We start from the raw sequence: 72,089 nt of genomic DNA, 5'->3' as shown, positions 1-72,089 counted from the left end.
CCACAGTAGCTAAAAGATAATTTGCACTACGGTCTTTTAGCAAAGGACAGCCCAACATGTCTGAAGACTTTGAAATTGAGGAGGAACAGCATTTCTTTGTTGAGCCGTATTTGTTTGAGCCCAAGTACACGGACGCGGAACTCAGGCTACTGGACGAAGCAGCCGCCGCAGCTCATGAGCCTCAGCCAGCCGCAGAATACCGGAGTCGAGCACTGGAAACCTGGTGGGTTTCAAATGCAAAGTAATGCCAACAGATGAGGAAAGTCTTTGCTGCTCAGACTGGGAATTGGCGATGCCTGCACTTGAGAATCTGGACATCAGTACTGACGAGACTGCTGCTCTTCAGAGACCGTGCATCACCGATCACCCTGAGCGCGCACATGTGAGCGCGGAGCACAGAGAAGCAGTCAGAGCTACAGGCTACAGTGAGGCTAAAAACAGAGTTCATATGTCGTTTTTCCAAACAACTTTTTATGTCGGGGCTTCAGCACACTTGGATCACTACGGATGAGCATGTTGGAGCTATTTTGTACTTTCAATTTTGTGTTCTTGGATGTTGGTCTGGGGCGCCGTCAGCCATTAGGTGTGCTAGCCGCTCCCCCCGCCAATCTCCACAAGGGATCTGAGGACTCTAAAACTTCACCAGGGCCTCCGTCGGCATATGGGTGAGTAGATAATGGCTGAATTTTCATTTTTGGGTGCACTATCCCTTTAATAACGACAAAGTCAATATAGACTTACTATGCAGCAGAATGTGTTTAGTTTTTCCAATATTTAACAAAAAACACAATCACTCCTAAAGGCTGCTTGTGCATTTTTCATAAATAAATAAAGTTATGTTAGCATTCAGCATCTCTCACCAAAATGCATGAAAGCTTATTATCTAAACATCAGCTGCCAGTTTTCTTCTCTGCCTTTGCTTGCAAATGTCTTTTTCTTGGTGCGTTACTATCAGCAACAGCAGATCAACAATGTGAAAGCACCATTGGTGGGACTGTCTATGCTCATGGGTGTGTGTACTTGTGAGCGAGACGAAGATACAAACGTAACAGGTATCAGCTCATTAAGACCTTGTAGCACTACTTGTTGTCAATAACTCCAAAAAATTTCTTTAAAACAATGTTTTAGTAGCCTTAAGGTAACAACACTTGGGATGCTTTGTATACCCATTCATCCACACAGACTATCCCAAACATTTTAGTAAGGCAAATATTGGTATATATCTATATATTTTAGGAGACAATGTTGCTAAAATTTATCTAAATGTAGAAAAAGCCAAAGTAGAAAAGTTTTGTTCCTCAGCATGGCTGACAACCATACTGTAGAGTAACAAACCAAAAGCACCCGCCACCACACAAACACAGAGACAAGGACAAGGATGAAGAAGAAAAGAGCGACCTGTAATGAGAGCGATAAGCAGGAAAGCTGAGGGAAGCAGCTCTGGGACCCTTAGTGCAACCAAAGCCCCATCGGCTTCTTCCCCTCCACAACACTACCACCACCAATCCCTTGTTTTCTCCCTCAGAAATTAGCCTACAGACTAAGTACAGAGTTATGTGCGCCTTCTTATTTCATTACAGGCCCCGTGTAAATAAAAGAAATTTGCCATCAATACGGGCAAATGTATCTGCTGAATCCCATGAAATCCCTGACATGAATTATTGACAGTCTAATGGGACTGAGGGAATGGTGCTGGAGTTGAAGCCTGAGAGCAACCATGGTGAGGAGAAGCTTTAATATAATATCTATTTCTGTGTCTGTGTGACGTGTAACAACCCCCCACTAGCACCTCCAACCAACCTCCGCAAACCCCATAACAAACCAGCATCACAACTATCTCCATGCACAATCATGAGCGCGCACACACACTGCCAGCACCACCTAATCCAGCGAGCAACCTCGCCCTAAATTTAAATCACCCCAGGTTGAGTTAACAGCTGACCAGGGGGCTTTGAGGGCACAATTAAAACGCAGAGTGAAACTCAGCGCCTGTTTACTCTGAGAAACCTTGTCAAATTACACTTTGACATCTCGTATTACGGCAGCGTGAAATGAGGAGGGTTGATAGGATCTAAATCAGAGAAAGCTAGATGAGATGGTACAGCTCTTGAGGGGATTCATTCCAGCATTCACCCGCGGAGACGCTAGAAAGAGGCCTGTGTTACATCTCACTTTATTTTCCTCAACGCAATGTGAGGCCCCACTTTCTACTTTTGTCTTTCAGCTCAAATTCACACACAAACTGCATACTCAATGATTATTTGCATTAAATTATTAATATGCCAATGGTAACTGTGCTGGGCTTTGGAGTCGGTGCAACCAGCGCACATTCTTTCAAGATGAACATGGCAAGAAGGAACTTCAGAGCTGGTAGCCCTCATTTAAATCAAGTAAGAAAAGAAGACACTATTGATTCCATGCTCTCTCCCGCACATTGGTTTGGCTTGCCTTCCAAAACATTATTTTTTTGCAAGGGGGGTCCCCATAGAGCTCAAAACAAAGAGGACAGACGTGTTTGAGGGTAATACTCTTGTGCACAGCGTGAGGCATGCACTAACAAGAAGGAGCACACTGGAAAAAAACAGATGTTGCAAACTTCATCCATAGTTGCAGAGCTTCTACCTATGTGGCCGCACAATCAGGGACAAAATATTAACAATTCAAACAACAACAGGACAGCCATATCTTAAAATATGCCATACACAGATGTCTCGCAAAGAACTTCCCGACTGCCAAAGACATGTGTACAAACAAACTTCAGGTAATGATAAAAAATAAATAATTTCCATCCATCACCATGGCACCATGTGTGATTTAACCCCTCCAGAATTCAACACTTTTCAAAAACAACACGCGTTCATTTCTCCATCATCTTCACAATAATGTAAACAGCCAAGTTTGAAGGTGCGGGACAAGACAAAGCAGAGTGTGACTCGCTCCGCTCACGATCAGTAGAAAAGAAAAAGACACAAACTCTGGAGTCTAATTGATGGTGCTGCTGTGACTGCTGCCCTTCAGAGAACAAGAGCTTATTATTCGCCCGTTGATGATTTGACACAGTTTGATCTGCACATACCCAATTGCAGGGCTTCTGCATGGGGGTTTGTTTACGGATTGACTGATCAAAGGGCCCCCGCATGTCTCTTTGTTTGTTTCATGTACACGTACAGAGGGACAGTTTGGCTTTTATTACCGTAGTGTGAAAATTGTAATTTTTGAGTCCATTTGATAAGCACTGAATAGATTTATAAAACACCTAGCTTTGTGAGAGGCCTGACCTTGGTTTACTGCACTGTGGAGTGTTTTCGAACAAGAAAGGCAAGTTTACACATTGGACTGAGGAATCATAGAAGTTCTACACCATGTGAAGATGTGTGATCACAAAAATTCAAGTCTGGAGTGATGGCTTAAAGAAAAAAGAAGTCAAGTATTGCAGGAGCTGATGTAATGATAATGGCTTGACTGATAGACTGCCAATGAAGAAACACACACATGCACACAGAATCCAACTGAAAAAAACTGAAGTTCATTACCTTTTCACAGCTTTGGCCATCGTTTCTATCTGTTATGACACAATTTTACATTAGACTAAATTGCTAAAATTTTGAACGTCGAAGTCAAATTCACAAGAAACACGACAGGTCAGGTGAACAGACTGTAAACTAGCCAACACTTTGGTGAGATCATCTAAATCACATCTAACGGACAGTCTGGGTAACAATTCTTACCATTCACCTTCAGTACCTCTCCTCTTTAAAGGTATACTATTGCAGCAACTGTCAGATCCTGTTTGTTAACAGTATTGCCAGCAAAAGTGAAAGTGAAAGCTCACCGCTTTGTCTGCTTGGCGTTTCACCTTGCTATATTTATGCCTTTTTCAATTTTCATAGCTTCCTCTTGGATGCCTGCTGCTTATGGTCTGACACCTGGTCGTTACCTTTTTATAAAGTCCTGACCTCACCTGCCCCTGTGCCTGGGAACGTCACAAACACAGCAAAATAGTAAGAAAAGAAGAAAATGCAGGCGGAGGGGAGAGTCTCTGCAGATAAATGCACTGCCACACACTTCTAGTGTGTCATAAGTTATGATTGAGGGGTTACTTTTGTATGAGTCTTGTTTTTTGGGAGGGGGGGGGGGGGGGGGGAATCCTGCATAGTACACCTTTCAGACCAGTCTGATTGACTAATATCATCAGGTGACCTGTTCTATACATCAAGCCTGAGAACAAACAAACAAATAAAAAGGTCCCTATGACACAGCCAAAGCAAAAGAAGCAAAAGCCCACTCCCTTGATCTGTATGATAAAATTCTAGTTCATTTCAGTACAGTGTCAGTACAGTGTCCAGCTCCTATGACATGTTTAGTCCTTTTATTAAAGACAAAAACTGATTCCAGACAAGCAGATATGATTCTCCATGGTTACGCAGATTGGCTATCATTAACCCAAATGATGCATTCTCTGTCATTAACTTAACCCAATCTCTATGTCTAACTTGACTTTTCCAGTTGCAAAGAATGACCCTAGTGGCTGAGATAAAGCCTGTCGGGGCTAGAGCAAAAGCTGGTTTGGAGATCTTGTGTGGACCTGACCTGTCCCCCAAGAGGCACAGTTGAACTGATTCAGGAACAGGCACACCGAGCCACTCTTGTGTTGTTTTGATTATCTCTGTCCAGAAAGGTAGAACTAGAGGACAGGCCCACGACGCATGGATAGAGGTGCCTTCCTGCCTTTTACATTTCCATCTTAGATTATTTTCTAGTAAACCCATTTTATGACAACAGACAGTTTCTTTTAATGTATAAATTTTGCCCGAGCTTGTCTTGTAAACCAGCCTGCACCGGACATTATCCTTGCCCAAGAATCTTTATATCAGATTAGTCCGAGGTTCTCACAGTTGCCATATACTGTGTTAGCGGTTATCATATAAAAGGTGGAATGATTATTTTTTTGTTAATTTTAAAATAGTGCTGTACCATATTTTCTTTCTCAGTCAGCTGCTTCACTACGTCCCCCAAACTACTCCTTATCTGTAAATATCTCCAGAAATCAGATTTATCTTTTAGGTTGAACTGTGCACTGAGTTGTTGATAAGATTTTAATGCTTTAGTGTGTACAATGTTATCATAGCCAATGGGAATGACGGACAAACTGCAAAAATAACATCCAGGTTGTGATATAGCATAATCATGCTCAACATAAAACCTCCTTACTACAGATTAAGGATGGCTATTTTATATTTATTGATACCTATCGTCTCACAAAAAGTCCAAAATCACAATAGTCGCTCTACACTCAGTCCTTGCCTCTCAATCCAAAGTCCATTAGTTCCTACTGAAAACTGGTCACAAATACGTTCTCTTGTTTCTTTTAGTGTAAATAATTTCCTAAAACAGGTGGACACTGTAGATTTTAGAATTTAATTCTCAAGCAGGAGTAAATAGTGTATTTGTTGTGGACTATTTTCAGCTGCCGATTGAGTATATACCGCAGCAGTGCGGTGTATGTGGCATCAACTTAAAATATATAACAGTGCTCACATTAACTTTAATGACGGAACATGTCAACCAGTGCAACACTGTGTGTCACTGATGTGTTTTTAATAGTTTGTGGACAACAGTGGAGGTCTATGGCACAGAGAAATAAGATATATCTTTAGCTACACAGACAAATAATTTAAGGATTTGTCCATTATCACACATACACACAGAAACAAACAAGCATGCTTGAACAAAGGCACAGACAAACTGTCAGTTTCTGTCTGAGATGTACACACACACACACACACACACACTGTACATTCACAGTCTGGTACAGCATGAATACTGCATGTACAGTATGTTTAAAACACATACGGTTTACAGAGGATCACAACCTACAAATGCTTCCTGCTGGCAGGGCTTTGGGGAACTGCAGTGGCATGATTTGTACAACTGGCACTTCATAAAGCATTTACCAGTCAACATTTGTGTGAACTGTATATTCACAGGGAGAAAACACTTGATAGACGGGGAGAAGGGTTAGAGGATGATGAAGGAGCAGAGGGCAAAAGATCCCAGCTCAGCCGCTGACAGCTGGCACAACTGTGTCTGTGTACAGGTAGGTTATGTGTGTGAAATTTATTCATACATATATCTTGTGGGTTGCGGTTGCAGCCATGTGTGTGTGTGTGTGTGTGTGTGTGTCCTGGTCCAGGTCATTAGAGGCAGCTTGCTGTGCCCTGATTTGTGCACTCACAGTATGTGAACACAGCAAGGGATCGATTAGTACTTTGTGTGGCATTTCACACAGGTCTCATCTCTCTACCTTCATTTCCTACAGCCGCTGGATCAAATCTACAATATATGGTGTGTTTGTGTGTGTGTGTGTGTGTGTGGTGCAAAAAGAGAGATAGTGAAGCAGTGACCTTTTTTGTGTTAGAGTAGCAATACCAACCAGTTGCAATGTAACCAGCCGGTGTGAGTGGCAAGTATAAATAAAAATCTAAGTTTCTTTGTCCAGTTAGATGATATTCTTCCTTCACACGGCATTAAAAATTCATTAATAAAATTGTTGCTGTGGGGCTACGTTTGACCACATTTGACCAAGTTTGACATGTAAAAACAGTAGTTTTCTGCTAGGAACTTTCCAAAACACATTTACCCAAATACACTCTGTACTTCCCATTAAATCCTCTTTGACAGGAGATGTCAACAGGAATACTGTAAGTGTTTAAATCTTTGCAGCATCATGGTGGTTAAAGTAATTTACCTTACCATGTATATTATTTATTCTTTAGCAAAACAAGAATTTTCTTTTGAAACAGAAACTAATGAGGCCACCAGGCACAGGAGTACAACAAAAATGTAATGACTTTCAAGGTTAAGATAAACTGAACTACACCTGCCAACAACACGCAGAAGGAAGCATGATATGGTACAGTTGTACGATTATGACCAAAACAATAATAATGGTTATTTTTATCACTATTATTTATCATTGTTCATCGTTTTTAGGGATAAAATATTTTTAGTGCACTGTCACATTTATCCCAACAGAGCACTGCTTTTATTTTCATGTTGTGCTACAGTCCTGCTAATGCACACATCTCTGCAAATAAGACATAAAATAAGGTTCTTCTTCATCTGAATTCAGAGCATCTCCTATGGATAGGCTATGTATCCTTTAGTTTTTTTGGGGGTTTTTTGGTCACAGTGCTGTGACCCATTGCAGCGTCGCAGTCATGGATGTCTGATGTCTTGTCCCTGGATGAAGAAGGGGGATTAACTGAGGGATGGACGTTATTGTTCTTGGCCTTCGTGCATTCATTGATCTGCATATTGTAGAGTTTTTAGCTGTGAAAAGGTAATGGTTTAGTGAGTTAGTGGTGCTGCTTTGTGGTGCAGATACAAGTGTTGTACACTCTTTACATATGATTTAATCTCTCCTAAATCTGAAATACTTCCAAATAGTGGATGATGAGGTTGGATGAAGGAAGATTTCGTTTTGCCCATCTGCAGTGGCAACAGTCAGGAAGGTTTTTTACAGGCTGCCACTGCAGGGTGCACAGCTCTACAAAAGTGGAGGCTGGTTGTTAGTTTAGGAAGCACTTGATTTGATGTGCTGTGGAGTTTTCTACCAGTGAAGCACGCATTTTAAATGTCAATATCGCAGACGATCATGCATATTTAATTGTGGGAAGCCAAAATCATGATCATGATTGATATTTGATTAATTGTGCAGCTGTATGATATGATGATACAGTTGGCAGCTGTAGTTTGTAAGAAAGTAAATAGCCCCTACATGAAACTGCTCACAACAAGGTCTGTGGATCAACTTGGGGAACTGGGCCATCATTTCTGGAAAGAGACACTACTGTTGAGTTTTTTAGATGTAATTTTAGTGCCTTGTGTCATCTGGTTTCATTATATTCTAGAGAAGGCAGACATCTCGACAGCCAATATCTGTGCGAATGTGTCCAGCCAGTCTGTAACTTTATGAAACTAACAATTTGGCATTCCAACCAACTTGAGGCAGTGATTAGTAAGCTGTGTGGATGTGAGACAGGAGTTTGAACTTCTGTCACTTCTCATGTTAACAACTGAAGGCAACAATATGAAAGATTTCCAGGAGAGAGAGTCTGAAAATTTGCCATGTGTTATCCCTATATTAAAACAACATTGCACCTCCCCCCTCTGTATAGCCATTTTCTCATATGAACTCTGGATAATGTCCAGAGTCAGGTCAAAGTAGTGTCCAGAGTTTCCCTTTCACACATGTAGCGCACATGTAGCACACATCAGGAGATGGTCCACTTCAAACGTGTTCTCACCTACTGGAAATACTCCCATTTGTTTTAGGTAAGAGGTGGCACCTGGGTAGAGTGTGCAGGAGGCAGGACATGACACAGATTACATTGCCATCTCATAGGCAGTTTGTAATTTGGCCATAAACAACAATGTCTCTTGCCGTTCCTTGAATTTGTCTGGCGTTTTCAGCTTTGGCCCTTACTGACAGAAGTTCCCGAATCTCATCATCTTTCCATTTAGACATTTTTGTTTCCATCTTTGTGTAATTGACCCTTCATCATTACCCAAAGATGTGTGTCTTCTTTGGGTTTCGTGCAAGCCACGTGATCAAGTCATCAACACAGCCACTTGCTCGGTGTGATTTCTCCATACAGTTAGCTAGTCTGTTCACACATAGGCTCAATCGGAAATTACTTAGACTTTGTACTAAAGGTAAAGTTGGTTTAATGTCTGATCCTACTGATTTGGATATCTGTGCTCTCATGCACAGCTTCTCAGGGCAATGTCAAGATAGTTTCAGGTTTGCAGTGCATGTGCGAAAGGGGCTTATGTCAGCCATCTATGCACTTCACCTTTTCAGTGTGGCCGTTCTACTATAAAGACGTTTGCCCTCTGATGAGATTGGACTATACGCCATAAAAACTAGTTTTATTTGAGCATAATTAACAATATGACCTAACCCTTAGGGACACAAACCCTGGTCTCTGTTGCCTAAGTTAAGTACTTTGCTATATACCCACCCATCTACCCAAACTTCCCCCAGCAGACTTTTGGCTCAGTTTTAATAGAGAGGACAGTTACCAAAAGCACACAGGACTTTACAGACTGCACTGCACTTATTATTCCCCATCTCGCCAGCTGTAGCACAAGATTTTTGTCTCATTACATATGGAGAGTAGATGGCGCAATGTCTGATCACCATGTGACAAATGACAATAGCTGGTAGACACAGATGATGCTGAGCCCAGACCGGCGAAGTGGGCACTACAGGAGGTAAGGGGCGAGAGGAAATCAAGTGTCTGCTCAATTAACATTCACTGGTCTATTTACATACACACATCCAAAGTGAGTGGCCCTTAACACGGCAAGGTGCTCAGGAGGCTGCTGGAAGCATCGAGGGTGGAAAGCTGAAATCAGCACCACATGCACAAAAAGAAAATCTGGCTGAAACTACACAAGAAACAGAACATGTCTTTTAATGAAGCAACCGTGGTCCTCGGTCATAATTTTCAAAGAAGCAGCCAAGATTAAAGTCAAAGGAGTCTCCCAATGGCTTCAAGTCTGCACTGCTTTGAAAAATACCCCCAGTGTACAAAGCACCCCCCCTCCTCCCCTCCACCTCCTCCCCCCTTTTTCGCCCACCCCATCTTTCTCTCTTTCACACTCTTCTTGCTCTATGTTTCTCTTTCTTTTCTCCTTTTTTCAAATAACTGGAGCTGCACTTTAGCCACCAATTCTCGCCCCTGATCCCATCATTAAAAAGGCTCAGGCAGAACAAGGGCTTTTTACGTGTGTGTGTGTGTGTGTGTGTGTGTGTGTGTGTGTGTGTGTGTGCGTGTGTGTGTGTATATGTGTGTGTGTAAGAAAGAGGCAGAGAGAGACAGACCGAGACAGGCTGACAGACCTGGGCCTGCCAAGCGACGTGGCGCTCACTCTTTAAGTGCAACAGACACCTCCTCTCCGACTACAGAACTAACACTATGCCACGCGCACGCACAATAGGATGAATAATTGATCGGCCTGGGGCTTCACGTGTTAAGAACAGAGGAGGCGTGCCAGTAGCGTTTTCACTTCAAATTTGTATTGTCTTTAGTCTCCGCCAGCCATCTACATTTCTAACACCTGCCTCAGTCAGATGTGCGCTGGTGCACTAGCCCCGGAACTATCTTTCATCTCGCACACACTGTTACTGGAAGAAGAGGAAAAAACACACACTTTCAAGAGATCATTATCTAGTAGGGAAACCAGGACACAAGTTCGATAGCTTCCCTCTTTCCTCCCGCCTCCACCGGCAGTAACCTTTGTTAGATCATTTCAACACCTGCAATGTTTTTCAAAACAGAATAGAGGTTTCTCACTTGCAAAGGTTTTTGCACCTGAACTGTAAAACCGATAAATGTACTGTTAGCAGTAAAAATAACCCCCAACAGAAAATAAATACATTGAAAAGGCCCATGATGCCTGTATTGTCATTGGCTGTGCATTTTTGAATTAGCTACAGTATTAACTATTTAATACTGTCAGTGGATGCATAAACATCTTAGTTACTTTATTAGCTCTTAAGACAAAAATTGATAGTGAGACAGCCGCTTACTATCTAACTTCTGTACAAAAAGTCAGACAGAAAAATAACACGAATATTTAAGACACTATCACAGCTCACTACGAACACTCAGACCTCTTAAGAAGCACTGAATGGTTGACATTCTCATATTGATAGGACTTGTTACCTTCCATCATGTGCAAGTTTTCCAACCCCTGTCTCCTAGAAATTATGTTTGTGTGTTACTTAACTCCTCTCTTAATTACGATGTTATAGCAATGTAATCAATGCCTGGATTATGTTCAGACACAAGTTTCTTTCAGGTAACAAAACACTACATTCATGGACCGCAAAGTTTCCGAAGGAGGTTGTCGAAGAGGATGGCGGGCATACGAAGTGCAGGACCTTGACACCAGAACTTCGGGTTTGCGTCCAGACTCTTGTCCTAGGTTTAGGCAACAAATGTACTTAGATTAAGGTTAGGGAAAGAACACGATTTTGGTTAAATATTAATAAAAAAAGGCACTAAAAATGCTTTAGTCTTCATTATGTTAAAATACCACTGATTTTCTGTTTCAGATTAGTTGTATATAAACATAATTTCCTGGGGACAGGGCTAAAATTTTAAAGTACTTCAATACATTGTCACTGTTTGTAGAAAACTGTACGAGCTTTGCTGAGCTGGAAAATGTATAACTTGGAGGCAATGGATTAAGACCTAATCTTATTTTGTTGGCTTGCTCTTATTTACACATGCTGTATATTGAGACACAGTGCTGTTTGTTTGGCTCTTACTGTCAGAGAAAACATTTATGTTGCAATACATTTTTGCCCAATGACTTTTTGCCCCCTATTTAAATCATGACACGCGATGACCTTAAAAGAAAAAAAGACTGGAGTCTGTCTATGATCTCTAGAGGTTAAATCCTATCAGATATTTGGTGACTTTAAGTAAATAATACAATGTATAAACATACTCTGAATAAACATCTGGTTCTGTTACAAAGAGCTATAGCAAATGAGCATCCTGTTTAACACCTGAGCACACTGACGTGTTCATTGCCTTTGTTCAGAACCAAGGGAAGTGATTTTCTAAAAAACTGTTCAGAAAAAGAAAACCGACGAGACAAGCTAATGCTTCTGACTTTCATGCTTCCCCTCCATGTTTTGCCGAAAAAGGAAATCCCTGAGTAAGTAATGAGTCAAATTTTCAGCCCATATGCATTATACATTAAGCAATTAAAAATTCTAAATCTTCACTGTGCAAAACCAACAAGGGGTCATTTGGCTTTTTGAGGAAGTGGACCATCCTCTGTTCTTGTCTCCTGAATAACCAAATCATCTGCGTTTCAAAGTCGACCTTTGTGAACTCTTTTAAAGTCTGCACTTTTTTCTGTCAGCTTCTTATTTTTGATTTCCTTCTGTCTCTATGCCATAAGTTTAACATTTCTCTTGATTTCTTTAGATGGTATAACATCAAAAATGTATTCTATCCTTCGAACCTGCTCTTTTGATTCTCATTTGTCTATAATATATATGATATTCTTCAGGTTTGCCTATTAATATGTTGAAAACGTCCAAAACCTCATAAACAACCAAGATATGAAGTGAAGAAACACCTTATATTATAAGCAAAATTAAAGGATCATAACCCTCCAATTGTCAAGAAGAGACTTTATAAACCTAAGGTCATAAAAAGACAAAAGCATTTTCTGTTTATACAATATGAGTGGGTTTACACCTGCTATTAACATATGTTTCGGTGACCCGAACACAAGAGGACAGCTGAGACGCATCGCCGTTCACACCTGTGTCTATCATGTGTCTCCAGCTGACACTTGTGTTCAGATTTTGTTACTGCCTACATCACTTATGCGAGAAGGTACAAGAAGAGCCCTGCAGTTATTATGTCCACACACTCACTAGCTGCTTGCTAGAATGCTTGCGTGTCACATTAGCAGTCAATTCAACACGTTTCCTTCCATAGAGCAAAATAATGGATGGTCACGAACACTTTGTCCAACTTGTCTTGAAATAGGCAAGTTAAAGTGGGTTAGCGCACTGCCACCAAAACAACCACCATATCCTGCACTGATGACGTAGTCCTTGTCAGGGACGCATCAGGATGCATTAACGTGCACACTACAACAGATAAGTGGTAGTCAAATGCGTTCCAGTACTGGAAACAGAGGGAAACAGGTAGCCTGACACTATTTAAAGTAAATAAAGTACTCCTACTAAACCTATAAAGCTCACTAATTAAAATGTTGTTAGTTTAATCTGTTCACAAACTGAAGCATAAAGAGTTGGCATTGTTTCACTGGTGTTGCTATATATTGGTATCAGTCTTCTCGTGTCGAACTACTCCTTTAACCTGAAGGTACATTGAAGAACATGAAGTTCTTTCTGAAAGTGTCTAACAAGTTCCATCACTGCTTCGACTTGCCTGCCAAGCTGTTCATAACTATGTAATGTCCTCATGCATTATAAAGACCTGGCCACGATTGAAAACAGCGCAGTCAAAAACAACAAGTGATTAAAGAGCCTGAAGTTGACTGAAGAGGAACGGAGATGGCTTGACCTTAAACATACTTGGGCTCCCTGGTGGACACAAGAACCAACTCCCTCCCCAGTAAACAGTCCTGTAATATTAAACACAGAGGACGTCAAAGGGCTCTAATGTTTGCTCCTCTCTGCTGTGCATTGGGATATTTTGCCCAGGGTCGGCGTCCCACCATTATGACATCACTCAGGGCCCGAGCAGGAGACTATCAAAGGCGCCGCGGCGGTGTATCATATTCATCAATGGAAAATATTCATATGCACATACACCCTTGCCACCCTGGAAGGGAAGCATCTCCTTTTTAAAGGCCGCAATCCACTGGCAACGCATGAAAAGTTACAAAACATCAAATAAAGGCGCTGGGAAAAGAAAATTAAAAATACAAAAAGGCTGTGGTGAAAAGGAAGACGTGTTAAAAGAAGAGGAAATTCTTTAAAACAGTAATGATTGAGCAGCGCCTGATTAATCAGCGATGGCGTTCTCGGGTAACTGTCCAACATTACTTTTGATTTAGCGTGCTGGGCGATCAATAGAAAGAGCTCCGGGGGTAGTTTCTAATTAAGGTAATTCATGGTCTGGCTGATATGGGTAAATTACAAATTGCTTTGCACATGTAGATACACGTCATGTGCAACTCTCATCAATTAAGTTGAGTTTGCCAGTTTTATGTTTCTGCATCAGGAACCTTAAATTGCAGGGCAGGATTGTAATCTAACTATCATCCAGTCAATCTATCTGGTCAGTATGTCCAGATCGTTAATCTATAAACTACAAGTGAATGATTATGACTTGACTGACTTTACACTTGTTCTGATTAAACCAGAAATAGAAGAGACTGTATGAGTGTTGTCATATACATAATTAAAGACCATTTATTCTACTCTATGTCACTAAACCTTCCTATCAGTCTAAACTCAAAGCCTATAAGTTTAGAGCTTAAAGCTAAAGAAAAGGTTCACAAGTCTATTCGTCCATATATGTTGAAAGAGTTATTGGTTGCTGCGATCATTCCCTCTGTCCATAAAGAGATCCCTCTTAATGTGTTTCCAATATAAGTGAAAATTCACAGTCTTTGCTTGGTGAAAAAAAGCACTGTAAAGTCCAGGTGAAGCTAATGTGAGATTTCAGCAGATGCAGTTAGTCAAATTAAGTGCGTTTTCTTTCAAAGTTACGACCATTTTAGTGTGAACTTTCCTTTATCCTCGGACACCATCTCCTCCCTGAGACGGTAGGACGACAAAAGGAGGGAATTTAATACCCTATTAATTGGACTAACGGCTACTGCTAAAGCTTCACATTAGCTTTGGTTAATATGACTGAATATTTGAAAGAGGACAAGGAATTTTGTCTCACAACTCTTGTACTGAAAAAAAAAAAACACCATGAGGGGATCTCCTCATGGCCAGTATTTTAAAAAAGGTGTTAACACTAGACACATTATCATCATAAAGGCTTTATAATTCATAACTAATTGGCTTATTAATGTTAACAAATGAACTACCAATGCTTTATATAACAGCTACTAGTAAGAAACAACTTTTGGGTTGCCAGGTTGTGAAAGATCTCTCTGGCCTTTGAGTCATTAGTAGTGTTATTAATAAAGTTTTTTACTTTTAAATGAGCCATAAGAGAAAGTTAGTGTCGACTTAAATTATACATAAAAAATAATAAAGGTACAGTCAGTGATTTTTATCCGATACACCTTTTGGTCTTTGACAAAGGGTTGTAATAATCCAGGAGGAGAAATAAAAATGTATATACTGGAATGTGAATGTTGTTAAGAGACGAATGTGAACAAAATAACTGTTAAAGTGTAACATACTGTAGAGAAACCTTGTGTCTATCTCACTGTGTTCGTGAGAGGAGGTGTGTGCGTTTGTGTGTCGGGGTGTTAAGGGCCCGGTCTCGCAGGTCTGGGACATCACTCCTGAAAAGCCTGTCTTTTTATTGGCAGCTCTTCCAAAGACAAGATTTAATGGAAACGGCTGAATGTTGAACCAACTGCGGATCAAAGAGGCTTGACAGCAGGTGGATAATTCTTCACCAGAGAAACAAAACTTCAGGACTCCATTGGCCAAGAGAGGGGGAAAGATTTGTCTGTGTCTCCTACGTGATAGCACATATTGAGTTTTGATGAATGGGACGTGTCTCCACTAATAATCTACTTTTCAGCTCAACAACTTTATGGAAAGAGTGTCTTATAAACATAAGACATAAGACACTGTATTACTCTACACCACATCACTAGTATTGTTGCATTATGTCCTTTTTGCTGTCTTTCCGTAAAGAAGGAGAGAATTTTAAGAATTTCATGATGCAGGCATTCAATTTAATGTGTTGCTGGCTAAAATAAAGGTGTAGGGGAGTCTGGAGACGTGATGAAATATAGATGTCTGAGTTCAGGGTGAGCGGGCTGGTTTGTGTGTGAAGCATGCTCTTTATTGTTAGAGAGAGAAAGCAGCTGCATTCAACATCTGTGAGATAAGGCAGTAAACACCAGTTCACCACCATAGCAGCGCCGCGCTAATTCAAAGCTTGTTGTGTTTGTCCACTGCCACTCCACAACAAAATTATGTCAATTGAATAACTGCAAATCTTGCTGTTTAGTGTATAATCACAAAGTGTCTCGTGCTACTGCAGGCCTCCGAGCCACTATTAAACCTGAAGACTTTACTGTGATGGGGCCGCGATGCAGCGCGAGGCATCAAAAACACAAGGTGCCACGTTCTCAAACAGAGAGGTAGGTTAAGTGGCAAAGAATGGCAGAAAACGACAGTCATTTCCGAACGCCGCTGCTGTGCTGCATGCTTATGCCAGCAGAAATGGCTTAAATACACCCCCATGAATATGCGATTTCTGTATGAAGAGTTTGACAACAAAGGGCCCACCACATCATTTTTGATGAGGCTAGATTGTCTGTGTTTGTGTGTCTATGTGTATGTGTGTGTGTGTGTACAGATCGGCAGGTCTCTACCTTTCTGTCCTACTTACATCTCTTATTATGCTCAATTACAGAAGTGAAGAAAAATGAATGGTGTTTAGAACAGCTGATTTGTTTGTGTTTTTAAGTGATGACCAGAATCAGTATATCTGTCAGAGCATTATTAAGAAAATAAATACATGAAGAGGAAAAAAAACGTGATAAAAAATACATCTTTTCCATTTGTTAGTGACGGTGACTCTTCAAACGGGGAAAAATAGTAACCTACGTATGGAAAATGTTTTTTTTTTTTCAGCTTAATCACTGACCTGCAATGCTGATAAACCTCCAGGAAAATCAGGCTTCATAACTCTAAACCGCAGTCGGTCATGAACTCCATGTAAACAACCGGCAAAATCAGCACTGTACTTAATTTATTCTGGATTACTAACCAAATTATTAAAGGTCCAGTGTGTAGGATTTAGTGGCATCTAGCTGTGAGACTGCAGACTGCAAACTGCATGTAGGAGAGCTACGGTGGCCAGCATGAAAACATGAAAACATGAATGGCCCTATCTTAAACCAACCTGCTCTCACTCAACAGTCATCGAAATCTGGTGCTTGGGCAGTGACATTCTGGCATCAGACACAGACAAAAAAAGCTGTCCTTTCATGTCAGCACGATACACGCCCAGTTGCCCTGACTGTTTAACGGTGCCTGGGACTTTCACCCGGGAGGACAGTGTTTGCTTCCTGTATGATGGTAAAGCCAAACCCTGTTCTTTATTCCTAAACCCAACCACATGCCTGTGTTGGCTAAACGTAAGCAAGTGTGATTGTTGATTTATTTTGACTGAACGCAAACTGTACATTTCTTGTGAAAACGGAAGTGTATTTTGAAAACAAACAACGCATTTAACAGACAGAACTTGACACTGCGTCCCAGAACATCAACAACTAATGCACCCAGGGTACCTTGCACATCATATGTAGACGTGGAAAGTCCGTGACCAAACGTCAATATGTGACAGGGTTGGAATGAGAATGTGCTAGAACCAGTGTTTGATTTGCTCATTCTGAGCTGCTGTAGAACAACATGGCGGACTCTGTGAAAGAAGATTTATGAAGATATAAATAGCTAATATCATATACCATTTCTGCCAATAGATGCCAAGAAATCCTACACACTGAACCTTTACGGCCTTGGTTTTCAATGGTGTAAAATGGAAAGTAATAATTATCTCATAAGTAATATAGGATTATACAATGTATTTATATATAAATATAAAATGTATAGATGGTGATCACGTCTTTTTGAAGTTACCGCTCCTTAGTAGACATATGTGACACATTCTGTCCACTAAGATGAACACTGTGGTATCACTTTCTAATACACTCTTTGTAAAGGGTTTATTAGTTGTAACTGCTGTCTTATTTTATGGCTAATAGATGATTTACTAATGCTTCTAAGATTAATTATAAGCCATCAATAAGAACACATCAAGGTTGCTAGGTTTTGGCTGGTGTTAATCTTCCTTCAGCATGACACAATAGTTGTTCTAATGGGCCATTTGACCTTTTACCTTCTGATAATAAGCTACAAAACCTCTGTCCAATTATCCATCTATTATCAACTTATTAACATATATAACCAGATAGAGTATCACAACACTTTATCAATAATCTAGAGATGAAGTCTGCAACTGAAGAATGAAGTAAGATTGTTGATATCTGAACAAAGACCCAAACAAATACATTTGTGCTCCAGTTTTCTTGTGATCATGATGTGGCTCAGTTCATCATTGGCAAACATGTGGAAAAGAGCAAACAGCCAACATAGTGTTGTCTGGCTATATCCGAACCACCTTCTGCATTTCCTATTAGAAATGGGACAAATTTGACAAGTGTACTGGATAAGAATCACTGACTGTACCTTTAATAATATTTATGATTACAGTCGACAACAACTTTTGCTTATGGCTCATTTAAAAGGTAAGAAACTTTATTAATAACGTTATTAATGACTCAAAAGAGAGATCTTTCACAACCTGGCAACCCAAAAGTCATAACTTGTTAGTGGCTGATATATAAAGCACTAGTGAATGATTTGTTAACATTAATAAGACAATTAGTTATGAATGATAAAGCCTTTATAAGGGGATGTCTTAGTAGTAAAACCTTCTTTTAAAACCGTATTTCAACAATACATAGAATGAATATGAAGTAAATATCAAGTTAACATTGTACAGCTTCAAAATTTATAATGAAATGTTAACACTTTAGGAATTTTGGGGCAGGCTGTTACCGCCCACTGCTGATTTGGGTTTGACAAAATAGAGAAGTTTTTAAATGATTGAGTACAGATACCCGGTGATTTTGACTACACCCCTGTTACCTATTAAGTTCTGCAAATGGTCTATCATTACAGTTGAACCATTGATTCGATTTTTAATTTCACAAATGGTTTTTCATTCAAGTTTCATGCTAAATTGCATTTGTGTCGGCCATTAATTTAGGACAGATGAAACAGTCATTGAGTGATGACTTGTTGGGTCACTGTGACTGATGTGGTTCATGTGGCTAAAGCACTGACATGATGAGGGATGAGTGTGACTCATGAGAATCTGAAAGAATCTCATGTTATGAATTTTCTACTTCTCTAAAATAAATATTCTGACTAAAATATGACTTAACTTGCTTGGTATTGAAAATAAAAGAAATGTTTTAAGATGATCACTTTTCAAACCATTATGCTGGTTACATTTATTCAGACTTTCACAATTTTAACACACCAGGTTGTGCCACATTTCATAAAGTTGATGGATAATATCATTCTTTTACAATATTATTTCCAAAAGACTTTTTCTCTTCACATCATCTAACCCAAATTACTCCACAAAATCTCCCTGTGCTTCCCCTTGAACTTTATTTCTACATTTATGCTACACTTTGACTTTTTTTTTTACTTTAATTTTACAGTTCACTTCCTCTCCAAAGCCCTGGTAAAGTAGCTCTCCTTATGACTTAAGCAGAATTGACAATTAGCCTGCTAGCTGGAGCAGAGGTCTCTGCAGTGGGTCCCTGATGGTACTGTACGGCAGATGAAGAGATTGAACCACCACCATCAATGGCTGCCTGTCGGAGATTGGCTGCTGTAATTGGTACCCACTCTGTAACACTCACATTCCATCACACTTTATTAACGCCCGTCAACCAGTCAAAAGCTAATCTTTTATTCTGTTTTCCAATTATTGTAAAGTGGTGGGCTTTAAATGAGGAGGAGGAGATAATGAAATTAACTTCCTAACTTAGAGCAATTCTCTATGGCACAATGATCAGATATTCTCTTGGTCTGGGAAATGTATGCTAATTTTATGCATCTATCATTAGTTATTACCATTGCAGCAACATAAAACACAGTTTTCTTGAACAATTAGACTTAAAATGGTGCATTTTAATCAGTCAGGGGAGGCTTGCATGCATATTAAAACGGCTGTAATTGAAAAGCCTGAACTTTTGACACTTCTTGAAGTAAGTGTTTGACAGCAGTGACAGTTTGTTTACATCCTGCTGCGTCTGTGTTCAGTTTCAAAGATTCTTTCGTAATACCTGAGAGCAACCGTGGGGAATACTCCAGGGCTTTTTTTTTTTTTTTTTTTACTCTGCTTGTCTATTGTTGGTGCTTCAACATTACTTTTTGTCATGAGTAAAATATCACACATTTTTAAGCGTTTTGTTTGTTTGATTTTTTTTTTTTTTAGTTTTTGGGGATCAGGAAAATGATAGTTTGGCCTTTGTTAATGCAACAATGAAGTATGCTGAAACCTTATGTCAGGCTTGCAGGGAATCATTTATACTGCCAAAAACACTTAACAATAATAAAGACATACAAGACAAAGCTCTGAGAAAGCCCCTTCCAACACCAGGATCAGGTCTGATGAATAAATGGGGCTTTTAAATGATTCAATGCAAAAGCAAATCTGTTTTATTTCTGCTTTTCTGGTAATGTGTGCTGCCAAATTACTTGCATGTTAATGGACAACAATAAACTCAGAACATGTGTACCTCCCCTTGTACCAGAAATTTAAAAATCACCCTAATTACACTGCAGGAGGAATTTTAGGATATGAAGATCATGAGCTCAATCTGTCTTACTTCTTCCTGACAGATGAATATTATGGTTAAAAAGCTGTACAGTAAAACATGTTGGGGGTTTTCCCCAAGTAAAACAAACTAGTGTTTTCCCTTTTTTCGTAGAAGCAGCTCTGTTGCACCGCAAATTAATTTGGCTTTGCTTGACTAATGAATCTAACACTCAATAAGCACCCCCTCCCCTCTCTGCTTTGCTACAGGCCCACAGCTCCGAGGCCCCCAGACGAGCTACCATCCCCATCCGGCTCATCAGTCACCCTGGGCAGTCTCTCCCCAAACGGGACCCCCTGATGCCCAGTAATGGCTGTTTGATGACCCTCATAAAAGGAGTCAATGTATTGATGGAGCCCTTTGAGAACAGGCCTAATTTGTATGAGGATCAATTCAGCCAATTCATAAGAAAAGAAACAGCGGACAGAGAGAGGGTGTGCATGTGTGTGTGTGTGTGTGTGTGTATGTGGGGGGGATCAAGACTTCAAAACACAACATTACACCTGTGACCTCCCAGCTCCGACTGTGTGCTCGCGTTGACACACACAATTTGTTTTAATGATAGTCTGTCGTGTTGTTATTAAATAATTGAATCCCTCTCAGATCAGATTACCATGTAAAGGACGGCACATTATATTATGCGTGTCACTGCTGTCTGTCATGCACGGTGCTTTGTGTCATCAATTTTTATGAGAGGGCTACATGCATATATGGGTGATCTATTTGGGGTGTTACAAGGCTCCAAAACCACGGTTTAAGTCATTCATTCTGAATTCAAGTAAATAAAATGCTAATAGATGATTATTTTATCTATCAAATTGGCAGAACAATCATTTAGTGCATTTGTCTACAGATAAATGAAACAGGAAGGCCTCACCAGAAGGGAGCAGCTGGGATTCAAGAAGAAGAGTGACTATGAGGAGAAAGAAGAAAGTTAAATGCTCTTTTATGCTTTAGAAACAAAAAATATATACACAGAGAATGATTAAATAAGGTGAAATAGTTCCTTTCCATGCAGCAAATTTCAAAGCTTAAACATAATCCTACGCAACAGACAAGATTAATTCATTTTCCAGAGTCAAAGAGGGCTCTGAACTATAAGAGACAGTAGCTCTAATCAGGTGTATAGCTGAAGTGATCCTCCAGATATTGCTCTCAGAATAATCAGTGTGTCTAATCAGGTGTATAGCTGAGGTGATCCTCCAGATATTGCTCTCAGAATAATCAGTGTCTGGGTGAAGCCCTGCTGCCCTGGCCTCTGCTTACCTAATGAGACCCCATGCCCGTGATTTCTCAGCGTGCTTCGGCTCGCCAGACCACTCCTGCTCCACCCAGGGAAAAGAAGAAGACGAGGAGGAGGAGGAGGAGGAGGAGGGGGAGGAGGAGGGAGAGGAGGAGGAGGGGGCGATGAATCCAAACGGAGCCCCCCCCCCCCCCCCCCCCCCCCCCCCCCTCCTCTCCCTCCCATATCATTTGCATGTGCAGAATCAGGAATGATATCCACAGAGAGGCAGTCAAGAGGGAGAGCTGGAGAACAAAAAAGAAGAAAAAAAGAAAGAGTAGGCAGGGGGAAAGAGGTGTGCTCTCTGACCACGAGTACCTCCAGAAATCAGGTCAGCTTTTTCTCTCTTCATCTTCAGGAAAAGTGAAAGAAATGATAAATGAAATTAGCCACCAAAGAGTTCCCGTCTTCTGAAAAGCGATGAGGGTGGGGGTGGCAGGTGGCAGGTGGCAGGTGAAGTAATAGGGAAGACAAAAAAATATATATATATGCAAAAAAAAAAGAAAAAAGCAGCGAGGTAGGGGCGGAGGAACTGAGGGAAGGTGGGAGGTTTTTTTTGAATGGAATCCAATGGCAGGTCCTGATGATGAGGAGAGGAGAGAGTGGAGAGCCCCAGTGTCTGCAGCTCCAAAAGAGGATGTGATGAGACTGCATGGCTAATGAAGCAGCGCTCCTCTCTGGCTCCACAGAGAGCCCAGCCTTTTCTTATTCCCATTCATCATTAATTCAACAACGTTGATAATTTCATTAGTTTTTTTTTCCCGCGCATTTTCCAGGGCCTTTATCAATAAATGATGGGCAATGGACCAGGGGCTGCCCCTGCTTAGCTAAACACACACTTCTCTCTCTCTCTCTCTCTCCATTTCTTTTTGCCTTTTTCCTTCTCTTTCAAACCAGCAAATGTGAATTAGTATAGTATAGAAAAAATGGGGGTACCTTGCGTCAAATTTAGTGTAATCTACAAGCTCCTGCTTTCAGTGAGAGTCTAAGCATTTAAATCTGGCTGTTCACTTTACATGGATGTCATGGGTGAAAGCTCTTACACAGGCCGTTTCAGTAAAGACGTTTTGACGTGTAACAGTAAGAAAAGAACGGGTGTAAATGATAAAATGAATGATGGCTGACTTCCATTGACCTCTACCAGTGTCAGAGTAATGGTGTTGTGCATACTGGCTCACTGTTACACTGTCATGGCTTACTGGGATTCTTGAATGAAACATAGCTATTGTTATTGTTGACTACTATGAAAAGTCAAAATGTTTAGCTGTTTGAAACTCTACTCATCTCAACACATGCCTGTATACATAAACTGGTTGACAGAGGCATCCTACTAACCCAGAGACTATTCTAAAGTGTGTGTACTAAAGTCCGACAGACAGAGACACTGGATTTTTGAGGCCAGTGCTGATATCAATATTCAAGAGTTGAAAATCATGATAACAATATATCTGCCAGTAGATTTCTTTATACATATAATATAAGCAAATAATCTTGATTGCTTATCAGCCGTCAAATATACTGATACTAATGTATATGGAATAAGCTAATATTGGCCAACATATCACCTTGGTTGATTTATCAGTGTAGCTCTAGTATGTACTTTGCTGAACACCAAGATTACATCAGATTTAGAGGTTTTTCTGTATTGACTTATCTCACAGATGTTTGGTGATGCATGACTAACATCTTATAAAAATCAGACCCAGATCAACTTCACCTTTAACCCTTGTAGAAATGCTCTGTGTGAGTAAGGCTTCAGCTGGCACTTGTCGGGTTAGCAAATAACAAGTTAGCATGAGCGGGTACGTTTTCTCTTAACCTTGTAAAAAATATATACATCAGGAAGATTTTGCTGTAGCCATGAGCCCGATCTGATCCAACATTTTACTTAAAAGAGAAACCTAAATTCTGAGTTTCAAACAGGCCAGGTAAGGTTAACAAGGTTAAGGTTAACATTTTAAAGGTACAATGTGAAACACCTGGCCACGTGCTCCAAACCAATAGGGGGCAGCATTTCACCTCCAAGCTAACTACTAACTAAATGCAGTGAAAGAATATGCAAAATTCGAGCAAACTGCTAAAACCCTTGAGCTGGTCAAAGTAACTGCTATCTTATCATCTTCACATAGCTGATTTGGCAAGACGACTGTAGTAAGAAAACAGCCACATCAAAACATGTCAACGACATTTGGAACGTTTTTTGGTACGGTTCGTGTTGTCATTAGTTGCATTGTCTGTGCTTTGTTTGTCTCTTGGCTTTTCTACAGTCTTTTCTTGAAAACAACAGATTTTATATTTTGGCTAACGCCTGGATTGAGACAACCATGCTAGATCACGGACTTGAACAAGCACTGAATAGTTAAGCTGTAAGATAGCTTAGCTTAGATATTTTAGCTTGGCTGTATACAAGCTTTTAATGGCCAGCTAATCACACCGGTATCTTGGATTTCGGACCTCGAATTGTCCGATCATCGGATTGTAAATTAGACAAAAGGAAGTCGAGGACATAAGAAGATCGCTGAACTTTTTTTTCTGCAGAGATTGCAGATATGTCAACACAACAAACACTGATACTGATCTTGACTTCTTTGTCCACTCATGTTGTTGGACAGACTGGACGCTACAGTGACTCCCAAATACCTCTTTAAGTATAAGTAGTACTACAAGACAGGACAGACCTAGCCTAGCTGGTTAGCTCTGCAACACAATACACAAGATGTTTTTGGCACATTGTCATAACTTAATTTGTCACATTCTGTTGATAGTGTTAATTCATGTTTTAATGTTTTAAACTAAAATAATATCCTTATCTTATACATTGCACCTTTGACAGACACCCTGTCAATTAAAAAACAAGGCCTTGAATTAATTATTAATTTCATGAATATACAATATTGTATGTGACTAAAATTGGGAAAAAAGGGGAGAGGTGCATTCTGGGACCAATTGTCCTGGGATCTAACATATGGCACTTGCAGTGATGCAGGGGGCATCTCAGGTAAATAAACCAGTATCTGGCACACTACAGTCGAGTTTGCCTTGGCATGGTTGTAGTGACATAGGGAGCTTGGCCAGGGTATGCATGTATGTGCACGCACACACACACACTCTCTCTCTCTCTCTCTCTCTCTCTCTCTCTCTCTCTCACACACACACACACACACACACTGAGCTAGATTGGGAGCTCTGAGGGGCTGGATCCAGGGATTACTCTAACCACATTTATTTATTAACTCTCAATTAAGTATGGGTGTCCCAGGGCTTAAAGTGGCTTAGTGAGCAAGTGGGACCCCAAGCACATTTTGATGACAGTCAAGGCCCCTGATCTCAGTTCACTCCATTTTGCTGATTAAATATAAGCTTTTCATCTGTGGATACAATGCTATTAATTAAATCATTAGACGAGTGATTCACTTATGAGCAAAGGGAGCAGTGAAAAGAGAGACTCACACGAGTAGCTCGCTGCAATAACTACTGAAATATTCATTATATAAAAAAAGATTGCCTAAATTCATTGACAAGGATTACATGTGTAGAGACCCTCTCCCTTCCTTCATTGGGCCAACCCCCTTCAGCATGGGCACACAGTCCCTTTTTGATCACTAGATAAAGGGATCGAACAAATGCAGGAATCACACACACTAGTATAATGGGCGTGCGCTGCCTCACACTCTCTCACACACACACACACACACACACACACACACACACATACACACACACACAAAGTTACGATGAGCCTATTAAGAATGTTGCATTTTAAACAGTTCTTTAATGAAATATGACCATGGAGTTGTAATGGCTTGCTCGGGGGAAGTAGGATCACTGTAAATGAAGAGGGTAAAAACAGAGCTGCGTTTTCTGTTTCCCTGCTGAATTACAAACCAAACATGATGCAAAGTGTCCGTATTTGTAGTGCATCCCTCGGCTGATTAGGGGCCGTTCATACACAGACACATTGCTTAGGAGAAATGCATCTTAAATATCATATATTTCAATGAAAGAATGCAATGCATAGTGCTAATCAAGAGGCAGTGAACATTGTGAGGTGGCTGCATTTTTTTGTCACACAACACAAGTTGCAAAAAGTTGATAAAGGCTCAGTTCTTAAAGAGACACCATGAAGATCACCTGGTCACACCAGTGAGTAATAAGCTATAGGCATAGATTTTGGGGGGCTGCAGGAGACACGTCCCCCCAATATTTAGGACATGTGCATTTGTCCCGCCAAATAAAAAATGACAGTAGCAGAGGACTTCTATTTTGACAAAAATAAAGAGGTTTACACCATAAATTGATGCAGAAAATACACAAATTGGTGCATAAAAATTTCCTGGAATGCAGGAAATTCAAGGGTTTGACGCTCAAAATTTTCTGACGGAGGACCTCCAAACCCCTTGTTTCATATGTGTCCCTCAGTGTTGAAATAAAACCTACGCCCTTGAGGAATGACAAATCTGCGTTCCCACTTTCCAATCATCTTTCTTTCTCCTCGTTTTATGAGGCACGCTAGTTTTTTGTCTTGACCAAAGAGGTCTTGATCACACTGCATGGTTAAAAGATCAACCACAACATGTCTTTCCAGACAAAAGTCTTGGTCACTCTGAATTTTCAGCCGCATATGGTAGTGGTTTGGATTCCTGGTTTCTGAAAATCAAATATGCACCACATGCTTTTCTCGAAAAAAATAAATAAATCTTGGTCATTGAAAAAATATCAGTCCCATATGGTCTAGCGGTTAGGATTCCTGGTTTTCACCCAGGCGGCCCGGGTTCAACTCCCGGTATGGGAATTGCCATTTAAGAGCCCCTGGAAACTTCAAAGACAGCATCAATATAGTGTTGTCCAATGACTGTGAGAACAATTTACTACTACTATTATTTTGCCAATACAGTAACCAAACTACTGACTAACTGCCGTAAAGGTGTAGCATGGAGGATTTAGTAGCATCCAGTGCTGAGGTTGCAGATTGCAGCCAATTAAAACTTCTCCTGTGTGCCAAGTGTGTTGAAGAACTATAGCAGCCAATGCAAAGACGCGAATGGCCCAATCTAGAGCAAGTGTTTGGTTTGTCCATTCTGGGCTGCTGTAGAAACAACATGGCAAACTCTGTGGAGGAGGACCTGCTCAGTATGTAAATATAAACGGCTCATTCTAAGGTAACAAAAACACAACAATACTTAGTTTCAGGTGATTAGAAATTAATAAAAGTATAGTTATGAATATTACATATTGTTTCTACCAAATTACCCTTTGGATCTCTAACTGACAACATTCACTGAAGAAGCCGAAAGCTCTGAAAAAAGCACCTGAAGTTAAGAATATGTCATCAAAGATATGCCTTCCCAAGATCAAGAATACATTTTAATGCTCATGATTTAACTGAGAGCAGAGGTAGCATTGTGGGTGGGGACATCTTTCCATTATGAGAAAGCTCAATGCAAATACACAGGCTACCAAGTATGCCTCAATAACTTAATACAAAGAGTCAGGTTTAAAACTACCACAGAAATAGAAAACTTGTTACTAAATTACTTGCTGTAAAGAAAATAATAATGATTGTGTATTTTTAAAAAATGACTTCCCCATTCACTTTCCTTGGAGCCAGCATCTCATGGCCACTGGAGGAAATACAACTTGGTACTGGCAACTTCTAAGGTTTTTGCCTTCTCAAGGTCAATTCATAGTTTCTGCATCTGTGTGTCTACAAGGGTCAGCTTTGGTCCATGTGACGTCAGTGACGTCATCCACCTACGTCTGCAAGGATCCCTGCGGACCCCTATGCAGACGTCTGTGTGCAGCCCATTATTTCTGACCATGCAAGACTGTACGCACAGCAAGCAAGCCAACCGCGCATGCTCCAGTTACAAAATATCATCTGTTCCACACAGTCCACTCCATAACACTGCAGTCCAGCCAGCTGTAGCCGCTGCACTGCTGTGAAGTTAGTATTAACTTAGATATTCGACAGGCGAAAGTATGTCAGAGCCTTCAGATTATTAAAACAATACCCCTAAAACACTGAGGATTAGGTTTTTATATCAGTAATACGTCATTTGCTGACTCTCTACATCAATGCTTGTATTTACTTTTAAGGTTCTTGTGCGTAAAGGTTTAATTAAACCAAGAAATTAATTTGACTTCTTATTGTAATTTGTATCAATCTACCTGACATTAAGTTATACAATATACACATGGTGCTGTCCTAATTTTGTGTTGTTGCATATCATATTTTTGCTAAATTTCCATTATCCATTATTAATCGCTGAACAGATGGATTAGAAGTATACCAAGTAATAGAAAGGTATTTGTGTGAGACAGGGAAAAGGTTTGGTGGGAGGCAGCACTAGAGGCTGATAACCACAGACAGCTACAGCACTCTGTGAGGTGTAATATGAAACAAAGCTGCAGGTTCTTCTTTACTGTAAGACACCTCTTTCACCTCTCGCTGACATGAGAGCACAGGAGTTGGGAGAGGAGTTGGCTTTGATAGATGGACGGGCAGAGTGAAAGGGATACAGAGAGGCAATGGAAAAAAATTGGGAGAAGGAAAGAGATAAAGAATTAAAGAGAGAGAGGGAGAAAGGCTTGTCTTTCAGGAGCCGATGTTCTGGGAGGCCTGTCGGAGGAGGTGAGTGCTGTCGAGCAGATAGAGGCAGCCTGAACGAGCAGGTGGAGTACAGCGAGACAGAGCAGGTCAGAGCTTCAGTGCTGCCACCCAGGAAGCTAAAGGCCAGACAATCAGCATGGCAGGGGCTGCAGCTGTGTGATGCTATGATGGCTGAACAACTGAAAAGATCCTGACAACACAGTGTGCCCCTCTGTGTAGGCAGCAAACTGTATTGCAGTTCATACTCTTGATAGGAAAAACCAGTGTGAAATGCTGATATTGAGAGAAGAAATCTCATCTACGTCTACAGTGTCTGTGCCAGAAGTGCTCCATAGCATGCCTCTCGGTAAAGGGTCAGTTAACAAATATTAGAAAGACATTTGCTTGCCCACAGTGATTCCTGGCCACATAGGTTCATTTGGTTTAATTTGTCCACGTTTTAGGATTGCCTTTACCTAGATCTCTGCTACCCTCACTGTTCTCTGTGGTTCAACTCCCACTTTGAGAACTTCAATTTTGGGATTAGGGGTGGGGGAAATTTCCGATTCTTAGATGCATCGCGATTCGGACGTGGACGAATCTGAATCGATTCACAAAGGTCCAAATTTCGATTAATTAGAGTAATACAGAAGGTTCTAAATGATGCGGAACTAAGAAGCGCGGTACGCGTCATCTCCGGGACACTTTGGGATGCGCTCCTGGAGCGGACACGCCGACACGCGCACAGAGGAAAACAAATATGGCTGACCACCACCCACCTCGCCATGAGATCCGAACAGCTCCTTCTAATTTAAAAGCAGACGTGTGGAAATACTTCGGCTTCTACAACGTTGACGGCGGAAGCGAACTGGACAAGAGCCACGTTATATGTAAGCTGTGTCGTGCTAAAATAAAATACTTTGGCAACACAACAAACATGAGAAGCCATGTAACTCGATTCCACCTGACGGAGGAGTCAGGGAGATGGCAGGCTGTTGTTGCTGCGGCTACTAGTGGTGCTACCGACCAGAGAACAATCGAGGAAGCAATTAGAAAGCTGCCACCCTCATCGGAAAAGGCCAAGCCAATTACAAAGGCCATCGCGGCATTTATTGCCAAGGATTTGCGTCCTTATTCTATCGTGGAAAATCAGGGATTTCGAGCACTGCTGCATACACTGGAGCCCAGATACACCATCCCATCCCGATGCTATTTCACCGACACGGCCATCCCGACACTCGACCATCAAACCAAAACAGAAGTCATGGCCTCGCTGTTGAAGGCAGGTAGGAACACGGTTACATGTGATGCGTGGACGTCTGTCGCCACCGAATCATTTGTTACTCTAAGTTAACTGCGCATTTTATCTTGTGATTTAAGATACCTGTTGTTACCTTTGGTTCCGTACAACGAAGTTGTAACTTTCCAGTTTGCAAGCATTTCCATTTATATGTTTAATAAAATATAATGGAAATGAATTCAACTGTTTCTTATTACAAATGCACTGTTTTTAAAAATTGCAAGTGTTGAATGCTTATTCAGTGAGACAAAAAGAAATGTGTGTTGTGAAAAAGTGCATCAATATACATAAATTAAAGATCAATAATCGTTTTACAATCGAATCGTAGCCCCTGAATCGCAATCGTTATCGAATGTGAGGTGCCCAAAGATTTCCACCCCTATTTGGGATCCTTTGAAAATTAAATGGAGCATCAATAAGGTGTTTTACAGCAATTGTGAGGACAATTTATCAAAACCTCAAATCTGAAACTCAAGATGACGCTAGAGGGAAAAGTCAGAGAATCACCAAAGTCAAAAGCTTCATCCATGACCATGAATGTCAGTGCAAAATGTCACACCAGTCTATCCAATCATTACCTAAATTTTAGTGTACCACATGCTTTCTCGAAAAAAAATAAAAAAAGATTTCTGTTTCAAAAACAGTCCCATATGGTCTAGCGGTTAGGATTCCTGGTTTTCACCCAGGCGGCCCGGGTTCAACTCCCGGTATGGGAACTGCCATTTAAGAATCCTTGAAATTCAAATAGAGCATCAAGATGGTAATGTCCATTATTGTGAGGACAAATTACTACAAACCTAAACGCTAAACATCATGGTGACACTAGAGGAAGTCTATAGGCTTTATCCTCTGAGGACCATGAATGTCACACCAATCCACTATCTAATCATTAACTATATTTCAGCTGGAGCAAAGATGGCTGACAACCTGACATACCAATATTGCTATACTGATGGTATAGCTAAGACTTCGACCACCACATGCTTTACTTCTGGGACAAAACAGTCCCATATGGTCTAGCGGTTAGGATCCCTGGTTTTCGCCCAGGTGGCCTGGGTTCAACTCCCAGTATGGGAACTGCCATTTAACAACTCTTGAAATTCACATAGAGCATCTAGATGGTAATGTCCATTATTGTGAGGACAAATTACTAAAAACCTAAACTCTAAACATCATGGTGACACTAGAGGAAGTCTATAGGCTTTATCCTCTGAGGACCATGGATGTCACACCAATCCACTATCTAATCATTAACTATATTTCAGCTGGAGCAAAGATGGCTGACAACCTGACAGACCAATATTGCTATGCTGTTGGTATAGCTAAGACTTCAACCCCCACATGCTTTACTTCTCAGACAAAACAGTCCCATATGGTCTAGTGGTTAGGATCCCTGGTTTTCACCCAGGTGGCCCGGGTTCAACTCCCGGTATGGGAACTGCCATGTTAGAACCCCTTGAAAATAAATGGAGCATGGTGATGACCAAAATTTGAGTGGACAACTCAACAAAGCTCATGGTAATACTAGACGAAATTCAACAAAAAAGAGCAAAGTTTATAGGACCATGAATATCAGTACCAATGTCACACCAATCCAATCATTAGGTATATTCAGAGCCAACATGTCTGATTTACTAACAGTGTCATCCTTAGAGCTAAGGCACTGGCATGGCTTAAAGTTTACAGCAAAATGCCTTTCCCAAAAAATTACATCCTGGTCAATCCTATATGGTCTAGCAGTTAGGATTCCTGGTTTTCAATCAGGCAGCCTGGGCTTGACTTCCAGTGCGTGAACCACAGATTTAGGACCCTAGATATGTTAGTGGCACCACAAATCAAGAGAGGCATTAATAGTTTCAGACTGATATGTCATGGAACCAAATATCTTCATCCCTGGGTACCACTAGATAACAGAGAGACAATACTGTATGTTTTCTAAATAAATAATTGGATGTGTCCAGCTTTTAAAAGGTGAAATATTCAAACTACAAGCCTGGAGAGGGGTACTAATCAATCAATAAACAAACAAAACCAAAGAGAAATGATCATAACGCCACAACTAAAAGATCTATTGTAAATGCAAGAATGAATTTCATCACTTGACTGCACAATGTTTTGAGCGGGAACACAAATCTACAGACGACAATACAGTTGAAACTAATGTCTGGTTCATGGCTGCAAGGGAAACCAATGGCAGGGGTACAAAAGCAGATGAGAAGGATGCTCCTCCCGTCTAGATAGAGTTGTGTGGTTTGAGCATCTGCCAGTTCACCACCCATAGGGGAGTGTCGGTGGGCTCTTCAAACACCCTGCGTGGGTCCTCCTCCTTTTGATGCTCCTGGAGAGGGAGAGGACAGGGGGAACAGGAGACACTCCTCCACACACGCTGCTGAGCTCTACTGGACCAGATGGGGGGAAAATGTAGGAAATAAAACGGGAGAGGAAAACTGGAAAATAAAGAAAAAAATGCAGCAGAAACAGAAATGTACAGAATCAGCTGGTGTACATGTGAAGCAGAGAGAGGAGAGTGTAACAAAGTCCCAAAGCGAGATTGAATAATCAGCACATGCAAGGTCTTTACAGCTTCATACTGAGCTCCAAAATGTCAGGTCCCCTTCTCTAGACTGTAGTCCAAAAAGATACGAGTAAGGTGAACCAACGACCGTAAATTTCTTATAGGTAACAATTTGAGTATTGTTTTTTTTTGTGCGTCTCTGTGGTTACCTTCCAATGATCCTGTGATCAACTGCAGATTTGTCCAGTATTCATTCAGTCTCTACATTCATAACAATCAAGGACCCATATCTGCTCACACCTTGGTTTTCATGACAACCTTTTGCCTTGAATAACCCCAGTACACCTGGTGCAGCTCTCTCAAGCTTAGAGGCCCTGATACACCAAGATGACAGTCAGCCGTTGGGCCATCGGTGAACTTTTGCTGCTGTGGTGTGTCCCGCACCATTGGACCCCATCTGCTTTTCTTTTTTTTTTTGGGACAGATTCACCATGTTGAATTGGTTTGAGCGTTGGCGTTGGCGTCTGCATCAGCATCGGCAGAGCCTGTCAGTGAATGACATCACTCTGAGTGGCAGACCAGCTCAGCGCACGAAAAGAGAAATGGAAGTGAGGAAAGTAAACAAACAGCTACAGTCAGGAGGGAGTGTGATCGAAACAAACTTGTTATATGAGGTAAGATTATTTTTCTTTTGCCACTGAGTCCTTTACCAGAAACATTTTGTGATGGTTTGTGTTACTGTTACTGGCGCATGGTAAATATGCTCTGTTCTTTCAACATTGGATTGTGATGTTAATGTGCTAACTGGCTAACTGGCATCAACATGGTCCCCCGGTGTTCCATTTTTGAATGACAAATACAGACTACTGGCGTCTGCTGATGTGGAGAGTTATGTCCTCTCATGCACAGTTAAAAAACTGAAGAGAAAATAGCCATACAGTAAAAACAACAGCTTGTGCTTACTGTTGTGTGGGACTATTCCCTACCTATGAGCCCTGACAAGCTGGAGTCTTGAGATCCCCGTAAGGTTGTCAAGTCTGCAGATTTTGTTGCCTTTGTAAAGAGTCAGGCTAGCTGTTTCTCACAGTTTCCAGTCTTCATCCAAAGCAAAGGTAACCTGCTGCTGATAGCTTTGTGTTTACAATAAAGTATATCTAACTCTCTAAATGTCAAGCTATTAACATAAATGCAGTTTCTTCTTAAGTTGTGATACTAAAATTCCAGCCTTGTCTCATAGTAATACATGACAAAAACTCGTAAAGTTTTTCGTGGTGGTAGGAATGAAATGTGTCAAAATGACATGCTGGCAACATGAAAACAACGCTAATGCAAAGTCAGTGAGGATCTTTTGTCATGGTGGACACAAACTTATTATAAAGAGCAACAAATTCAACATGAAAAGGGGAGAAGGGGTGGTGGATTGGTCAAACAGACATAGACGTTCAACCAGGAGACTGCTTTTGGTGTCCCATGTGAAACCACAAGTCAATGTAGTTACGTCACTTTAAGGACATTACATAATTATCTTTTTTTAATAATGCTTTCCTAAACAAATGTTTTTCTTTCCCAAAACCAAACCAAACTGCAAATGTTTTCCAACTTTAACCACATTAACAACATGTTAGAAACTGCAACAGTTCATAATAGCGTTTGCATTGGCAGTGTTTTCATGTTGCCAGCACATAATGTTAATACATTTCATGCTTACTACCATGTAATACATTATTAAGAGGTCGTGTCTATTTATGTATTTCTGTGAGACTGTGTGTTGAAAATTCAACCTTTTCACTTTTATTCAGTTGCAATGTGTTAACACATTGCTGCGCCAGAAATCTCTGACCTTATGTTACCTTACATAAAAATGACCACATAGGCAAGAAAAAATAAGAGAGCAACATTAAAAAGAATATAAGAAGTACAAATCTATTAAATCAATTAATCTGGAGTAAAAATATATTTCAGAATAGATAAAATTAAATAAAACACAAATAGACAAAAAAATAATAGACCATAAATACAGTTATAGAACAGTAATAAGTTGTAAGCTGCCCCAAATTCAACAAAGGAAATGAAAGTGCAAGAGAGAAACGCATCAATTAAAGTCACAGGAGAACAGCAGTGTTTTTAATTTAGATTTCAAAGTGGCTTAAGTTTGAGCGCATGAGATCATCGGGTAGCTGGTTCAATCTGTGTGCACCATAAGTCTTAGACTTTGTGTTATATATGATTTTTTTTTCAGTTGTGTATGATTTAATTAATGTCCTCCATCTCATAATGTCAACTAAACTAAACAGCTAAAAATAAATCTTGCAACATTTGCAATTTACAACAGGGTCATTTTGCTTTGGTAAAGCTGCCAATACTGCCAATAAGAGCAAAGGACAAACACACACACAGACACACACACAAACACACAGCAGGATCAGAGGGAAAGCATCACAGGAAGGGAGCAGTAAGGAGGAGTGAACAGCCTCGATAACTCTGAGTTTTTCTCTGTGTTTTATTGGCTGCTGAGAACAGACCCATACTCAGCAGTTTTATATCTTGGAGGTGTCTTCTGGATAGGTTTAAGGCAAAACCTGCACTCTGACTGTACGTGTGTGTGTGCGCCCATGTGTGTGCGTGTGCTTGTGTGGAAGTGAGGGGGGTGGGTGTTAATCTCTGGCTTTATTCTGAATTCAGAGCATCCAATACCAAACAATGCACACAGACACACAAACAGAATCCTATTTGGACAATTGGGAGATCAAAAGTGACTCCTCAAAGCCTAACTTTTTGGGTAATTGACAGGATGCTTGTATAAAAAACAGAGAGAACCATAAATAAATGAATACATGAAGCTTTTGTGTGGTTTTGGGTGAGCATCTGGTATCAAACATACTCACACCTCGCGGATAAAAGCCATGACAGAAAAATTACAGCAACAATCAGTTAAACCCTGTACAAGAGGAAAAGCTGTTTCTCGCCGGTCTCCAACGGCTACCGTTTGACTGACAGGTGTAGGTGAGAGGTAAGCTGTGGAGACCAGCAGTCAAATGGACAATGGAAGTCTCGCCCGTGCTGACGTACAGATAAAAACATCTTACACTGTCTGATCTTCAAAGACAGAGGACTGAGGAGCAGTCATGTCGAAATGGTTCAAAAGTGTTTCTGAATTATTGAAGAGCCATGGGTCTTCTGATGACGTGATGACAAACCAATGAGCTTAATAATCAGGTGAGGAAAAATGATCTCCTTTTAAAAAACACAAAAATCAATAGCCCCATTTGAGAAGTTAATCAAAACATATAAAAAACTAAATGGCCCCCTCTTGACATAAGAGTGTTACTATTCGAAGACATAAAATAAAAGAGTGATGATATAATCTACAGCAGCTGAACCAGCCCAGCTGACTGGAGCTACACCACCACATTTGAGCTAAGGGCATTGTGAGGGATGGATACTGGGAGGCAGACATGAATCATATGTCTGGGAATTATGTCCACAACATTTAATATAGTGGGAGTGTATTTCTGTTCACAGCCATGTGGTCCCAGCAAGGCCTAGACGGGAGAAACAAATCTGTAATGGGCGCACAATTGAATCAGGTGTCTGGTCCTCTTAAGGAAATTAAGTTGTCGCTGGAGCGGGGCCACTTAATGAGAGGCAGGCTTGCGGACAGTGACGAATGGAGGGTGACACTGGCAAGAGTGTGAGGCCGCCACAATATCTGCATTTGGACTGGTGATGATTTTTCATCCATGAACCCCCCACCATTCTGTTTCTTTCTTTCATTCTCTCTCGCTCAAGCACACACATATACACACTGCCTCACCGCCCTCCACCTTCCCATTACCAAGGCTTCATTGGGGACACATTTGCTCCCTGTGTGATACTAGCCATTTATTTGCACATATATTCAAGGAAATGATGACAGCTAATAAAGAGGGGAATCTTCTTTCCATGTGTTTTTCACTTCACGGTGCATGTTGATGGTGGCCATTATGTGATTTTGATAGATGTCTCTCCATCGTCACAGTCAGTCGCAGCACAATGTACACAGCATGCCCTCCAGTATGAATACAGAGATATACAATACTATTATGTTGCAAGGGAACCCCGTTTTTATAGAGAGGTACTGCAATGTTTATTTTTATTACATGATTTGATTTGGTCCATTATTATGCATTCATAAATGAATGCACCAAGGATCTTATCTACTCAACCTTTACTCATAAAATATTCATGGACAATTATGACTCAGTAATAATATCATTTTAAACAGAAGGTATATAATACTTATACGACTTACACTCCAACCAAAAGTAACAAAATCAATGCAGCTGAACCAGAAATATATAGTTTTTTATTGCATTAATTTATTTCTTTTAGTTAAAACCATGGATGTATAAACATAACTGGATACAGCATTAGAGGCGGGGTCCTGTTCATTTCTGAAAGTTGCTCAGATGCATGAAGCCAAAATGGTTCAACTGCCATGTATGAAAATATCTGGATGATCAGCCCTGCTCCCGCACTATGTGGACCATAGAGCAGGCGCAATAGAGACGTCCACCATCCTAGCCAGCTACTTCCGCTTAAGCGCTCCGCAAACTTGAATGGGGTTAAAATCATTAAATTGTGCTTCTAGACTTTTCAAATGTTATCAAACCAACTGGATTTAACATTGATAGTGAAACGAGTCGTTTTGTGGGGGTTGCGATGCTAAAAAAATGTATCCACCGATTTGCAGAGCTGTCTTTCACCATGCAAGTCCATAAGAAAAAGTCTTTTTGGGCTCAGTGGCATCATATGGAGGATGTAATTACACTGTTTCGCCATTATAAAAATTGATGCACCTCCTGAGGGCCTGGTTAAAACCTGGCACCTGCATTACCCACAATGCAATGGTGTCAGGTGTCTTCCACAAGTAGCGGCAAATTCAGCCTCGAGCTGCTGGCGTTTTTTATATTTTTCAAAAATAACCATTTTCCAGTCTTGCATTTGCAAAACAAATCGTAAAAAGGCAAATAAAAGAAATACAAACAAATCAAAAGCAAAACAAATACAATATCTCAAATATCCCAAAAATCTGGTAATTACTAGCGTAAAAGCTGACTGAGTTTTATGTAAAAATTTATGTAAAAATTTAATCTGCAATGTAACTAGTGACTACATCAAATATTTATAGTCAAGTAAAGATGACAACATTTCCCTCTGAAATGTAGTGGACTAGAAGTGGTGAGGGAAAGAAAATCAAAATACTCCAGTGAAGCACAAGTACCTCAAAAGTAAATGTACTTTGTTACTTTGCACCATTGTATATTAGAAAAAAATACAGACACATTAAAGTGTTCATAGACACTCAAATTACTGCTGCAGGAGTGTAAATAGCTTTTTTTTTTGTTAAAATACTAAAAAGGTCTCTGTCACCCACCATGAGACTGCAACATAAGCATCTGTTTTTTGGGAAAGACAGACAGGAGTGATATGAGAAGTTTCTATCCATATTTTGATGCTATTTTTTGCAGTCACATTGAAATCCAGTTAAAAGCAATCAAAGTGGAGGTATACAGCCTTTATATAGACAGCTTTCCACCCTAAAGAGGTTGACTTTGATACTTAGCTTTTACACGGATCATGACCGCACTTACTCAGAGCATCCATGTAGATACAGTAACAAATAGATTTGTTTTCCCCCTCGAACTTGTGAACTATTAAAATGCAGACTGAAATGCAACTTGTGAGTGAAAAGCTCAGCAATCTGTCACCTAAATGGATTATCCTGACGTTGGAGATATTGCCACTAAACATGAAGACATGGAAATTTCTGCTATGGCAAAATGGCCTTGAAAGGAGGAATCAGTCTTGTTCCCATGGGTTGCTCCATCAATGTCTTCAATCCCGTCTTAAACGGATGTGAAGGGGAGCATCTCAATAGGTTTGATCTTTCTATGCTGCCTTGTCAATGATCAAGTGCTTATTTGTTTCTGACAAAAGCAAGAACATCTTGACTCTCTGTGATGTTTGAGGAGTATTACGCAGCATTCCTTTTGTGTTTGACCTTCTCTATTACCTTCAGCAGAGACAACATCTACAGAAGCATCTACAATGCTAATTCAGTAACATAATCCACGTCTAGCACAAACAGTCAGGACCAATACTTGACACCGAGGCTCTCCACGTTGAGTAATTCCCTTTGATAACTGACCAGACACGGTCTACTGTATGCATAATGACAGTACTTGGAAACAGCTGTAGTGTGTTGACGATCAATGTCTGTCCTTTCAACACAGTAATTGTGAGGCCAGAGAATGGCTGAGTAGCCAAGGCTACTGCTGCAGGATGGCCACTGGAGTGAGTGGCCACTCATGTATGCCTTTTAAAGTTACACTCCATCCACCAAGACAAGACTTGGGCTTAGATTTAGTTGTGTGGATGGAGGCAGCGCTGCAACAAAAAAATCATTGCGGAGTGTGTTAGAATTGTAGGATTCGATGAGGCTTCAACACCCCTCCTCTCCCGCTCCCATCTCTCCCAGCTGACTCGGTATGAATAATTGACCCCATAGTCTGGGCCCCTGCTCATTACTGGGGGAAGTGTCGGCCTGGTTTGTGATGCTATGAGGGAGGGTATGAGCGCCCACTGTCCGCATGCCTGGCTTGGTTTTCCCCTCTACCTCTGACCACACACCAGTCCTTCATCTTTAATGGCCTGTGCCGTGATCGGACATCCAGCCTCTCCAACCTTCCAGCCTTGCCCACTTCATCAAGCAGGTGAACGGACTGGCAGTAACACATCTACTGCCAGAGAGGAGTTTTTCAAGAATTCTTAAGAATTCTCTTGTGAATTTAAGGAGTTTTGGGCAGGATTATCAAAGGGTGCAGGGGTAGATGGGGGAGCGAACACTGACATCCAGGAAAGTTCTGTGGGAAAGTTTTCAGGTACACACTCAAACTAGACGAAAACTATTCATGGTCTTAAGGTGAGGACTCTACTTGCATGGAGTCATGACTCTTTTGATACGGAAGTTGGGAAAGTCATCCAAAGAAAAGTTGCGAGGGCATTGTAGTGCATTGGCTAAAATACAAATAACCAGCAAATTCACAGAACACCACAATAAAATGAATCCCTTAATTCTTCATGTCAGACATAAGAAAAGTGCGCCTTAGTTACTGCTCATAGGTTACGGTAATTCTTAGGTCGCCATACGACCCATTTCTCCTGCAGAACAACGAATCTGACACATCCGTATCTCCATACTGTAGGTGGGACAGATAAAGCTGGTGAGCGAAGCCACCAAACGCTGGCGAGGAAAACAATAGCTGACGAGACGCCCCCCCCCCCCCCCCAATACATCAATCAGACAAGTCTGTCAGCTCAGCTCCCTGCAGAGAGATCCATGGGAAGCAAAAGAGGGACCACACAAAACACAGAGCCTGCAAATGAGAAGCCACAGTATGGATTGCTGTGTGATGAGCAGCCAAACTAGACGGAGACAAGGGATGGATGAGGAACCGGCGTGGGTCATGCCTACAAGGACAGTTAAATAGTCTGTGGGTGAGGATTTGCCTTGTGCCTTGTGCAATGTTAAGGAATTTAAAGGAGAGACATAAACTACATTCATTTTAATTTAACGGGTATTATGCTTATTGAGTATAGGATTTTTGCAACTGAATTCCATTGTTAAACATCGTTAGTATTTAGTGAAAGTATTTGTTTGACAAAGTCCATTACCCAACATTTATTAACAGGCTTAATGACAGAGGTGATCCAGTTCGATGTCGGTGTGAGTTAGCTGCATCGTAACTTTTTAAATCAGATATTTTAGATTGCGACAATCACAAAAACAGCCTTCGAAATCCTGGAGGGACTGATTATAAAATAATTCCAAATAATAATTAATTCTCTAATATGTGCATAGAAATGTTCTGTCTTTGAACACAAAGTACATGTGCATGCAAAATTACATTAAAAAAAAGCAATCAAAGGATTCATGACACATGTGCACCGGAATATTTTGCTCTCACCACTGTGCGTATGCTAGTGAATCAGAATAATTCTAAACTGCGAGGTGTGTGCCTGCTATTTGCAATCAGCATACTGCCATGCCCCCATTTCTCAATGTATGGAAGTACGTTTGTCTAGGTATGTCATGGAGAAAGCGATGAAGTTGTTTTACAAACATATCAGCGAACGTCTTGGTGGTCAGAGACAGTTAACAAGCTCTTCGTCATTCTCTTCAAATGTGAAGATGCACTCTCTCATGAAAGCATGGGCTGCGATATCCTCAAGCAAGGTTAGCATCTTAACACCAGCTTGGAGGTAAATCCGAAACTTTTATATACCCTTTATATAGCCGCAATTTCCAGGCACTAGAAATTGGTGAGAGTAGTCGATTATTATAGACCAAATGAAATAAAAACAATGAAACCCAAAACTGTTTCATTTCAATATTCTTATATACTCCTTCCTAATACTTCCAGACAACTAACCATTTGCGTCATGACTCATAAAGAATAACTACTTTCCCTGTAAGGTGGCAAAGGTGTAAGTAGCATGATGTTTTCATGCCACCGCAAACCTCACTGTGAGGAGGTAAGAGTGGATGGTTGGGAAGACACCAACAGTCAACTTTGCTTTTGTTTAACCATGATTATGAACTTCCCCTAACCAAGTAGTTTTGGTTGCCTCAAGTTCAAGTAGAATGTGCCGACAAAGGCAAAGAAGAAGACCGCCAGCAAGCAAACATTTATGATAACAATGCAAGTTTCGAAGTTTTCCAAAATCAGCTCTGCTAATGTTTTATCTATAAGGAAATGCAATCAACATATGTTATTAGTCTTGATGGATAGAGACGATAGGTTTGGTAAGAAACACAGAATGGAAGCATCATTCCAATTACAACAGAAAAAATCCACAAGGTCTCTTTAACCAAAATGTAGCCACAGAAGTGACATAGCGACTTTTTGTCCAAGAAAGCTACAGGTAGCAGACAAAACATCGCAAACCACTGATTAAAATTTTGCTGCATTTTTTTTAAACTGTTGTGAGAGTGGAGATCTGGGGGCTCTACCTTTGTGCTCAGTAGATTCAGTAGCCATACTAATTAAACTTACTCAGTGGTCACTTTCCCATGTGACCACTGGAAATGGCTTGAGGCACCAGGGTAGGTACAATACATTTGTCTGTAGAATAAAGGTCATGAATGGCTTATGTTTATTACCATTTATTTTTCCATCTTAAAATTTAAAAGGGACCTCAGCTATGACATTAACAGCATTCTTTATATATTCTGTATACATATATATATATATATATATATATATATATATATATATATATATATATATATATATATATATATAGTATATATTCTGTATCAAGGGGTTCACATCTTACTGGCAAAATTACATTTAAGACACTGGAGATATAATTCATGGTTCCCAGTGACTATGATCGCTGTATCGGCCTTCTATATGTTCATATTAAGCTTCTTTTGATTTCAAGTCAACAGTAAATGTCTAATACCGAGTGTGGACAAACATACAACCGTGCAAACAAACAGCACAAATCCTTAGCTCAAAAATCACTGAATTCATTTCCAAGCATCACACCCAAAATTCTGAGCACGCTCAGTACAAAATGTGTGAGAGGCACAAGTTTCAGTCCACAGAAACAAAGAAGAAGAGAGAGGTGTCTTACCCACAATGTGGATGAAGGAGATTATCAGAGCTGTTCCTGGTTGTTTCATTGGTCGCAGGCAGCCAAGGAATCTAGAGGAAAATATCGCAGAGCTGTCATTGTGTTTTCGGGGGGGGGGGGGGGGGGGGGGGAGAGATTGTTTGAACTGGGAGTAAACGCTGTGAAAATGGTGGAGCTGGCATATTTACACCCAGGGTCTGCACAGGGGGATTACATGCAACGTTTTTATGTCACCCATTTGACAGCATCATCTCATGGAGGTTTTGAAGGCTCCCCCTCATTAGCCGTGCCGGGGCTGCATTTAACACAGCTTTGAGTTTATAAAGACAATGGCTGCCAAACCTCGAGGCCTTTAACAAACAACAAAGGAGAGGGTAACAATCAAAGTGCCCCTGTTCCATTTTGCCAAACTTGAGTGAAAAGTCACCTGCTTGTTAAAAAAAAGAAAGAAAAATAATTTACATGACAACTGGAGAGATCTAAATGGATATAAGTGAAAACTAGTCAACCTAATTGTGCCTCAGAGGACTTAATAAGTATCTAGTGTAAAGGCATGCCACTGATTGAATGACGGCCGTTAGTTGTTAAATTTATACTGGTCAAAAAATTGTATCTCAATCAGACCATGGTGAAACTAATAACTGTAGGAAATGTGACAGTGAAAAATAATAATGACAAATCCCATTAATACTTAAGAAACTTGAAACGTGTGATTCCAGAGCAAACTGCATGCCAACCTGAAGCAAACAACGCACACTCCTGCACTGTGTCTATTTTTGTTGAGTAAAATCATGTCACATTGGCAGTGTTGGGTGTAAAGTGTTACTGTAGGCACATTGTACATTTGTATCACAGTAGTGTAACGCGTTATCGTTCTAAGTTCAGTAATCCCATTACAGTTACTTGTCAAACAATCAGGTAGTTACTTGGGTTACATAAGTTCTTTAATTATCTGTACTATGGGCGGCTTGAAAAAAAATCAATCACAGTCCCAACAACAGCAACGCCATCCCGTACGCATGTGGCGAGGCCAACAAGCAAGTTGAGGATCTACTCCTCTTGAGGTATAACTGCTGCTTTATCAATAGGGACATCAAATAAGCAGGTCTAGTCTATTATAAAGCCATGGTTGGATGAAAGACTGACTCAAGTGTGCTTGTTTGAGTGTGTTAAATGCAGGTCATATGGCATTTAAACTTGTTTTGTTTTCTTTTGAGTTTGTAATCAGCTGCTGGAGTAAGGAGGGCTACTTTGAGATCACTGATATTTGTACTACGCAGCTTCGGAAGGCCAATCTCTTCACGTGTAGTTTTATTTTGAGGCAGTTATAACCTACTGCAGTGTCGTCTTGATTCTCTTGATCCTTTCTCTATGCCGATATAAGGGCACATGTAAGGTTTAACATTATATTACTGTCAAGTGACAATGCGTAATGTTAACAATAGTGTTACTAATCACTTTTTACAGGGAGTAATTATGTAAAATAATGCATTACTTTTTTTTAAAAGCAACAATTAATGTGTAATACATTACTTTTTTGGAGTAACGAACCCAACATGGCTCACTGACTGGACATCTCTGATTTTATGTTGAGGTAATGCAAAGCATTTTTAAGGACATCAGGGAATCAAAAACATTTTATCCAGTGTCGATAACACAGTGATAAGATGCAAATCATTTCGTTTATGAAATGCAAAAAGAAAATGATGAATTAGGGGAAAATGTACTTCAAATGTCTTGTTTTGTCCGACCAACAGTCCAAAACCCTTGGTCAACTGAGTCATTTTGTACGTAAAAACAACATAAATGTGTTGATTCCAGCTTCTCAAATTTGAGGATTTGACACTGTTCTACTGTTTTACATTTTTCAAAAGGTGCAACATGCGATTCTGGAGAAAGATAGTTGATTGCTGAGTCTCGTTCCCAGGTTGTCAAATATCGATGCCTTGGGTTAGTTGTACCAAACCATCAGGAGCCTTCGCTGTTGTTACTGTAGTTGTACCAAACCACCAAACCAAAGTGTCACTTTTTGGTGACCAGGGAATGAGACTGCACTAGCATTTGATGACTTGGGAAGAGACTTAAAAGTGAGACTTTACAATTATCTATCTTTCTTCGGAATCACATACCGCAGCTGTAATATCTTTCAGTTATGGACTGCTGGTCGGGCAAAACAAGACATTTAGAGATGTTTTCCAAGACTCCTGGAAACTAAGACAGCTGTTTTTTTTCATTACTTTTTGACATTTTATAGACTAAAAAATTAACAGATGAAATAATCTGCAGATTGATCAATGATGAGAATAATCATTAGTTGTAGCATTAATCAATTTACAATGGTTTACAAAGCAGCATATTCGAGAAGCTTAAACTTAAGAATGTTTGAGTTTAGTAATTTGATGAAAATGATTAATTGCTTATCAAAAAGCTGACTATTAATATTATGTCAGTCAACTAATTGATTAATCATCTAATTGTTCCAGCCTAGTCAACAAAGAGGGTGTAGGCTGAATCCATCACAGCTCCAAATGGTGTTACAAAATATATTTAGTTCATTTTTAAAGTTCACACAGTCAGCTCTTGATATAAGAGAAGCCAGAAAAACAACAATTCAAGATTTTTTGTTTGATGCTCTGGAAGAAAATCAGGTAAAAACACAGCTTAAAGAGCTTCTCCACTTACTCTTTGTCTTTGTCTGCCTTCTCCTCAAAAGCAGCACAACAACCTGCTTGTGTTACAAACTCTCTTGCTCTGACGTTTAGTCACAGCAAAGTATTTATCCACCAATTACCCACAGATACCCTTCCCCTCGTTACAGCTGGGGCTCCGTGAAAGGGAACAAACAATAACAACAGTGAAGGCTCCTCAGCAAAAAGAGACACATTATAATCCGGGCAGACGTGAGAAAGAGGGGTGTGGGAAGAGCTTGTATTGATGGAGACGAAATTGAACTTGATTAAAAAGCAAACAAAACAAACCCTCTACAAAACACAAACACTCGGCGCACTTTGTGAATGGGCCTATACAAAGCTAATATGTAGCTACCCGAGCACTCCTGAGGAGGCGAGATGAAAAAGACAAGTGTTTAAAAGGAGAGATCTTCCTCTGTTTGGCTGACATTTTTACACAATTATGTGCAGGATCCAAAGCAGTGCAACCGGCGTTTCTCCCTCTCGACAAGTCACAAGAAGTTTAGTTTTTTTTTTTTCCTTTCTCTCACCTCCCTTTTTACTTTCGTGTCAAGTTGATTAAATGAGAGTGTGTGACATAGATCTGCAGGGTAACGCCATCTGGCAGAACAGTGTCATCATTTTTCCTGATGGAGCTACACTGACTTTACCAACTCTCCATCAATTAATATTAAGGCTGTTACACATTACTGCGCCTAAATGACACACCGAAGCTGCTCTGTAGCATCCCTGACATCTTAAAATATGGGTTTGATTGGATGTTTTCACTGACAGCACTCAAACTTAAAGCTCATCTAATTGCTTTTATTTACATTATGATCTACATTAACCTGAATCTTCTCTTAGCCTCATATTGATTCCTACAGGATGATTAAAAGCATCACTCCTTGGCTTGTTCAGTGGGAGCCATTATATTTACAGGTGGATGTGTCACTGGCTCATAATGAAAGAGTCCATGCAATAAAAGTACAATAAAATACATGGCATGAGATATATAATGCTATGGGCAATTAAATTCAGCTGCACAAAGAAGGACCACACAGCCCTTATACATATTCACCCTCCCACTGAAATCCATAGGAATTGCTAAGTCATCCTCCATGTCTCTGAGGCATTCGCGTACAATGGCACTTTTATCATATGCTTATCAGTGGTGGCCCCTCTCTCATAGTGCTCGATCTTTTGGCCCCTCAATCACGGAGCATATTACTCCTCTGTCAGAGCAAAGCACTTCCTAACGACAGGGAGGCCAGCTGGGACTGAGGAGAGGGCAGGAGGCACACACATTAACATAATAATCCAACCACACTCCCACAGGCCCTGGGGCCAGACAGCATATTAGGTAGGCCCCCCTCATGAAGGTCCTTGCAGGAAATAAAGCTGCTTTACAGTGAGCCTGTCAACCTGTGGTGAAAGCTAGGCTTTACCTGTGCTAATTGTTGCCTGAACAAACACATGGTGTTACTATAGCCCCGCACGTGTAAACAGTGATCTTGTTCCATGCTCAAAAGGGCTAAGTGTTGGGTAATGTGAGGTATAACTTAACCTAGTTCTGAATATCTCACGATGGATTAAAGGGAATAAGTAAGGCTGCTTCTTTCTCTCCCTCTCTGAGCGCACTTGCTTTGTTGCCTTCTATATCACATTGCAACACAACATAACCCAGTAGCCTGACACATATTTCTGAGTATAGGAAGCATCTCCTCGCCTCCTCATATTTACTGAAGTGAAATGCGAAGAGACATAGGCTTTGAGGACAAGAGAGACCAAGAGGGGAGAGAATAAGGGGGCTGGGTGTTGGTTCCGCAGCCTTCCCTGTGGCATAAACTGGGGAGCGTTAGCAGCATGCACTGAGGCCTGTGATCCTTTGCACTGGGGTCCCATGGTACCTTGTGTGGCCTGCACATTTCAAACCACATGAGACACTTGCCGTCATTGCGTCAAAGCCATCATAATAAAGCCATGCGGCTATAACATGCTGCCTATGTCTGGAGACACAACAACAAAAAGCCAATACACTAGCAACAAGAGAAAGTGTGGAAAAAAAAGAGACTCAAGTTCAGCTAGTCGGAGAAACTTCAGCTTCTGCCAAACCCAATTCAGCGTCACATCCATTGGGTAGAAAAAAAAAGTTCATATGGAGAAGAGAGCCAGCAAGTAATGTATTAGGCAACCAGCAGCAAAGAGCTGTGTGGAGCATTTTCACTGGGAAACCTGTCTGGCACAGCCTGACTGTCAGAGTACCTCTAATGTGAATGTCCCACTGACTGCTACTGTAAGGCTGTCAGTCGCTGGTTGGGGTCCTTGACTGAAGACTCTCACTAGCAGTTCACACACAGTAATGCCTCAGTGGCGAGAGAGAGGCAGGCGAGGAGGAAGAGAGGAGTGAAGAGAAAAAGGATCCCCACAAATCATTTTGATCAAGAGACAAGGTAGCGGTGAGGTAGACCTCCCCCAGCCCCCGCCCCACGAGGAGACAACTGTCTAATTGGAGGAAAGGGCAGCCTGTCCGTGGCCGTATGCACTCTCAGATCTCTCCCAGGACAGCCAAGGCAACGTGCCAATTACTGCCAATTGTTGGCCTGTGGTTGAGATGTGGACAGTTGTCCGCATGGAATAAGAGTGAAGGCCCGGCAAACGCTCCTGCTGATGTTGATATCGTACAACAGCAGTATAATATTGTACTGTTAGCTCACAAACTTTCATAAAACAAGCTATTACTGTCTTTTTTAATACATTCTGTTTGACTTAGCGTGGGGATGTGGTGAAAAACTGATTAAATACAATCCACCTTTCAACACCGGCAACTAACGTGGAGTGTGAGCAACTATTTCAGGCAAGGCACCTTTAACACTACCTGACTTAGACTCTGCTTTTTAACAGCCCAAATATAGCTCATGTTTAGTGGGGCCAGCACACCATTATGGGGGTCCTTTCGGCAGAAGTTGAACATATACTACTTCATCCATTATCCATTAGCCGCTCATCACGGTATAGGTCAGAGCTGGAGCACAACCTCTCCAAGTAGTCAGACAGCAGCAGAGAATAGCAGGCCTTTACAACTCCGCTCACCCACAGCTCATAACAAGGAAGCCAGAAAGTGTAGCAGAGAGGAGGGAAAACAGTCATAATTCTTGTTCAACTAAAAATCACTATAATGCTCTTTAATTGTGTAGGCAAAAATCTTTTCAAAAGAGCATGGTAATTTTACCCTGTTAAATTATTCAGCGCACATTAATAACGGTCAGGGCCGGGGTGGATGAGAGCGGCTGTTTTAGGAGTGATGAGCTGCCGGAGCTGGGAGACAGGATCTCACTAAGGCAGTTTTAAGCCTCGTTTTAAAGTTACATTTTCAAGTAAACGACATTAAAAAAATGACCCGGAGTAACCCTGAAAGGTACTGGGACTGGATGTTGGTGCAGGGTTTTAAATACACTCATAAAATAGGTCTTTCTGTGGAATAATTTCACTGTGAGACGCTCCATGTGAACAGAAATTGATACATTTTTGGTTCATTTATTAATCGTCAGCATATTTTAACCATCACAATGAGGCTTAGCTTTAATGAAACAAGGCATGTGAGCTAGAGAGAGCCTTCTGTAAGGGTTGTTTAGCATCTCTTTGATATACAGTGGATATGCAGCGAGCAGAAACACAGAAAAGGTGAACACTTTGGGAAACCAAGGCAGTCAAGAATTACGAATCTCCATTAAAAGCCAAAAACAATGAAACCTCAATATGGCGCCTTTTTGTTATTTGTTCATCTCCGCACTTCAAACAGTGCGAGCCATAGTGGGACGACAGTTACAAAGAGAAAAGGTCAAAATCAAGATTGGATGAAGGGCAGTGTTCACCATAGGCTTTAAGGGATTCCAGCCAGGAGATAGCACATTCAAAAGAGCGATGCAAATGAGAATTTGCATGAACCATGCACCAGCAAAGGTAATATACATAATTGGGGGAAGGGGTGGCTCGGTGTGAGAGAGGGGGTCTCCATCAAATACGGACATGAAGCAACACTTTCTATACTTAATAATTAATACAATACAGTGAGCACACACACATTGCATGGGATGCATATCATCCATCCACTGAACAATGACTTTTAAGTGCACTAGAACATAGTGAGCCTGACAAAATATGCACAAATGTGTGTGAGATGAAATACGCCTCTTCCCCCCATAAAGATGAAAAAAAGGCAACAAACGCCTTCCCAAGGCAGAGAGAGCTTAACTATTCTTCTCAGTTCAAAGTCAGGGGTCTACTCTAAATATTTGTGTATTAAACATAACGCATAAGATGGAATAAATGGAGGACTCTAAAAGAAGTGCAGGGCCTGCAGGAGAAAACAACATGGAACTGCAATGCCTCTTAATGTCAGTCTGACTAACACAAACAACCACAGTGAAAAACAAGCCGAGGCTTCAAATCTTGTAGAAAGTATAAATCAGTGTGAGTCAGATGCTTGGTGACTTCAATTTGTAATTGTACTGGAAAAGCTGGTGTGACTGGACTGGTTTTTACAGATTAAGTGTAACCTTGTTTTTTTATATTTGAAGAAAAAAATGAGCCAAGAATTAATTTGCTAATGACGTTTACACCTCACTTAAATCAGTTCAATGTCAACACATAAAGCTTTCGAGGTATGCATCAAGGGCCAGTCTGAGGAGGCACCATGCAGCATGATTAAATCTAAATACGCTGACTCTTACACTGTTTGTTTGTTTATTGAGGCAAGTCAGGGGGTGTTCTGAGCCTCAGAACTGCATTTAAAGCTGATCTGGCTCCTTCAGACAGTGCTGCATCCGACTTCCTGTTGTCGACTCGCAGTTGCCACAGAAAAATTGCTGCTGCAGCCTTAGACAACCTACAGCACTTTGTATGCCGAAAGAAAAGAGTTAATTAGAAATACAAATTCTCCCAGATTGTTATTAATGGGAACTGTAGAGTAAGCAACACATATTTTGTGCCCATAAGTAATTCTCAGGTATCTTTGATCTGTGGCCCACAGCGGATGCTGCTGCGTGCCGCTGTCTGGCTTCTGGGACTCTGCCAGCGCCAGACATCTGGCTACTTTGTTATCATTGGCTGATCTGCTCCCGGGAGGCCACTCTTGTGACACCAGGCAGAGAGTGTCCTGGCAAGGAAAATTATCAGCACATTTTGAGTGGATTAGAGTTCCAAAGTGGTCTTCAAATCTCTACAGGGGTCTGGTGAGCCATGCTCTACTGGGGGTTCCTCAGGGCTCTGTTTTGACAACACTGTTGATTTGCAAGGCAGCGAGGGTATGGCTCCCACTGTTGCATCACAGGTTTCAGGCAACATCTTAGGAAATGAAAAAAAAGACCCCCAATTATGATCTGTCAGATGTAGAAGGGGGGCAATGCACCAAAGACTTCCCTTGATTAGTGCGGAGATTCGGAGTAGCAGTAAATGTTTGTACTAGAGTGCTGCATGTCGTTTATACTCCAATGTCATCTCTGGTAAAAACATATTAAGTCTGCATTCGTTTTTACTGACTAATGCAGTTTTGTTGTTCCTCAAATTCTGCAGCTATGAAATTTTCAGTCACGTTCATAATACCTTTGCCTTGAGGTTTTTTTTTTTGTTTTTTTTTTAACTCTAAGGGAGTTAAATATGACTCCATCTCAAAGGTTGTGTCTGACAATCCATCATACAAAACACTTGTTTAGAGGTCAAAGAAAAGAATGCTGCCTAAGCACTGGCTTAGTGGAGGGGAAAAAAAGCCATGATGTGACAATCTGAACCTTATTCACGGGATTGATTGAGGTATCGTGTCTTCTCCCTTTTTTCTCTTGGCGTTTCCATTTGTGAATACAAAGCTGCGGTGACCCATAAATATTACATGGTGTGGAGATGCAAAGCAGGAATTAATGACTGGGGTGTGTGTGTGAGAGAGCGTGTGTATGGCAGGTCCCTATGGGATTCTGCTTAGACAGGCAGGCATGGTGAGGGTGTGGTCTCTCTTTTGCTCTCTCACACACACACACACACACACACACACACACACACACACAGTGTAGACTGTATTTGTCTCTCCACATCTCCACTGGGCTGCATGATTTTTGGTCAGTGTGCTAACCTGCCTGTCAGTGGCTCTGTGGTCGCCCAGTGCTCAGCATTGTTTCCACTCAGTTACTCACTAAACTTTCACCTGTTATTCTGCACAGATGGAGGACACCAGCTTCAAAGGAACTTTGGTTTAGAAATAATGACTATGAAATGATGAGTCAGTTTATCAATTATTCAATTACTGGAAAATTTTGATAAGTTATAATAATTTGAGGCACTCACAAAACAAGGGCATTTTCCTACTTCCTGACCTTTTATGGTCGATCAGATGGTCAGAAAAATAATTGAGAGGTTAAGTGAGGACAAAAACAATTGTTAGCCGAAGCCCTGATACTGATTTCTATGAAAGCACTGAGTGAAGTTCTGAAATCTAATGTGTCTCGAAAGCAATTTTGTCTCTAAACCTCAAGTTCAGTGACAGGAAATAATCTGTAAATAGTTTGATAATTGATTAATTGACTGAAGTAATTTCCAAGTAAAGATGCCAAACATTGCCCGCTAGGGTGGGAATCACCACAGGCCCCATAATACGACATTATCATAGAATTTAGTCACGATTATTGCGATTTTAAACGTTTACAATATGCTGAATATTGTGACATGTATTCAAATATATTGTAATGTATTACCTTTTTTCAACTACAAATTATGTCCGAAAGAGAAAACTTTTTTAACATCTGTTTTATCAAATAAGATAACATTCTAAAATTAAGTTTCTCACTTCAAATCATTTTTGTTGCAGTAAAACGTATCAAGTGGGCTGAAGAAGCAATTAATTTTTAATTCTAGTAGACTAACAAAAGTTACATCATTTGTATTTGCAATATTATAAGATACGATATTGCCACACAAAATGTCGCAATACTAAGTTGTATTGGTTTTTACCCCTATCATTATTGTCCGGTTCTAGCTTCTCAACTATGAGGATCTGCTGCATTTTTTCATTTGATGTGATATTAAATTGAATATTTTTTTGAGTTTTGGGTGTTGTATGGACCAAACCAGCAATCTGAATACATCACTTTGGGCTTCAGGACAATTTGATGGACATTTTTCACAAGAATATAACTGACAGTTCATTTGATATGGAAAATAATCATTAGCTGCAGCCCTGCTCTCTGTGTTACGCACCCACATACACACCATATGTTAATTTATGCTCAATAAGCACTTGATACAACATGATCGGTTTGTTATCCAACAGCTCGAGCCAAGTTGTGGACCAAGCTCTGCCTGCATTCCCAACACTGTCGTAAAGCAAAGCTACCATGTGATCAGGCCACTCTGAGGTGATGACAAAGTAGTTATTTGAGGTTACAAGAAAGAGACAGACAAGAAGAAAAGTACAAAGCCGGAGAGAGAAAGAGGGAGAGAGGGAAAGCCTGAGATCGGCTTTTCCTCTCTGCTTAGCATGATGAATCGGTTGAGGAGGGGCCACTTGACACCTGTCACCTAACCAGCCAGGCACAATTACCTCCAGGGGGAGGACGCGGGACTTGCTAGGGAGTTGTGCATAGCTCCCAGTGAAATAGACGAGCGTTTGAAGATCATTAGTGTTACAGGCCCTGTCTTCGTGGCCCTGTCCAACCTCCTGAATGGCTCGCTTTGATCACCGCGCTGCGTTTTTGTCAATAGTATGGGTACACCGCATAAATTATAAAGTTATACACACAAAGTCAGCAGGTAAAATGCCACACTCAATTTCTGTTTCGGCCACAGATGGGGCAGCTGATTGCAGGTAATGAGCGTTATCGCCGCCCTGCAGCCAATAATGTGTGGTGGCCGAGCCCTTGTGTGTATCATGTTCAGGCCAATGGCTTTGCAGAGTGGCACTCGCACGTTTCGAGTACAACAAAAAAATAAATAAATAAATTTAAAGCTGTTCAGAAAATATACCAGAGTGGATAAATGTTAATTCAGATTTCTGTGATTGAGAAATTAAACTAATGTCACTGTATGTATGTGATCTGTGTTTAATAAATAGGATTAAAGACTTTTTTTGGTTGACAGTGAGCATCTTTTTCAGTGTGACAGTGCGAGGCAGGTAAATGTGACAAACTGTAAATAATCCAAGGCTGTTTAAGAGGAAGTTACACTGGTAATGTTTTTAAGCCTTTGAATAAAATATAATCTACTTTAAATTTGAAGTTGTGATGAATAATAGATGCTGCAAATTTTCCATATATAGGTAGAACTCTTCAAAAATGTATGTGAACATTAAATTTACTTGGTTAAATTCAGAATTGGAAATTTCCACAACTAAACATGAACTCAAGCTTAGTTCTTCTTCAACAAAAAACCCTCTATAGGTTGAAGGACAGTGAGAGATTAACAGTACTGAAGGTTTCCCAGATAACAAACATTCAGATGTGTCACACATACCGCACACAACTGCAGCAGCGTGCCCTCTTAAGTATTGTGTTTGGCAGTGCACTGCAGTGGTTGCAGTGAAGGAAAATGATCATTATAGCTGATGAGGCAAGGGCTTCGAATGATGACAGTGTGACAGCAGAGAGCTTTTTAATTTGTCGGATCAGATTGTGACATGCTCCATCACAGGACGGAGGAAATCTTTTCATTTGTGCAGAAGAAAGGGGGAAAGGAGGTCAATTAGCATCAACCATTAGACAACCCAGTGACAAGCGATATATTACCGCGTGGGGACAGTCAAACTAATGAGAGAGGCAGAAGAAATGTTCATTCAGGTTGGACAGAATTCTCCCATCATCCTGCTGCATTAATCACTTGTATAGCACTTGACATACGCATTCTTTATAGTCACATGCTCTGAGGTGTAACACCTCGTATACGCTGCCTTCCTCGCCACCGTTTGTTGTCATATGAGGTCAGGTTTACTCAAAGGAACATCTGTCATGTCAAACGTTATCCTACAGAACCATGTGCATCAGCTGCATGCAGATAACACTGATTCCTGTATTACTATGTAGTTAAAATTTTAACCTTTTTTTATTGTTTTTTTTCCTGTCATTCAAGGTTGATCAGATGTGTGAATGACCACATTGTTTAAAAGATCACAAAGGCTTCCACCGATATGATCTTTGCCAAAAGCAACGTGAGAGAGAGGATCTCATTTTATCAGAAGAGACAATCTCAAAGCGAGTAATTTTTTTTTCCCTTTGCCAGGCAGGCTTTATTTGACTGGCTGTCAGGTATAACGCGCCTCTCTTGATATTGATCTGAAGTACCTAAAGGTATGTGACATCATTATGAGGCTTGACCTTATCATCTGCTGCCCTGCAGCCAACAGGCAGGGCTGGGCCAGAATCTAATGCCGCCCTCCCCCAAAGGGTGGTACCTGGTGCGTAATAGGGAAATGGGTGGTGGTGATATTTGTTTTCCTGACCTCATGGCACACCTCGCTCTCAAGGCCTCTCATAAGTCATGGCCTGAGGTTGGCTTTGCTACTAGACCAGGTTAGCTGGCTTTGCTGTTGGTTATCATACTGAAGTCGACGTTAGTGATGATACTGGACATAGTTGTGGGGAGAAATATGGAGACACTGTCTGTGTTTAGTCAGCAACAACCAAACTAACATGAGCAACAGCTGCAACTAATGACTATTTTGATTTCGATTAATCTGCCGATTACTTTCACAATTAATCAATTAATCATTTAGTCTTTAAAAAGTAAAAATAAGGAAATGCTTTTCACAATTTCCCAAGTGATGTCGTCATATTGCTTCTTTTGCCCAATGAACAGTCCAAAGCCCAAATACTTTATATTTACTATCATAAATCACAAAGAACAGCAAAAAAATGATATTTTTGCTTGAAAAATGACTGAAACGATTAATCAATTTTCAAAATTGTGTTTTATTTTCTTTCAATCGACTAACTGATTAATCGATTAATCAGATTAATGCAGATATCAGGTGACTGCACTGGGGGAAAACATCACAGTATGGTGCGAGTCAGGCCTACCCAAAGAAATGGCTGGGCCCCTTAAAGGTACCATAAATGAGCCCTCCCCAAATCAGCTTTACTCATTTCAACACATGTGTGTGTTCTCTGTTTTCCTTAGTTTAGATCAGTAAATTTCTCAGGTCATGTGGCCAGCCGCCTGCAGGTTTTTGTTTTTTTTTGCAATGGTTGCGCACAAAGAAACAAGGACTCATACCATTCTGCGGAGAGGGGGTTGTCATTATGAAACAGGCTACATTCTACTAAATAAACACAATGGGGGTTTTTGTTGTTGTTGTTTTATTAAGTGATTGTGAATATTTTGGTTCTAAACAAAATGTGGTCACGATAGCTCCCCCTAGTGGCTGGGCCCCAGAAAGCGTTCCCCTTTTATCCCCCTGAATGGGCGGCCCTGGTGCAAGCTATGCCCTCAAGCTGTGAAAATGCTGTCATCACCCAGGGACTTAACATTTAATTTAGCATTTACAGGCAAAACCAGCAGCTGGCTACACTTTCATTGTGGGTCTTCTTAAAAACTGCACTGAACAGCACATTTTGATGTTAAAAATCTTGGTTTCCCCATTTCCTTTTCTAAGGTTGCATTGTTCTGTTGTCTTACAGAATACGCAAGTATGTATTACCTTTAAAATAAAGTCACCTTGCTGACATTTTTTTCTCTTGTCTTTATTTGCATTTTTGGTGTTGAGGTAATCCAAAAGTAATGGAAAGTGATAAAGCTATGCTAATTCAATATTGTAATATTTGGATCAGGTTACTGACTACTGTTTATGTTCACGGACAGTGGCCCCTTTAGCCACTAAGGAGCCCAAAGCTTCTCTCAGGAGATGGTGGAGACCAAAACAGAGCTAAATGAAGAGGGAGTATTGGACTTTTATTTGTCAGATGGACACAAACATGACTCCGAATGAATGCTAAAATTACTTATGATTGATAAGACAGCTGCTAGCTTATGCATTTGCCGTATAAGGTAATATATGTCAATGTTGTAGTTACATTTTGTTCCACGGCCCCCAAGTGGCAAAAAAATCTATTAATGCAGCTTTAAGATTAGGGAACAATCACAGTTTTGAATAAAGAAAGCGTTAATTGTTGGACTGCAAAGACTAGCTAATTCTATTCTTCTGCATGAAGGTTGGATTCACTATGTGCCCATCCAAGGCTGCTGGGCTGAGGCAATTTATTGCAGCGATGCTAAGACTTTTATGAAGCAATTCTATGAATGCAAACTATGACATAAGAAGGACTATTGTTTGATTACTGCATGTTTTAAGCCTTTTTCAATGCCCTGTTGTTGTGTTCAAATTACTTGTTTTTATCAGAAAAGAGGCCTAATTGGCAATATGTCATTATAACCCGCCTTAACAATAGATGCTCATACGTTTCAGGTCTTATTAACTATTGCAGGAAGTGTCCCTAATAAAATGTCACAGACAGACAAGCAGTTCTGTATTTAAACCAATAAGAAGTAATTAGAATATCCTGAGAACTGTTGGTGCTTTTATTTAGCCCCACGCAGAGATCAAATAGAAAACCGTCTTACAGTTTGTATACCAGTTGAGCTGCAATTCAAGTGCAGTTTTTGAAACCTCTTTCATTATCTCAAGTGGTGAGCCACTTGTTCCCTCTGAGAGCTCCAGTACAGTGTGTGACATTTAGTAAATCCTGAAGGCTTCTACCTTTTGTTGTATGCATTTAAACAACACATTAAAGCCACACTGTTCCTTGCAGAACCTGTCACATTTCCCAGGTAAAGCAGATGAATAAATAAAGCACCGCTGTTAGTGGCTGAAACACCCCCCTTCTTTGTGTGATTTGCTGTTGCCTTGAGTCAGATCCTGATCTCTTTGTAGACCCTCTCCCAACAAGCATTGACCTTCTGCTCCGACATGTAAAGAGCTCCACGAGATCAGAAAAGGGAGGGGGAAGCTGTGAATAAAGGCATCACCACTGCGAGCAGCCAAGAGACTTCATCCACTTCACTCCACACTTCTCTCCCTCTCCTCTCCTCTGTCTCTCAGCGTAGCTTTATCTCTGTGTTCAGTCTAGGAGCGGAGATACCTTGTTGGCGGCACAAAGGAGCGGCTCTGTAATAAAAACAGCTGTCTCTGGTGGTCTCGGTGTAATTGGGATTGTTAACGTGGAGAGCTCCTGAGGGAGGCTGAGAAGAGTATGTCTTTGTGTAAAGCACACAGACACCTCTGCAGCACTCCTTGATTCAGATGTAAGTAAGAGAGTGAGGAGGAAAAAAAGCAAACAAGTCACCTGAGTTATATCAAGCCTCGCTGCATGTGCTCTCTCTATTTTACTTGGGCTTTACTTTTATTTTTAGACAGTGCCGATTTATTTAGATGTAGCAAAGTGCCTTGAAGTGAGAAAAATCTTTTCTTGCACAATTCTACCGAGGGTTTGTGTTTTAAAAGGCAAGGTGTGACTGCACCTTCCAGCGTCGAGACAAGTCTTTGTATGATAGCAACATACTCTCCAATTACAGGATCAGTGTGAGGACACAAATTGAGGCCAAAAATATTCTTAAGTGGATGGGCATTTAGCTGACGATACAATAACATTTTCAAAAAGTGGCAACAAATTCAGCCAAATCTCAAGAGTATGGGATGTGTCTCATTTGGAGGCCTGTTTATGTTCATTAAAATATATGTTGTTTAGCAGAATAATTCTGAAATACTGTTATGATCAGTGTATTCCTCATGAGTTGGATTTATTAATTTATTTTTGCTAATAAATAATTAAAGACATTTTGCATACAATGTGCTAACAAAGTCCATATATGTAAAAAATAATATAAAAATTACAAACATAAAACTACATTTTATGTTATCTAAATAATTCCTAGTGCAAAAAAAAAAAGGGTGTGTGATTCTTACTGAAATATCCGGGTTTGCCACCTCACAGTGTTTCTGTTTGCCATGGCAGACCCTTCAAAGGTGATTCTGTTAACCAGTCTGACAAACTGTCCTCCCTCAAACGTGAAAAGCCTGTTGGCACAGGACGTAAAAGCCTTAGGTACGTGAACGCACTCAGGAAAAAGTGTTGAAAATGTACTTCAAAGTCAATTGCAGGGGAGCAGGTCGGGCTGATTTATTTGACTTAAGATATACTTTTTTGTGTGTGTGTTTCATTGTGGATGAAAATTTCATACACCAATTTAGAGGTGGTGAAATATAAATGATTTCTTTAAAGTTTCATCATAAATCAGTCTGTCGGTATATGTGAGCAGACACTGATTGCTCCTTGATGTCTCCTGAGCCTGATCTCTGTCTCCTGATGTCTGGAGGTGGCTCCAGCGGCGCCTGTTGTCCCGCTGGGGAGGCGACATATTTCTGCAGCTGGATGGCTCTCTTGCAATGTGAAACTGCCATGCAGCAACACCAACAGGGTTTCTGTCGCAGCCGTGGGGACGCATTAAATGTCTACGTGGATCAAAACAACAACAGAAAGAAAACGGGAACTGACAGCACTTCGACGTATTCAGGAGAGCGCGTGTGCCGTCACGTTAACACTGTAACACCGGTAGCCTCCATTAGGACGCCTTTATTGAGGCGGTGCACAGGCTGTGGCCACATACCGGGGCGGTGATGTGTAGCCTGTGATGAGGATAACATCACACTTAATATTTTTAATCTCATTTACTGTGAAATCTTTAACATTAGCGATTTAGGGCAACACATTTAAGGTGATTAAGGGGTCAACCCCACTGTCTGTCAAAGACATTGATCACTGCTTCATAACTGCCACATGTCACACCTTCTTCCTCTATGTGTGTGTGTGTGTGTGTGTGTGTGTGTAGACAGAGAGAGAAGAGTGTTTTGAAAAATTAGAGCCACACAGGAAAAAAGGAAAAACAAAAATCCACGAGGCATTGTTTTCCATAACAATGCTTTCCAACCTCAGAGAGAGAGACTTACATCATAACAATTATCTCATCCTATAGACGTGACCATATTAAACAAATTAAGACACCCCCCTCTCGTTAATTACAACGTGATTAAATGTCTTAATTGCGTTACCGATGATGTGGCTTAATTAGAAGAGACATAAGATAATAGCCTGCTATGACAAGTATATAGATTCGCAATTAAATAGTGCTAATTATTTTTTAAAATATCCACTTTTGTCGTCGCTCACTGAGGAACTAGTGTCCGTTTTGTCCATGCAGAAAACAGTACAAAATAGTGCAAAATAGGTAAGAATTCCCCCACAAAATTAAGTAATTTATTTCTGGTATTTTCCTCAAGTTAGTCTAAGATTAATACAATTGTCATAGCAACAAATGAGGAAAAAGGCAAGCGAAATTTTATAAATAATCTGAGCCAGCCCAGTTAAATTAATTTAAAGGCAGGTGTCATAATAAAATCATTGTAATATATATTTGAATTTACAATTTATGTATTGTAATCTAAATGGAGGACAGGAGCTGTCCATGGTATTCTCATCAGAGACGCAATTTTCTATTTTGCATTCAATCTATTTACAATAATCAACTGTAAAAAATAATTTCAGGTGCAATAATCAGAATACAAAAAAAGTCCCTGAACTTCATAAGACGTGGTGGCGGTAACGAGGTGTTGGTGGTAAGAAGTAGTCATTTGAAATAAATGCCTTGTCGCAGACTGCCCATGCGCAGAGTCCCCAGCGGCGGTGGCGGTGGTGGAGGTGGTGGTGGTGTGGCTAATGAAGAATAATAAATCATGAAAGGGTTTTTCAGGTACAGCTGAAAAGAGTGTGTGTATGTGAGAGGGTGAGAGACAGAGAGCTGTGCATGTGCAGGGAGAGGGAGAGAGAGGGTGTGTGTGTGTGTGTGTGTGTGTGAGTGAGAGAGTAAGAGAGGGAGAGAGATAGAGGCGGAGAGAGACTCAGTCTGCCCTTCGCCTCAGAGCAGAGGCAGTTCGGGTCCCCGCAGCATTCAACGTAGTCGAAGAGGTACAGCACAGAGACTGTCACCGCCATTACTTCTCACTTACGGTCATTTCAAGACGGAAACTTTTGACACAAAACCCAAACAGGTCAACGAAAGCGGCAACAGTTTCAAACTTGAAGTATTTTGGAAATCCTAAGAGACGGAGAGAAACTTTTTTTGAATTTTGTTTTTGGCGTCGTCAATGAGGAGTTCTGGCACAAAAAAAATCCACGGCAAAAAAATATATATTTATATAAGAGGGTTGCAGGAGAAAAAAACAGGTTATTTTTTTGTTTTTGAACAATCGCGCCACAAGTCCACAACGGAAAAGGTATCGGCTGCGCTCAGTTGCATGGCTGGTTGGTGCCTGCGATATCTCATTCGCCAAAAAGACGAGACACCTCCATACCTCCGCTAGTAATAATAAATAGATGTGATAACTTCAGTGTTGGACGACCGTCTTCAGCCTACACTTTATTCGACAGTGACTTGAGATTCCTGCGAAGCAATTGGGCTTCAACTCCCGACTGAGGAGGCGGAGTCTTAACTTATTAAAAGGAACTTGCCGAGGCTCGGACGCCTGCAAATATGATGATGATGTCTCTGAACAGCAAGCAGCCTTTTGCCATGGCTCACACCAGCTTGCCCGAACCCAAGTACTCGTTGCATTCCTCATCCTCCACTTCCAATGCGCCCTCGTCCTCCTGCTCGTCCTCCCGACACAGCAGCACCATCATCAGCAGCAGCGGCAGCAGCAGCTCGGAGGCGATGCGCAGAGCCTGTCTCCCAACCCCACCGGTACGTATTCTGCATAATCACTGCTTAAAGGCACATTTTGACAGCCCACTTTTTTGCTTGATGTTTTTTTCATGTCTGCACAGCAAATCACCCAACACCTCCATATTTTTTTCCTCTGCTCAACTTATGTATTCAGTCGGCTTTGCCTTGCGTATTAATTTTTATGACCTGGGATGTTGCATGTGTCTTGTTTTGTGTGCTCCTTTTTTAGGATTTCTTTTTTTCACATTCTGGAAATGTTTTAAACCGAGGAGTGGAGGGAGAATTCCCTGCTGACAGTTATGTGTGCATTCTATTTGCAATTGCAGAGCAATATATTCGGAGGCTTGGATGAGAGTTTGTTGGCCCGGGCTGAAGCTCTAGCGGCGGTGGATATAGTCTCGCAGACCAAGAGCCACCACCACCCTCCACATCACAGTCCCTTCAAGCCGGACGCAACCTACCACACCATGAACACTCTCCCCTGCACCTCGTCTTCCTCCTCCTCCTCCTCGGTGCCTATTTCTCATCCGTCCGCCTTGGCTGGCCACCACCATCACCACCACCATCACCACCACCACCAGCCTCACCAGGCACTGGAGGGGGACCTGCTGGACCACATCACCCCGGGACTGGCACTAGGAGCCATGGCAGGGCCGGATGGCTCGGTGGTTTCCACGCCTGCGCACCCTGCCCACATGGCGGGCATGAACCACATGCACCAGGCAGCCATCAACATGGCACATGCCCACGGGCTACCACCGCACATGGGCATGAGCGACGTGGACGCCGATCCAAGGGACTTGGAAGCCTTCGCAGAGAGGTTTAAGCAGAGACGGATCAAACTCGGGGTTACCCAGGCGGATGTAGGGTCAGCGTTAGCCAGCCTGAAGATTCCTGGGGTGGGCTCCCTCAGCCAAAGCACCATCTGCCGATTCGAGTCCCTCACGCTCTCTCACAACAACATGATTGCTTTGAAGCCCATCCTGCAAGCGTGGCTAGAAGAAGCCGAGAAATCACACAGGGAGAAACTTAATAAACCCGAGTTGTTCAACGGCGCGGAGAAAAAGAGGAAGCGCACGTCGATAGCCGCGCCAGAGAAGAGATCACTGGAGGCCTATTTTGCCATTCAGCCGCGTCCCTCCTCGGAGAAAATCGCTGCAATCGCAGAAAAGCTGGACCTCAAAAAGAACGTGGTGCGGGTCTGGTTTTGCAACCAGCGACAGAAACAGAAACGAATGAAATACTCTGCATGCGTCTAAAAAAATATCGCTTTAAACCACCACCCACCAAAAGACTTGGAACTGTTTAGAGACGATTTGTATCATATTTCCTATCTCACACCTTTTTTTCAATCATCGATGACTTTGTGCTTTGAACTTCGAAAAATTCCTAAAATTGAACAATGACTGAAAAACTCGAGAAAAAAACACAACCCACAGTCACGTCTTTTACTCGCAAAGGAGAGACGTGGAGTCAAGTAAAGCATCGTTTGACAGAGCAAGTAAGAACCACTGTTTCCACACTTACTATGCTTCACCTTTTTAATGTCAACGCAGTATGACTTACAGGACTCTATATGCTTTCATTTTTATTTGTGATTAATTTCCAATGAGGACTATTAGTTTGCATTAGCAGAAATACCCCCCAATGAAAATAGCATTATTTACACACAGCGGGGCTAGTTTAACTCAAAGCACTTGGTTGGTGACTATTGGTGTTTATATTTTTGGCTTATAGGATAAGCTACATTTTCCCTCTTGAGTTCATGACGATGCAGTCTGACATTTATTCAGGGTCCATGAGGGGATTAAGAGGATAACACACTACTTGGTCTCGAAAGCTAATATTAGATTACTGCCAAATATCCCTCTGTAAATTAATAATTTACTTGTCACACACTTCATTTTGTGTCTAAATGTGTAATTAATTCCACTTATTTTGTTACCATGTGTGATCGAAGTCAGGGATCTATTTTCAAGATACCCGGGGTTTGGACTAAGGTAGGGTTGTTTATTATAAGGCCTCAGTTTATGTGGAAATATCGAAATAGTGACTCACTTGTAAGGATTTCACAGAATCTCGCAATTAAAAAAATATGATTTCTCGCCGGCTGCAATAAGTTTACAATCCAGCGTGGGCCGGTATCTTATGAACTATTTATTGAGTGAGGTCATGTTTACTTCATTATATATTTATTGGGATTCCCCCCCTCCTCGTTTTGCTTGAGAAAATCAAATTCTGACAGCAAGTTAAGCGTGTTGTTCTGGTTTTAAAGGGAAAACGACTGTGAAATAGACAGTCACAAATTTCAGTTTACGATTTTTAACATTTGAGATGGTACAATCGAGATATATATGAGATAGTATTCTCTTTTTAAAATTATTTTATGTATGTTTTCTGCTATTTATTTGTATAAATATACGCGCATCATTATGAAGTCGTTGCTTGTTAAAAATCACCTTGTTTAATTAATGTTTTTTCTTGAAGAGAAAAGAAAACAGCTTCATGGAAGTATACATGTACAATGTAAATATTTCATTGGAACCAGTCGATGCACATAAATATATCCCGTACAGGTTTTTGCTGTATTGCTGTTTTAGCTGAGGTAACTTATTTCTGTAATGTATGTTGCTTTTTTGGTTCCTGGTTAAATTATTCTATTAATTTATTACATCCATGTAATTTTAATTTATTTAATTATTGAACTGCAATATGTGTTTCATTAAAGAACAAACTTTAACATTTAATTGGACGTTTTCCATGACTGCACTGTGTAATGTGGCTCATCCAGACATATTAATATTCTTTTATTTATTCAGCTATTTATTTATTGATGAGGAGGCTGGAAACGCTTTAGCTGTGGGCTGCTCAGCTATTAAAAGACATGCTGTGGATTATTTAGGCTTATTTGACTACAAATATTGCCATTTGGGTTTTTGTTAAAGGTAACGTGAGTTTGCCGTTACCAAAAGGTGTCAGGTTGGGTGTTGCAGATAGCCATGAGCCCTGTCACAGTGCCCATGAGCAAGACACCACCCCCCACAACCCAATCTGTTCTCCCACTGTAATATAACAGATGAATAACTTAAATGAAAACGTAAAATGTAATTAGAAGCAGCTATTTTGTCTGCACACCGTCCTCCTCCAGGCCTCATCACAAAGCAGGCCTTACAGGAGCCTCTCTTCCTCTATTCCATCAATGTTAAAGACACACGTGGCTCCTCCACTGACTTGCTGCCAGCTTATGCAGCTCACTGTTGCCTTACCTGAGAGCAAATGCTAATATTCTATTAGAGTCTAATCAGGGGGTCTATGGAGAGCTGGATGGGTCCCTGGAGCGCAGACTTGCCAGATGTCAGCCCGCCAGAAAAACAGCTCGCCTGCCAACGTGCCCGTCTCTATTTAAATACACACTCAAACATGCGTCGTTCGTGCATGCGGGCACGCAGGCTTTGAAGCAAAAACCTTTGGTTGGAAGTTATGGTTAGATATGAGGAGGAGGAGGGTGTAAAAAAAAAAGAAGAAGAAGAAGAGGGGAGCATTTTGAATGTCATGTCCATAGCAGAGTTGCTGTTTGGGGGGCTCCAGGGCTGGCTGGCTTGTTGAGCGCTGAGCAAGCGTTTCAGCACCATGGACAGATACCTGAGAGGCTGCACGAGCCCAGCATTTGCATTTCTGAAACCTGTCCTCTGCATTTACACTGATTATTTACAGCACCTGGAATACATTTGCATGGGATTATGTGGGGATAATTTTCAAATTGATCACTGCAGGTAATTGTAGCTGGAGGAGGAATTAGTGCGATACAGAAAATAATTTATTCTAAAATAACCAATAGTTTTCTTCATATTATTTTTCAAACCATATTTTTTTTCCCAGGCTTTTCTAACAGTGTCACAGCGAGACAATGTCCACCAATTGTTCTGACTTGTTTTTATTTTATTAATTACACAGGACACCCTTCCTCAATATTTATCCAATAATAACCGTCTTAAGAAAATGGCTCTAAACTGCAAAGACAACGCCTCCATAGCACTGGATCCATAAACCAAACATGTTCACCCGCCATCCTCGTGACAAATTAAGAGTATCAAAACGAGCCTTATTAATGAGACAGCGATGATGGTTCATCAATTAAAAGATGCTCCTGGTGAGTGCTTCTAATTTCCCCTAAATGAGCCATTCACTTAATACGTTAATAAGAGCGAATTATTAAATTACACATCGAATTATGAAAACCAGATAATTATGAAGAGCGAGTTAAGTAGTCATTAGCTATCCCTGTTAATTACCGCTGGTCAGGGAGGGCTGCCGAGTGAGTGTCTCATCGGGAATTGAAATTAACTTTATGCAGTGAGCCTCGCTGCTGCTGCTGCTGCTGCTGCTGCTGCTTGACAAGCCGGAGCTCTGCACACACACACACACACACACACACACACACACACACACACACACACACACACATATAGACAGACAGACAGGCGTGCAGGCAGCTCCTCAACCAGACTGCTGCTCCCTGCTTTCACTTTCACATATTGGGAGAAAATCGATCTGGATTCTTTGATAGCGAATCAATGTGGCCCCTGCACTGCAAAAAAATAACACACACACACACTCATGGAGCAGAAAGGCCTCAGCAGCACAATGAGGAAAATCGAAGGTCTTTTTTTATATGATAAATATGTGAAGCAAACAGTTTACCTTAAAGCCACAGTGCTCACATCGTGCTGCATGTGCTCCATACATTGCAACCCGTACATACAGCACGACACTGTGGGAGCCTTGCTACAAAACGAAAAGGGCAGCGCTGTTTCCTTTTGTTATAATTACGCCCTCTGTTTTATTTTTCTCTTTCCCCTGAACATTTCCCCCCTTTCACAGGGATACTGATGAAAATTTAATGAGGCCAGGGACTGTCGGAGCTCCGCCTGGGGACCTGAAAGTAGAATATTTTAACTGTACATTTACGCCAAGTGTCTGCCTTCAAAGACGCGACTGCTCTCGAATTAGACGAAGTGTGCGCCACGAATTGAACGCGCCGCGCACCGTATAACCCCCTTTTTATTTATCATCTGTTGGGCTCTCACGCGCCGCCAAAATATTGTGCAACAACCCGTCAGATGGCTGCATGAATGTTAAGCTGCGATCGGCCATTTGATACTGTCGCCAATCAGTTGTTGTTGATGCAATATTAATCAGCCATCAGTGGTCATTAGTTTGTTAAGTGTTTTCAAGGAACTAATCGATGGGGCAGCGTTGGATGCCTAGAAGGATTTTGGTGGGATACTTTTTGATCTAGGATGGCATGTAAAAGGAGGCAAAGCCACACTGTGTCTGCCAATGAAACAGCTCCATCTCTCTCTGTCTCTCCCCCTCGTGCTCTCTCTAATATAATCGCACGCGCACGCACGCACCAGCCACGCGCGCACTCATAAACAGATGACTTGATGCCAGGGGTAGGCATACTTTTTGTTCAAATACAGCTCATTTTTAACATCGAAAAACACTTTAAAGTCCTTTCTTTTTATGCTGATTGGAGACTGACTTGTTAATTTAACCACATGACCAGTTAGTGTGTTAAATCCACACCTGTCCAACCTGGAAAAATAAAAGCTTGGTCATTCTGTAACTCTGGAAATATATATTTTTTTTTTTTGCAGTGAAAGAGTAAAAAGACAAACGCACAGAATAGTTTGAGGGACAGGCCGGCGCTTTGAAATGTAATGGAAGAAATGTAGATGTGCTGCAAACACTAGATACTGTCCAAAAACGCACAGACGAGAATTCCTTCTTTATTAAAAATTTATGACACCGATGTATTCAAACACAGTGCTTTAGATTTAGAGTTTTGTAATTTAACATCGCATATTTCCAATGCAAAAATAAAAGAAAATTCGTATGCTGTTTGCGCGCAGCCTGCGTCAAATCAAACCTTTAAGATACGGATGTTTTATTACGCACCTTTTTTTATTTCGATATGAATAAAAAAAATGTGATTTGCTCTGAAAACCAAACAAACAAAAAGTCCCTGTTAATTTAATGCCAGTGGAAACGTTCACAGCCTTCATAACTAAAATAGCTCAGGGGCGTGATTAGAGGGTGGTGCTGAGAGGCCACAGTCACCCCTGACATGTGGCTGCCACCAAAATAATGATTTGGATGCATAACCAAGTTTCTACCTTTCTCCCCTGAGCTTTTTTATTTCTTTAGTACATTTGTTATTAATAGAATAATAATGTTTTGTTTAATTTCTATAAAATCCAGCAATGCAATTCTTAGTTTTTGTAGATTTATTGTCTATAGCTACGGTTGATGCCATTTTGTGAATTTGTGGATTTCTATTTCTCAACATGAAACTAAATGAATATTCAAACGCTTTTGCTTGAGGGGGAATACTGTCTACACCCCGGCTAGACTGTTGCAACACAGCTACCTCCAACATGGCGAGCGTGTTTTAGACACTATCAAGGACAGATTATGTGTTCAGTGAATTAAGCAATATGGATGCCACTGGGGTTTACCAATATAGATAATGGTAAATAATTCAACAGTAAGTCCAGTCTGGGGAATGGGACTGGGACCCATTGTGCTGCCAATTACAGCTTATTTTAATGAAGATTATTATGAAGTTATGATTATTGTGAAAAACAAGAACTGACCTTTTTCTTTGTCTGTCACCAATATTATTAATCATTCGCAGTACTTTTTCTTACAGCTAGGGGAGTGTGAAGAACACCAGTTAATAAAACACTATTTGCACTGTTACACTAGTGTCTATGTAGGCAAGAGGACAAAAAATGTTCCTCAAGGAGATGAATTCCGATATAATTTTATTAGCATTTTATGAAATTGTTATTTGGTGCTTGTGCTCAGGTGCTGTTTAGACTTACAAGCATAAAATGTCTACCCGTGAAAATGAAAATGAAGGCACATGGCATCGCCAGACTTTAAAAAAGATGGAACAAGATGGTCAGTTGAGTTTGTAAAAGTTAAAACTTAAACTGGTCTTTCTACACTTACTGTAGTTTAATGGACGAGACTGTTTTCAACCAGAACCAGCAGTTTATTATCCAGAAAAGGAAAGATGATCAACTTCAACAAGAATTTACTAAGTGAGAATCAAATGCTCGTCAAAATAAAATAACTTAGAAGACATAATCATGTGATATCCATTCCTTTTTACCTAAAACATTCCTTATTAATTTGCTTTTTTTCTTCTTGTATTGATTAATAAACATTTATTTACTAAACACACTAAAAAAGTCTAGACTAAAAAGTCTTTGTATCATCTGATCTGAATGATAACATTTTAAACAGGTTTTAGTTATTTTCACCTTCCGTAAATGCCAAAAACAGCGCGCTCAATAACTTTATATCAGCAAACCACGCTGTGCTGTAAATTAAAAAACTTGCAGTGTCACAGAAACACGTCCAGCCGAAGCTTGGTTACCTCAAGACTGATCAGCGAAGACAAGATAAAGCAGGGTAATCTTATATATGATAAATATTGGAGTCATGTGCTTTAATAAATCACGTTTTTACAAATGACACAATGACACTGTACAAAATTCAAACTGTCTATTTGTCTATGTTAATCATTATATTAAAAACATTTTATATTATACAGAAAAACAAAAAAAATATCCCAAAGTATCCTGTTTAGAGCACTGAAACATATTCAGTCACTCAGACAGGATATTCAATCGTTAACTAGGTGGATCAAATCAGTGCTGTTTCATGTAGGACGCACACGCCAGGACCTTTGACATCAGAATGACAGCTCTTAATCTGTGGATTCTTCATAATGTGTATATGAATATATAAGCTATTAACTAAATGTGTTCATCATTTACTTCAGTCACACCGTGTATACTCGGTGATGCATTATGACCTAATGTGTAAATTGATGGCATCAAAGTGCCTTCAGCCATCAAATATTTAACAACATCGGATTGGTATACACGTTTATGAACAGCTAGGTCTCCTCCTTGCATTCCCTTTTCACCTGATCTTCCTTTTGCAACCACCGAGTGTTCAGACTCGCTCGTTCTCAGAGGCTGTTTTGGTGTTCCGAATGAGTAAGTTGTAGACCTCGTAGAGATTGGACCTTAATGAGAAGGTGGTAGAGCTGTCTAGTGGATGTGTGTTCATTGGGTTTTGACAGCCGTGCTCTGTTGCAGATCTATTAATCATACCCACAAGGAGTGCTAGTCCCTCTCCCTCTCTACCTCGCTCACTCACTCACTCTCTCAGTTTTCAGTTTATACAGAACAGAATCATTTACATAAAGTCCTTAAGGCAAATAACTGTTGGGGGCTCTAATTTATATCTGATCGAAAATTAGCCGTCATTATGCGCACCATTAGCTGCGTCTTTAATGTGCTTCTAAGCACCATTTGTCAAGCAGCTTGTTAATATCCTTCAAGTCTTTAAAGTTGAGAGCTCATTAAAGACTGCTGTGCCTGCTCTAGATGCTATTTCATAAAATTCGGTGGGAAGGGACAGAGCATTTAAAAGTTTTTTTGCATTGACATTGTCAAAAAAAAAAAAAAAAAGAAAAGGAGTAGATGATGTACTGAATGTGCATCGTGCTTGCTTTATGCATAAACAGAAAAGACAAAATTATCTGTTTCAGTGTGTAAAAATGTTTGAAATTATATGCACTAAATGAATTCAGGTAAAACTATCAATTTGCTTACAATACAATTACACCAGAAACATATTTTATCATCATGAAAACCAATTCTCTTTTGACCGTGAAAGAGTTGTGAAAACAAATTCTTCTAAATGCACACATCAGAAAGACAAATGCGTATAAACCCTGTACTGAAAAGGCTGTCCATAGTTGTCTTGCCCACAGCCTATAACAGGAGACCCTCGCAGGCCCAATCTTTGCCTATGGGTAATAGGAGTTATGCTGCTTTATTATTGGTTAAAACTCCAGTGTCCTTAGTCTTTTTTTTCCTCCAGTATAACAGATTCCTCCAGGCTAAAGCAATAAAGAGAGTAATTAGAATGCTAAAGACAGATGTAAATAAAGGGAATGAGACAGTGGTGAGGGATGAGGCGTCTAGGTCACACACTCTCATCAAAAACCCAGTTGGTAGCAAATGACACAACGTTCAGTGCCAGAGGCCTGGGGCTACGACTGCAAACCAGAGGACATAATGGACTAAATTATGGCCTCAATGGCTATGCATCTCAAAGCACCAATAAGGACACACACACACTCACACACACACAATCTCAAACACCAAACACAAACACAGATCTACTATATGATCGGATTTAGTCTATCTAAAGCATTATGTGACTTATGCACATTATACGGTATATCGTATCCAAACAATATGCTCTTATTAAGCTGATTCAGTGGTGACGCCCCCATAGAACATGCTAACTGACTGCCTTGTGGATGGTCCCCACTGATAATCCACTAAGGATTGAGGATTGAGGACTTTTTGTAGAATCTAATCTCAGTTTTGCTCTGACACAGTCTGAGGTTTTAACTTGTGGTTTATTCATCAATTTATTTAGACAAATACAATGTGGAAAATAAAATGAGAAGACCTGACTCAGAATCATGTCAGCCAAATCAGAATTGGCGGTTCATTACGAATATTTGACTATTCGTTTCCTTTTATTTATTTATTTATTTATTTTTTTTATTCCCATAGAGTTTGAGAGTTTGCGCAGGGTTTGGTGGGACATTCATGGCGACATCGACATTCACGTAATATAGTAAACAAGCCAAGTTAGCCCTGCGAGCTAATATGTGCTAACTATGGTAACAACTGATCAGAAATGTAGAACAACTTTTTTTTTTTTTTTTGTACCAACAATAGATATCACGGGGCGTTGGTACATAGTGGATAGTGCCGGCGCCCCATGTGCAGAGGAACTGCCTCACTGCAGTGACCGCGGGTTCGAATCCGGCTTGTGATCCTTTGCTGCATATCAGTCCCCACTCACTCTGTCTCCCCATTTCATTCTGTCCTGTCATTAAAAGCAAAAAGCCCATAAAAATAATCTTTACAAAAAAACAATAGATATTAAACAAAAACACAGGGGGACTGTATTGTATTGCATAAGTTGCTGTGACCTGTAAATTCACCACTTCCAAGCAAAAGGCAGAAGATAACGTTATCTCAGAGCCTGACTGGCAGCCTCCGTCTCGCTCAGGCTCACCCTGGGTCTGGGTCTGGGTCTGCACCTGCCTGTATTGGAGAGCAGAATGAGAGCAAGGAGCACTCATGCTACAGCTAAATCTGGGGACCGAAATGTCCCGAGAAGTACAATGTACACTGACTGACAAAAAAAAGCGACTCTGTTCAATTTAAAGAATCTCTATCAACTGAGGGGGGATCTGAGGGGAATCGAATCTTTGACTTCCAGGGACAGGCCTGAGACTAGAATTACTTTGGATGGATAGGAGAAGGAGATGTATCAGAGTGTGTGGAGGCAGACCCGAGCAAACATCAACACTAAACACTATACACTTGAGATTACATGCATGGAGAGAGGGTTGGGGCTAATTAAAATATTTGCATTATTAAAAATACATTAACTACTAGAATGCTATCATATTTAACAACATGAGACATCAATAAATCGGCCAACTTTTCTCTGATGAAATAAAACCTTTGTAATGGGCTTCAAGGGGAATTCCTGCAAGTCACGGACGCAAAGATCAGGTCAGCAAAGCAGCAAGAATATTGAATTTCCAAATAAATCATTATTGATCATTAAACTTAAATCATGTCAAGTCTCTGTGGTTGGTGTGAACTCCACAGAGTTTTTACGATGCGGAAACTGAGGCTATTGAGGACAAAAATCACATACGCTCAGTATCCCATTAGACTGTTTTACACACTTTGGATCTCGCCTTGTTAATGAGACCCTCTATAAGTTTCCCAAGCTTCCCACACACGGTGCTTTATGTCTGTTCGTCTCTCTTTTATGTTCCTCAGTTTGTGCGAGCCACAAATCACTACACCACACCGCACATTATGCAGAGATGCATACTGTACATGGATGTAGCGTAGTGTGAGACACCAACGTTATGGATTAATGATACGCTTTGTTAGAAACAGATGCTATCAACTCTGCTACCTTGACATTATTTTTCTCTCCTCCTATGCTGTACTGTTTTTTTGTTGTTTTTTTTACTCTATAGGTTCGTACTTGAAGAATTTAAAGTTGCAAAAACATTGTTCCCTTTCAAATGCTTAGAAAGAGGTGATATGGAGAAATCTGTGTGGTGCAGTCATGGTACTGATAATTTTATTATTCTATTGATGAAAAATCACATTCTGAAAGTTCAATGGAGAAACCTTTTAGAAATAAAATAACCAGATGGCCTTTTTTTTGGCTCATCCAGTAAATTAAATCACTGAAAAATCAAGGTACTTCATCAAGTTGACGGGAAAACATGTAAATCCAAAGCTGCCATAAAACAGCCCTGCTCACTGACTTGCAACGTTGCCCCAACCACAGATATTAAATTGAGAGATGCCTCAGTATAAATACAGCAAGATCTCTGATGACTGACAAACTATAAAACAAATGCTATGGGTTTTAAAACGATAGAATAATGTACAAAAGTATGCTTCTAAGCAACTGTAAACTATAACTATAACTGTCTTTTGTTGTTGTTTTTTGAAGGAAAAAAAGACACCAAAGGTTAAAACACCACTTGAAATGTAACAAAAACATAGGACACAGAACAGGTAGTCTAAAAAATTAATTAATAGACTCACAAGTGCAACCCTGTCTGCTTAAAATCACACAGTATTGTACCCTCTCAGGTCCTACAGAAAATCCCCAATCTTCTCCAGTCTCACGTTTATGACTTTGCTGGATCATTTGTGTGTACTAAATCTGTAATTGCAGTGCTCTGACAGCACTTGAAGGCAGCATTTATTAGCATTATCCAGGGTACAGATTATAAGCTGCCAATCTCGCTGGAAATGAGCCACCAGACACATTTCAGGCAGACATTTCCATCTAAGGACTGCTACCAAAAAAGCCACGGACCTCATACAAATATGAAGCAAGTATAGACAGACAAAGTTTCCTCTGCAAAATTATATATTTCTTTATTTTACTATTATAATTGCATAAAT

The 72,089-nt window shown here is 40.6% G+C and overlaps 1 protein-coding gene and 4 non-coding genes across 5 annotated transcripts; all 5 read left to right on the top strand.

The window, feature by feature from the left end:
* Positions 1-26,177: 26,177 nt before the first annotated feature.
* trnae-uuc (transfer RNA glutamic acid (anticodon UUC)) lies at positions 26,178-26,249 on the top strand. The gene has a single exon. It is a non-coding gene; the product is annotated as a tRNA-Glu (tRNA).
* Positions 26,250-29,990: 3,741 nt separating this feature from the next.
* trnae-uuc (transfer RNA glutamic acid (anticodon UUC)) lies at positions 29,991-30,062 on the top strand. Its single transcript has one exon. It is a non-coding gene; the product is annotated as a tRNA-Glu (tRNA).
* Positions 30,063-30,351: 289 nt separating this feature from the next.
* Positions 30,352-30,423, top strand: trnae-uuc (transfer RNA glutamic acid (anticodon UUC)). Its single transcript has one exon. It is a non-coding gene; the product is annotated as a tRNA-Glu (tRNA).
* Positions 30,424-30,712: 289 nt separating this feature from the next.
* trnae-uuc (transfer RNA glutamic acid (anticodon UUC)) lies at positions 30,713-30,784 on the top strand. The gene has a single exon. It is a non-coding gene; the product is annotated as a tRNA-Glu (tRNA).
* A 28,372-nt stretch (positions 30,785-59,156) lies between these two features.
* Positions 59,157-62,709, top strand: pou4f2 (POU class 4 homeobox 2). The gene is made up of 2 exons (XM_033623166.2): positions 59,157-59,982; positions 60,291-62,709. Exons 1-2 carry the CDS (start codon positions 59,773-59,775, stop codon positions 61,221-61,223), a joined length of 1,143 nt encoding a protein of 380 aa, XP_033479057.1. The 5' UTR covers positions 59,157-59,772; the 3' UTR covers positions 61,224-62,709.
* The last annotated feature ends 9,380 nt before the right edge of the window (positions 62,710-72,089 follow it).

The sequence above is a fragment of the Epinephelus lanceolatus genome, chromosome 3 (genome assembly GCF_041903045.1).
Source record: "Epinephelus lanceolatus isolate andai-2023 chromosome 3, ASM4190304v1, whole genome shotgun sequence".
NCBI classification, from domain to species: domain Eukaryota; kingdom Metazoa; phylum Chordata; class Actinopteri; order Perciformes; family Serranidae; genus Epinephelus; species Epinephelus lanceolatus.
This window is presented reverse-complemented; position numbering and strand designations above follow the sequence as displayed.

Excerpts from the sequence above, each read along its gene's own strand:
- pou4f2 (XM_033623166.2), top strand. The coding sequence starts at position 59,773 with ATGATGATGATGTCTCTGAACAGCAAGCAGCCTTTTGCCATGGCTCAC. Across the intron at positions 59,983-60,290 it reads CCTGTCTCCCAACCCCACCG|AGCAATATATTCGGAGGCTT; the intron begins GTACGTATTCTG and ends TTGCAATTGCAG.